Source organism: Pinus tabuliformis, chromosome 4_1, assembly GCF_031772625.1.
Source record: "Pinus tabuliformis cultivar Carrire ecotype Pingquan chromosome 4_1, CPIR1, whole genome shotgun sequence".
NCBI classification, from domain to species: Eukaryota; Viridiplantae; Streptophyta; class Pinopsida; order Pinales; family Pinaceae; genus Pinus; species Pinus tabuliformis.
In genome coordinates, this window is record NC_142303.1 from 633,849,646 (window position 1) to 633,916,615 (window position 66,970).

Below are 66,970 nucleotides of genomic sequence, written 5' to 3' on the forward strand. Positions count from 1 at the left end.
CTCATTTCTTTCGATTTATGATGCGATTAGTTTTTATACGACAAGTTTTTTTGGTTTAATATAAAGTTTTCATTTTCTCCTTATACCTCCCGACTCCGCTGACCTCACCCTACCTCACCCTCATCCCTTATCACTCCACCTCACCCACCTTATCCCTCTGTTAACTCCCCACTTACCTCCTCCATTAATCTCCCTCCTCCATAACTCCCTCACTCATATCACTCACATTCCCGCGGTTTTTGTTTTAACTATTTTGGTCTTTGGTTGATTCCAATGGTTTGTAGTTTAAAGTTTTAATAAATATTATATTTAAATTATAATTTGAATTATAATATTAATATAATATTATTATATTTTAATTAATTTCTATTAAATCTTTTCTATATTAAGTTTGTAATTACAATTAATTAATTAACAACTATAATTTAATTGAGGATTAGAATTTAATTAAAAAAATTTGATTTTGAGCCTAGGCAATAGAAATTCTAGAATTCTGGCAAATTTAATACACCAACATTAGAAGCTCATAAATGGAGTTTTACTTGGCCAAATGAGGCTCAAGACAGCTCATTGGAAAGATAAAATTACAGATAAAAATTATGAAGTAGTTTCATTTCTAGATTTGATCATTTAATGGATCTAAAATGCAGTAGGAGATCAAGCTCCAAATTTTTAAACAAGACTAATTTTATGAGTTTAATTTTCTACATTCTCATTGACCAGAACTTCTTTTGAGTGCAGATACATTCGTCTATGTTCCCCTTGACCAATTAAATCTTCACAGGCATCAATAGAAAGCTCAGATTTATTTTATTTTAATTATGTAATTAAGTTTTGATTGGATTTGTTTTAATTCCAGATTTGGTATTTTGATTTTATTTTTCCATTTTAATTTAGTTTTGATTTGTTTTTTGTAGGAAAACGGTTGAAGAGATGAGGAGAACAAGCTCTCAATCAATGAGAATGCTCCAGAAATAGAAGAATGGAATTCTGAGGCAATGAAAATTGATGGAGCAGATTTATTCTTTAACAAACTTTCTTATTGATAATTATTTTGTAAATATTATAAATAGAAGATTGTAGAATGTAAGAGAGGGTTTCTCTTCTCTGCACTTCTGAATTCTTCAAATCACTACTGTAATATGGATTTAGAGTTGTAGGTGAGTGAAGATAAAATCTCAGATCTGGGGATTATTGTGGATTTTTCTTTTGAATTCTGAATTATGTATGATGGGAATAGCTTGCACCACTGTAGCTCTTGTTGTAACAATAGAAGTTCAAAGATTGTAGAGAACAGTTAGAGACTAGAGCTAGAGAAATGGATTCAATAAAATGGTATTTCTAATACTATTGTTTCAAATATTAGTTTCATTTTATGATGGTGGGAATGTGTCATTTTATTCATATTTGTGCACTATTGTTGATATGAGTAATTTGTCTCAATTATATGTTATTATTTATCTCTGCTCATATGGGTTGAATTTTGATTTCTAAGTAACTAGTTATTCAAAAATATGTCTTTTAATATTGATTTAAAAAATAATGATATGTTGTGAACTATGTCCTCATATTATTATTTAATTATTCGAATTACAGATTTAACAATCAATATCATTTTGTGAACTACGTCCTAAATATTGTTGGTTGATTGTTTCAGTTAAGAGGTCTCTGAATAGAATGTTTTTTGATATTCATAATGTTAGTTAATTAAACTACATCATTAGCTTGATATTCATTATAAGTCAGACATATAAAAATCCCAATCAATTAAATATCTTGCTCTCAGTTGGGATAGATCTATATCTACCTAATTGAGATAGGATTAGGATTTAGTTCCTTTTTTTGCATTTTAGAATAATTTTGCATTTAGATTAATTCTACATTCCTAAAAGTCCTCTTCAAAAAGAGGCAAACTTTAGTTGTGGCTTGGCTAAGCCCCAGATCAGCTTAAGGGTCACTTTTTTGCCTAATCGGCAAGAGGGATGATCTTATGTCTCTTGTCTATTGATGGATGAAAGTCATATTTTATGCCATTGGATATTGAGAGAAGGTAACTGGATCTAGTTAAACCAGTCAGAACCACCATTCCAAACAGAGAAAGAGTTGCTTTACGGTCCGGACTGGGTGGTCTTCCCCAATGTTGTTGCAATGAATTTGGAGGCATCAACGAGACCACAAGCATAGATTTGAGGATCTAGGGTCAAAACCACATGGAGCAAGGCTTGTGAGTATGGTTGGAGGCTCACAACCGCATGCAGGCAGTGTCAAGGGTGTAGTTATTGGTCTAAGTTAGAGAAAAAGGGTTCTAGCTTAGCAATTAGCTACTTGGGGTCATTGTTTAGCCTCTTAGTGATTTGTGGTTCCTGAGGAATGACAATAAGTCTCAGTTCTAGGCCCCACCTCCTTAACTAGAACTAGGAGGTTAGGTCATGTCGTAATGGCAAGTCAATTCACATTTACCCATGAGGGTTTGCGAAAGCAGATAAATGTGGGGTGGTGTGTTTACAGATTAGTATCGGAGCTTCCAGGTTAAAACACTTGGACTAGATGGGCTAGGTGTGATTGTTATGCATTATTTGTTAGTTTTCTATATGTTAATAAAGCATGCATTTAGGTTATTTCTCACGGTGGTCATTGTTGCAGTTTGTTTCATCATGTTGAAGTTGATGATGTTGGTACGTTATATATATATCTATATATATATATATATATATAGATATATGATGCTAATACGGATTGATTTGTGCAGACAATATAGCCTCCCTTGAACTTCATTGAGGTATGTTAGATTATGTTATATTTGGTTTATCTAACATGGCATGTTTGTAGGAAGAAGAAGATCATAAATGACAAGAAAAATGGTTGATTACATTTCATGTGTCTCTTCTTATAGATTAGTTGAGAAACAAAGAGAAGATTACTCTCATGACATAGCATATACATTGAGAATTTTAAAGGCATAAATCAGAAGTTGCAAGGTAGACAATGACAGGATAATTCAGTCACAGGAAAGGCTTGTAAAGGCTCAGGAAAAGCAAACTAAGTTCAATGCATTGATCCTTCAAATATTATTCTATTTTCAAAGACAGTGACAACCAAGGATCAATTATGAATAGGAGGAAAGGACTAATGGGGCATATGGTAGTAGGTCTCATAGATGACACAGGTCGGACATGGATGATACAATCAGAGTTGGCAGATGGATGGATACACCTGACAAGAGAGGTAGTGGTTATGGGTTCTATTCTAGTTTCAATTCAGATAGATAGCATGGCCATCATCACTATCATACTTACAAGAGGAGTGACAGGGGATACTATTCAGATGAGTTTAAGAAACCAAGCCTCTTACCTTTGATGGAGAGTTGAAGAAACCAGAAAATGTAGAAGCTTAGGATGAAGAAGTTCTTCAATCTACATCATTATTCAGAGAACATGAAGGCCAGGATAATTATTTTCAGTCTTGAAGGAAAAGCGTACATCTGGTGGGAATATGTGAAGCATGGGAAAGGTAATAGGATAAAGGATTTGATTTCACATGAGTTCAAAATACTCTTAAGGAAGAAGTACTTATCAGAGAGATATTACGATGGAAAGCCTAAGGAGTTTTCGTAGAATTTTGTAGAATTTTTTCTACAAATCAACTAGCTCTGATACATGTAGAACATTTTCTACAAATCGGTTAGCTCGAATACCATGTAGAAATTTCCCACCTATAGATCAACCTGGTAATGCAATGTACTAAAGCAAAACACTTGATCTACTTCTACAAACAATTTAGCGGAAGCTTAATCAACCATGAGCAACATTAATAAGAACACATATAACTGATAAGAAGGAATCAATCACACATAACATAGAAGAATTTACCCAGGGAAAGAACCTGCCTAAAACCCCATCTCTGTATTATCATACAAGTGGAGATATAGTCCGGATTACACAAAGCCTTAGCTCGGAAGCTATCCAGCTCTCAGTACAATCCATCTGTTGCTCATAGATAGTCAAAGGCTGCTCGAAAACCTTCTCCTCTGCCCTCCAAGCCTCCTATTTCTATGCACAGTTTTTCTTGGGTCCTCCAGCTGCAACCTGTGTGATTCTCACCTCACACACAACACTGACCTCTGAAATACCTGCACAAACCTGAAGGAGATAAATCCTCATCATGGATGAGCTTCCTTTATAGGAAAAATATTCATCCAACTGATAGTACACTATCCCTTCTCTGATCTCAACTGGGTCTCTGTCTAAACTGACATGCATCAGTTATCCATGAGTGAATACAAAGTTATATGAAAATAATAGCCGTCACATGCATGCAAGCATCAACAAACTATATCTCATTAATTTAACAACTTATTAAATTAATATAACTGAACTTGACTAAGTTAGACTAAGTAAACTAATCCTCTCAATATAGAACTCATCCTTAATTCCTCAATTAGTGGAGCAAATCAAGGACACATTCCCCAATTAGTGGAGAAATAATTGCATGTTCTCACAAAGACTTCAAGTTTTCTTCTCCTTAACTAATTAACTCATGGAGAATTAATTAATTAATATTCCAAACTTCTGGTAAGAACAAATTCGAATTTACTTCTTATAGATAGACCAGGGACTGCTATAAATAAGAAGGGACCCAGAAATGCTAGTTTTAGAAGATTCTATTTTTAGTAGTTTCACCTCTCACCCAAGGTGGCCAAAATACTCATTGGCCAAACTGCTTTTTTTAGCAGTGATATTTTTAGCACTTTTATTTTTATTATTTCTTGTTGCACATTTTTCAGCACTCCCTATCAACAAGAAAGGTTTCCTCTCAAACCTGATCCTGTAACTCTAGAATGTTCTACATGCAACACATCCACCAAGTATGCTTGCTCCAACAAATCTTGGAACAAAAACACTCCCAACTGACCACTCTGTTGGGCTAGAAACATACTATGATGCTGAAGCTCTACCTGTTGCTGACAAGTGCTCCCTCTTTGACCTCTATGCTACTGCAACATCTCCATGCATCTCGCACCATTGCACACCTCTCTGTGCCACCTAGCACTATGCAACACACTTGTGCCTCTCGCATTGCTGCAGCCTGCATGCTATGTGTTGTCCTGGGATTCCCTGCACTATAGCTCTCTCTGTCGCTCCATCTGCATCTGTCTTTGCTCAATCAGTCAGTTCCTGCTACTCCATATCGAGGCTCCCATAGCAAGGTCTCATCCAAGAGGTTGGGTACCTCAAGGATCCTGCCCCTCCTCCTTGGGACGATCAATCCACATCACCCCACCTCCTACCCGGAGGTATGGCTGCATGTTATCCCTCTGCCCACTTGGCTCGAAGTTTCCCCCTACTGGAGATCTCTGCATGAGTAGATGTCTCTACTCGATCTCCTCTTAGCTTCCCCTATTGTGGCTGCTCCACAACCTCCTGAAGCTGCTGCACCAATCGTGGCTCCTCCACAATTTTCTGAGACTTCTTTTGGCGCTGCATGTTGAGAGGTAATTTACTCTCCCTCTCAACCACCAAGTGTCTAACCTTTGCCTTCTCCTCAAGGCTTTACATGCATCTTGTACCTCAAATGCATGCAGGTTCTTGGCTAGCACACCAATCTATTTCCACTTTCCCACCGTCACGAAATTTTCTAGAAAAAGAGTTGATTTTAAATTAGCGATATCTCCCTCATCCGAACTCCAATTCAGCCGATTTGTTTTTTGATTTTGGGTATTTTTCCATAAGGAATCCAAATCTACTATTTATTTCTGAAAATTTTGTACAAAAATTTTCAGATCTGCTCTACAAACTCTCAGCCCAAAACTCAAAACTTTGAAATCTCCTCTCAATATATTGTTCTCTCCTTGATCACTTGTGCTCTGATACCATGTAGAATTTTGTGGAATTTTTCCTACAAATTAGCTAGCTTTGATACCATGTAGAACTTTTTCTACAAATCAGTTAGCTCGAATACCATGTAGAAATTTCCCACCTGTAGATCAACTTGGTAATGCAATGTACTAAAGCAAAAAACTTGATCTACTTCTACAAACAATTTAGTGAAAGCTTAATCAACCATGAACAACGTCAATAAGAACACATATAACTGATAAGAAGGAATCAATCACACATAACACAAAAGAATTTACCCGAGGAAATCACCTACCTAAAACCCCATCTCTGTATTATCGTACAAGTGGAAATATAGTCCAGATTACACAAAGCCTTAGCTCAGAAGCTATCCAGCTCTGAATACAATCCCTCTTCTAATCATAGATAGTTAAATGCTTCTCACAATCCTTCTCCTCTGCCCTCCAAGCCTCCTATTTCTATGCACAGTTTTTCCTGGGTCCTCCAGCTGCAACTTGTGTGATTCTCACCTCACACACATCACTAACCTTTGAAATAACTGCACAAACCTGAAGGAGATAAATCCTCATCATGGATGAGCTTCCTTCATAGGAAAAACATTCATCCAAGTGATAGTACATTGTCCCTTCTCTAATCTCAACTAGGTCTCTATCCGAACTGACATGCATTAGTTATCCATGAGTGAATACATAGTTATCTGAAAATAATAGTTGTCACATGCATGCAAGCATCAACAGACTATATCTCATTAATTTAACAACTTGTTAAATTAATATAACTAAACTTGACTAAGTTAAACTAAGTCAACTGATCCTCTCAATATAGAACTCATCCTTAATTCCTCAATTAGTGGAGAAAATCAAGGACACATTCCCCAATTAGTGGAGAAATAATTGCATGTTCTCACAAAGACTTCAAGTTTGCTTTTCCTTAACTAATTAACTCATGGAGAATTAATTAATTAATATTCCAAACTGCGGGTAAGACCAAATTCAAATTTACTTCCTACAGATAGACCAGGGACTGCTATAAATAGGAAGGGACCCAAAAATGTTATTTTTAGAAGATTCTATTTTTAGCAGTTTCACCTCTCACCCAAGGTGGCCAAAATGCTCATTGGCAAAATTGCTATTTTTAGCACTTCTATTTTTAGAATTTCTTGTTGCACATTTTTCAACAGTTTTATGAGATGAAGATGCGGTCTATGACAAATGAATAGTACACGACTAAGTTTCTAGAGTTGTTGAGATATGTGCCATATCTTAAGGATGAGAAGAATAAGCTTCAAGAGTTCATCAGTGGACTTCCATTCATATTCAAGGATTGGATTGAGTATGACGAGCCTCGGTTATTGGAGGAATTCATTTGGGAAGTTGAAGCATTATTATGAGCAGTCAAAGTGCAAGACTGAACCTAAGCATGATTGAAATGGCAATGACAAGACCAAAGTAAAATGACCTCTAAAGTGGGAAATACCTCGAGATGCAGGTGAGAAAGAAAATGTGGCTCCTTACAAGAAGTACAGTACAATAGAGAAGGGACATGGATCTTAGCCTAGAGAGTAGCAAAATAAGGGTAATGGTAGAGAACTATTGCAATGTTGTATATGTGGCAAGGATCATCACAAGTAGTATTGTCCATTGTATCAGGGTGGAATACCTCAGATCTACAGTACTCAGGAAGCATAGACAACTGGGGATGTTGGTCAGACCATTCCTAATATTTATGCAGCATTTGATAACAAGTAGGTGGATCACTAGGCAACCAATATTGACATGGAAGGTAAGCTATGTGATCAAGTTGTTTCCATTTTGATTGATCCTGGATCTAATTACAGTTATGTTAATCCTGACCTAGTGGATAAGTGTAGCTTGAGAAAATAAGTGCATGGAGGGTCTTGGTTGGTGCAGTTGCCTATAAGGACCAAGAAAAGAGTTCATCATTGGGTAAGATATTATGCATTTGATTTGAATGGTATTCCTACATTCGCACATCTAAATGTGCTTCCTTTGGGTTCGTAAAGTATGCTTTTGGGTATGGATTGGTTATACCCTCACAAGACTAAGGCAGATTTATATGAGAAGGCCATGGAATGCTTGGATGATGATGGAGAGAAGAGAATATTATAGGGTAAGAAGAAGATTAAATCAGTGAGAATGGTTACAATTATGCAAGAAAAACAGAGTTGCAAGAAAGGGTGTGTATTGTTTGTAGTACATGTCTCCAATGATAAAGGGAAGAATGTTGAAGTTTTGAAGAGGTATCATGTTTTTCAGTAGTTTCAATATGTGTTTCCTGCAGAGGTTTCAGAGTTACCACCTCATAGGGAAGTGGATTTTTCTATTGAGTTGGCAGTAGGAGCAGCACCAACATTGAAGACACCTTATAGGATGAGCAATCCAAAATTATTGGAATTAAAGTTGCAACTTAAGGAAATCATTGATAAAAGATACATAAGGTCAAGTTTAATGCCTTGGTGTGCACCAGTATTGTTTTTGAAGGAGAAGGATGATACTCTCGGGTTGTGCATTGACTATAGGCAGTTGAACAAGGTGATGATTAAGAACACGTATCATTTTCTGCAAATTGATTACTTGTTTGATCATTTGAAGGGAGAAATAGTGTTCTCAAAGGTTGACTTGAGATCAGAATATCATTAGGTACACATCAAAGACAATGACATCTACAAGACCACATTCTGTACCAAGTATGGGAATTATGAGTTTGTAATGGTTCAATTTGGTATTACTAATGCTCCAACTACTTTCATGTGTTTGATGAATAGTGTGTTGCATCCTTATCTAGACAAGTTTGTGATAGTATTTATTGATGACATATTACTATATTCTAAGAATGAGGAAGAGCATGCAGAACACCTGGAAGCAGTGTCAATATTTTTGAGATAGCATCAGTTGTATGACAAGTTGAGTAAGTGTAGTTTCTTTCAAACTGAAATTCATTAATTGGGACGCATTGTTTCCAAGGAAGGTATAATAGTGGACCTGGAAAAGATCAAAGCTATCATGAAATGGGAAACTCCTAGGATTGTGGATTAGGTCAAATCATTCATGGGACTAGAAAGTTATTATAGGAGTTCCATTAGGAACTTCTCATGGATTGCCAATCCTATTACATGCAATGAAAAGGGAAGAAGTTTGAATGGATTGAGGGGCATGCAACTAGTTTTGAGCAGTTGAAACATTTTCTTATAAATGCTCTGGTTTTGAAGATTATGGATCCAAATAAAGAGTTTGTGGTATGTAAAAATGCTTGCAAGATAGGACTTGATGGATTCTTGATGCAAGAAGGGAATGTGGTATGCTATGAGTCAAGGATGTTGAATGAGCACAAGAAGAACTATGTGACTCACGATCTTGAGTTGGAAGTTATCATTCATGCCTTGAAAATTTGGAGAAATCACCTTCTTGGTAGGTGGTTTATACTAATGAGTGGTCATAGTGGACTGAGGTAATTGTTTGACCAAGCAAATCTGAATTATGGGCAAGTTAGATGGTTGGATACTCTTAGTGAGTTTGATTTTGAGATCAAGTACATTAAGGGAAAGGAGAACAGGGTTGCAGATGCTCTCAGTAGGAGAGTGTAAGTGAATCATATTGCAACAGAGAGCTCTTATGGGACAGATTTAAAGGAGCAGATCTTGCAGATGGGACAACATGATGACAAGTATTAGAAGTTGAGGCACATCTTACAATAGCAAGGTGAAGGTGATAGGGATGAGGAGTCTCATCTCATAGCATATGGCTTGGTCAAATTCAGGAATAGGATTTATGTACCAGATGATAGTGAGCTCAATAAGATTATCTTGAGGGAGTTTCATGTCAAGTCCTACTCAGGTCACCCGCAATATCAGAAGACGTTGACAGTAGTTAGGAATTTTTATCATTCGTCGAACTTGAAGAAAGAGGTGGCTAATTTTGTTGCGAGATGTTTGGACTGTTAGCAGATAAAATCTAAGTGTGAGAATCCGGGTGGGTTATTGCAGTTGATTTTGATTCTAAAGTGGAAATGGGAGGTCATTTCGATGTACTTCAATACAGGTTTGTTGAGGACATCAAAGCACCATGATTCCATCATGGTTGTGGTTGATAGGTTAACTAAGGTATCTCACTTCATTACAGTTAAGTCTACTAATTCATCTAGTGAGGTAGCTCAGATTTTCATCAGGGAAATAGTGAGATTGCATGTTGTTCCAAAGAAGATCATATTAGATAGAGATGCCAAGTTCACTTCTAGGTTTTGGAAAGAATTGTTTGTGGGTTTGGAGATGAAGTTGGAGTTCAATACATCTTATCATTTGTAGACATATGGACAGACAAAGAGGATTAATAGGATTCTCGAGGACATTTTGAGAATGTATGTCATGCATCAGCAGAGGAAGTGGGAAGAGTATTTTCCACTAGTAGACTTTTCTTATAAAAATGGGTATCAAGAATCCTTCAAGAGATCCAATGAAAAAGTTGTTGATTGGAATCGACATGTTGGAAGAGATGGAACAAGAAATCCAGGTCATTAAAAGGAATTTAAAGACAACATAGGACAGACAGAAGATTTATGCAAATCAACATAGAGTAATTAAGCAGTTTCAGGTTGGGGAGCATGTGTACTTAGGCATCAAGCCCATGAGGAGCTCCTTAAGGATTGGGTCATGTGCCAAGTTGGCACCTCGGTATTATGGGCATTTTGATATACTTGATAGGATTGGACCAGTGGCCTACAGACTTTCACTGCCTCCAACATTGAAAGTGCGCGATATTTTCCATGTTTCATTGCTTAAGAGATATGTGCAGGATGTTGATCATGTGATTGACTTCTTTGAATTGAATGTGGAATTAGAGGGATAATTCCAGCTAGAACCTCAGTGCATATTGCAATGGAAACAACTCATGCTCTGGAACTGAGCAATAGAGCAAGTTAAAGTGCAGTGGAAGCACTTTGGGCCTAATGAAGCTAAATGGGATATGGTTGATCAGATGTCAGCTTTGCATCCTTCATTATTTGATGGGTCAAGAAAATTAGTTTTGGTATATATATGTATATATGTGTATGCTTGTAGATATTGCAATGAACTATGTTATAAAGCTCCAATAAGCGTTATGATTGTCATGTTTGTCATATTGGTTGTGGTTTGCAATGGATGTTTGTTGTAAATATTGTATCGAGCTAAGTTATAAAGCTCTGCAGGCAGTATTTTTTGTTTTCAGCGGTTTGTTGGTTATAGGTGTCATAGAACACCGAGGACGGTGTTCCCCCAAGCGGGGGGGGGGTGTTGTAACAGCGTCGACTTAATATTTCATGTAATAAAGGTTATTAACCACAAAATAAGACTAAGGTCATGGGACATGTATTCCAAGTTGAATGCTGGGAAAGCACTATAGTGGGCATTGCTTTTGGTTTATTTATGGTTATGGAAATTGACAAAGGAAAAGAGGCATTAATTGGCATTTATTTATGAGAAATAAAGGAAAAGAGGAGAAAAGGAAAGTGAAGAGACACAGATTTGCATGAGAGGGAAATTAGAGGAAAAATGAAGAAAATAGAGACATCAATAATAAAAGGTATTCAGAGAACTAATTCACAGCTTTTGTTGTTTTAAGCTTTTGTCAGTTTTAGTTTGAGTCATGTGAGAAAGATAGAGAAAGCACCAAGAGGAGAAAAACAAGCAAGTAAAGGAAAGCCAAGGAAGCAAAAGTACAAGCAAAGTGAAGCGAAGGAAAGTAAGGAGAAGGTTGGATCAGTGGCTTCAATAGGAAGATTTGTAGGCAACAGGTTGCATGTGTGATTTGCTAGCTAAGATGTGAATGCATGGTTCATGCATTTGTGTATTTGGTTCATTTGTTGTCATTAGCATGGGTTTTTTTGGTTTGTTAGTGTTTTCAGGCTTGCCTTGTCATTTCTTGGATAGCCATGGTGTGATGGGATTCATTCTTGGTTGAGCTTTGGATTGTTAGAAGGTTTTGGAACCGGGTGAGGTGGTGAGGTTTTTATTTCTTAGACATAGTTTCTCTAGTTTTTTGGCTATGGCCATGGAGGCCAAGTCATTGTTACTAGTTTTCTTATGTTTTAATTCAAACTTAACAAAATTTTAAATGGTTATTATGGAAACTAAAATTATGTAGCTGGTTTGGTTTCCCTAGTGACAAGCCGTCTCAAAATCTTATGATTTTGATATAAAATTCTATTTACAATAATGAGAAACTTAACTTCACAACCAAAAAAAAACACTACACTTGTCACTGTAGCAATACTAAGATATACATAAAAACTATAACTTCATCCTCCCATAAATATGATAAAATTTTCAAAATCTAATTTGATGTACTTTTAGAAATATGACTTATAAAATTTTATATTTAAACTAATCCTAAATTTAGTTTCAAACTATTAATGGCCTCTTCACCTAATCACTCTATTCATTACTAAATTAAAAGGCACAAAAATACGTGGAATCAAAATAATGTTATTTCGTATTTTGTTTTTTTATTTAACTAAGTTAAATCTAAAGTGGAGCCAACATGTGTATTGAACTAAGATACAAATAAGACATGCATTACAAGTTTTTAGTACTAAGCATGGACATAGCTGTAATTTTAAACTAATTACAATATGTCTTGATAATAGAAGATGAACTCATATTTTTCAAAAGGTATTACTAAATAAATGAAACTAAAACTCTATAATTTCTTACCATGCCATTAATAATAATAAAAATACTTTAAATTATTCCATCGAATCATTCAATAAATAATTCGTGCATCATACTCCTTCCAGCATACTCCTTCCAATCATGTAATGGATAATCCATACATCATTTTTCACCCAAACTGGTTGGAACATTAATTGAAAACGGTTTTGTAGTTTCTTACCATGCCAAACCATTAATAGAGGTGCTTTAATTTATTCCGCCCGGTCATTCAATGAACAATCTAGACTTCATTTTCCACCCAAACTGATAGTTTTGTGGTTTCTTACGATGCCACACCATTAATAGAGATGCCTTAATTTATTCCAGCTGGTCATTCAATGAACAATTTACGCTTCATGTTCAACTCAAACTAGGCACGAAAGGAACATAGGATACCATGAAACTTGTAAAAAGTAAAATATTAGTATATGTAAAAGTTTTCAATACTTCTTTCTTATTGGTATGCTAAATTAAAGAATATTGATCAGACAAAAGTTCCTATACGTTCCAAACTTGATGGCTGAAAGGATGCGATGGCCTTTCCGTTTCCGTCCTTGATTAGCCTATTTTCTATATTAGCATGACTAATAAGCTAGGAGAGAATCTCGGCGCAAGGCATAAGAGCTGGTCTGGCTGCTATTTTGTGGAGACAAGACCTTCTGATAGTCTGATATACCCTGGCATCAGGGTTCTTCTCACCCGGTTGCAGTGGGAGCTCTGGATATTTGTCCTCCCTGACACATTTGGTCAATTTCACCCCATTGCAGAAAAAAGTCCAGGTCTATCTTGCATTTTTTATATCCATAAAATGGCCCAGTGACTTCCTAAGCTTCCGGTTCTACTGACATTTATCTCTCTAGGCTGGCCTCTTTCACTATTTCTTTCTGCTTGCGCTGTCTTTTGGGAGCCATATCTGTGTCCTGTAACTCATTCATATCGACATCTGCTTTTGGACTAAGATTTGAAAACGTGTTACACGAAATCAAAGCATATATGAGATAAGATGCCATAAAGATCCTCTTCGTCTTTTGGAAGTTTGACAGCTGATGAGAGAGCTCATTTGATATGAGTTCTCCCCAGTCGAATACAGTGCCCTTATGCAGAGAGTAGTATATAACATGCAGAACATACCTAGGCACCTGTGCAGTATCCTCCTGACCTACGACTCTAGCAAACAGCCATGCAAATTCCCAATATGGTTATGCTAAACCTGCTACTTCTATGGTGGACGCTTTAACGCCTTCTCAAGACCCACGGGTGGAATTTTTTCATCTGGTAGTGGGGCCCTTCATCAATAATAAGGAGAAGGAAGTGACTCGCAAAGTCATTCTTTACAAAATAACTCACCTTCTTCCGGATGCCTCCTTAGTCATCGTAGCTGAAAGAAAGTCCAAGGCTGGGGATCTCTTTGACGTTCAGACTCGAGACTGGAAGCTCTGTCCTGCCTTGAAGGTTGAATGAAATTTAGCCAACATAGGCGATATAATTATTTAGTGGATAAAAGAGCTTATTACAGATGATTTGTTTCTTATATGATCAAGGCTCGGCCAAACCATAAGTGAATATGTGGTACCAAGGATCATAAGAAGGTAGGGTAAAGCTTCATCTGGGTGCCCGCAATAACTCGATAGAACCAACAGCAGATTCTAGGGAAAAACTCGGTCAATACGGAATTTCGAGATTGTCAATGTTATGAAGCTGGCTCATGCTTCTTCAGCAGGGCAGTTATAATGCCATTGAATATATATGAGGAGCATCGCTTTATTATATGATGCATACCCCTAGTGAGTCGTTGGTTGGTTAGTTTGGGGGTTGGTTGTTCTTGGATCTGGAATTAGTCGTAGGTGAGCTCCCAGATTGCTTATGGAAATAATAGTGAGCTCTGGGAATGGTTCGATCTGTGGAAATGGGGTCTGATCCCCGGCGGATAGCGCTTCTGGTTAGTTCGGGTTGGATCGATACCGCCCACGTCGTATGCCCCACGAACGAGAATATCGCCCGCCAGGAACAGCTAGGCCCGATAATACCGCTTGCCTACGTCCTCTGATCTCCTACTGCTTGCCTACTTCTCTCTGGTTGCTTGCTTGGATCTAGTCGTAGGGTTTCAGATGGCCTTTGATCAAGTGAGTGGCGTTGATCTGGTTGCTGGTTGGAGATGAAAGTAGTTGTTGTAGGTGAGCTCCCGGATTGCTTCTGATTCTGGTTTGATACGGCAGATTGCTTATGCCTTCAGGTTAGCTCTGGAAATGATGGTTAGCTCTTCTGGTGGAATGGATATGGAATCTGGAAAAGGTTAGCTCTAGAAAAAAAAGGTTGAATGGAAAAGGAGTAGTTGTGGAAAGAAAGGGAAAGGGATCGCTGCTTGATCGCTCACGCTGCCTACTTTGGCACAGCCAAGAACAACTTAGATTGGAACAGAATTTGGGAAACCTTCTCAGTTGCTGGGTTTAAGCCATAAAAACGCTTCTTTAGGCGGTCAGATGGCCAATGACTCATCGGAACAATGAAATGGATTTGATTCTTTATGAACTATACCCTCTCACTACTACTATTTTGCAAGCGGGTTCGTATCCTCACCCCCTCACCCCCTCGCCCCTTTCAGATAGGTTACCTATGATTGCCTGGTGTTGATTCATTAGATGCTGGTATTCCATGCCAAGAGCTGATCCAACAGTCGATTCCCAGTCAGTTCCGATACCCAGTTGTACGTGTCCAGGAAGGAGTTATACATAACCTGTTCTCGCCCATGCCCAGGAGGTAGTGGTTCTTGGTGCGGGAACTTTCATAGATTATCCACCGTTAACAGTTCGATACATACACAGGAAGGAGTCGGTTCTTAGTGCGTTTTACCCGTTTTCAATCCACGTCCCTGTAAGGTGTTCGTGCCATTTTCTATGTAAACGATTGACAGTCAGCGATAGCGAAGTAGCACCGGTTAGTTATTGATTTCCCACATTGGCAGAGCGGGGCCTACAGTGATCGATGATAGTGATTCTTTATAGTCAGCACCCAGGGGTTGGCAGTACAACGGACGGAATACAGCCTTTGTTGGGGGAGCAGGCTACGGCAACAAATACAGCCACTACAGCAACTACGGATACAACAACTACGCCAGCTACTACGAATGACAACAGCTACGGCAGCTACAACATATACATATACAGCAACTACGGCAACTACAGATACAGCAACTACAGCTACAACGAATGGAAACAACGACGGATACGGAAACAGCGGCAGCTACAACGACAGATACAGCGGCTTATATGGAATATTGACACACCACACAGCGTAGATTTATATACGTTTGTTTTTATACAACATAGCGTGAATTTCTTCGGTACCGGCCAAAGCAAGAGGGTTGATCTCAATTCACATAGCACAGTGATTCCCATCATTATGTTGGATGCCGGGTGGACCCGTAGAGAGAAATAGAATGTGTCACTTTATGGTGGTTTCTTATGCTGCTTACCAGTTTCAGTCGAGGGTACTACAGATTATGTTGTCTGCAAGGTAGGCTGCTGGTGGGTGAAAAGCCTAAATTCTAAAGAAAAGGTGGCATATGGGTAGATCTAATTCGAGGTAGTGGCCCAAGAGATATGGTCTTGAGAAAGATAAGGTGCATATCCAGTAGATCCAAGTGAAGAAGCTCCGACAAGATTAGTTAGGAAAAATAGGCCTCTTTTCCTCCTTAGTAGAAGCTCCAACAAGATTGAAAGGTATATTTGAATCTTACTCAAACCCCGATAGAGATGATTTCTAGATTGACTCATACTCCGACAAGCTTTAACTAAAGATTTGTTCATACTCCGATGAGAGCTGATTTGTCATATTCCCATAACTACTCCAATAAGGGGGGTTATGTTTTACTAAAAGAAAGTGAGCTGTTGGTGCATGCTAGGATGGTGGTCCAGCCAGGGGTGTTGGGGATGGATGTCCAGCAGAGAATCAAAAAGCCTGAATAAAGTCTCCATTGGAGTGAAGAGCGTAGGAACTCCAAATTAGACCTCCAATCTCAGGTTTGATGGTGGGATTTGGGCTATTGAGACATGTCAGAAATTACATATATAATGAATGAACCGATCACATAATGACATATGCCCATAGCAGCATTTTCTGCAGAGAAAGCGTAATGAAATTATGCTTTTCTTCCAGTCATTCATTATATACGTAATTACGTCATTCGAGATATGTCATTCTGCCTTCGCCGAGCAGCAATATCTGTTTGGGGTCATTGGGGTCTTACCTGATAGTCAAGGAGACACGAACTAGTCTTTCTTCTCCCCGTATGGATGGTTGAGCCTTAAAGCATAATTACATATATAAGACACTCTGCTTTGGCCTTGAAATCTCGACCGACCTGGAGATATTTTCTACCGTCCATCTCAGGCCTTGTATGCCCCGCGTAATTTGAAGGGACGTAGTCGCTTGTCCGCACCGGGCAAGGACCCGGAGGGGCTTGCACTTCCTAGTGCAAGCAATAAATTCATTGACTTATTGGGTGGGGGGGCGTTGGTCGAGCCGATGGCGGCCTTAACAGTCGAGCATGCTTACGCATCCTACCGGTTCAATTTACTTATTGGGTGGGGGGGCTTATGGTCGAGCCTGCTTGCGCATCCTAACAAAGCCTTATAAAGATCCTGTACTATTTTCACCCACTTCATTCAGTCGTTTGTTCACCCCGTGAAAATAGTATGCTATGGAGTTCTATTTTCTCTTTATTCACTTATAAGTGACTCATCTGGTGGGGGGGCTAGTTCTTCCTTGCTTTCCGGTCTGGTGGCCCATGTTCGAGTCGTAACGGGAGGAGAGTGAAGACAATAGCTTCCAACCGGTCTCCCTCTCAACTATACGTATGGCTATCATTCAGTCTGAAAGTGGTACCCTTGTTCAGCTCCCTCGATCCTTCATTCACCCTCGGTAGTAGAAATGTTATCTCCTTCTGAACTCTTCAGCTCCCTCGTTGCCATCCATCAGTTGTGTTAATAATCCCCTGCCAAATCTGACTTTAGGAACCATCACCTCCCTATCATTATCTTCCTTCCCCCCTTTCATCCGGCCTTAGCCCACTTCATTTCATTCTTGTCTGCATGTTTCCCTGCATTCAATCACTCTTTATCCCCTCCCTTTCTTTTGAGTATTTACTGAGCGTTGGGGGCAGGATGGAAGGAACCGTGCTGGCCAGACACAGTTTCTTTATTGAGCTACATCCCTGTACAACCCGAGAAGGATGCTTTTAGTTACTTACCTCCCGAAACCCAACACTCCTGCCTCACCCTACAATCCTGAACACCTCACCCGACAATCCAGAACAGACAGACCTTACTCCGACACCTAGAATGTCTCACCTGAACAGCTTTCAAAGGTCACACAGCTAGGAACCAACACTTTCACTTGGTTAACAGGCAAGAGGGCAAGGCAACCACACACCATTACCATTTCGCTTTTAGTCCTCCTCACACCAATACCCGCCCAATGTACCCTCTTACTTACGATATAATACACACACTAGTTGAACAGACAAGATATTAGTTACTTATTTGATTTACTCACATAAATTCCCCGCAACATTAGCTAGATAGTACCCCCGAACCCAACACGAAGGCAGGCTCCTCTTAGGAGGCAGGCTTCAGCAACCTTACCTAACCACCTCACCTTACCATTACCTTACCATTACCACACCTTATCGGCTACGCTTCAACCAGAACACCTTCAGTAAAGAGAGAGATAACCTCATCCACGAAGTGGCCCTTGCTCTCTCTTTGGTTGAGCAAGCGGCTTCGCACCTTGCCCAATGCAGACAAGCTACTTCGTTCCTTACCATTCATTCCTTGCTCACCTTAGATAAGGCTACGCTTCAACCAGAATAGATAAGGCTTGTAGTAGCGCTTCAACTAGAAGGAGCACCTCACGGATATAAGTCTTTTTGTGGTTGTGCCAAAAGTACATGAATGAGATCTATTATATATGTCATTATGCTTTTTCTTGCTTGCTACAAGAAGGTGGGGCTCGAGGCACTTCGTTAGGCTGTAAAAAGGTGAACCTCCGCCACGGTCAAATGGCCAATCTCGGAGGGAAGCCTGCTCTCCGCCAAGGGAGAGAAGTTTTAGATGAAGCCAGAGCCCAGTTAAGATCTTCACTCCAACGGACCGGCATGGCTTTGAGATCTTGCTAAAAGGCCTGGCACGGCTGCATGGTCGAGTAATCCTTCGTATTCCTAACCCCACTTGATTAGGGCAAGCACTCCTTCCTCTCCCTATCGATCGAGTGTAACCCTTAACAGTCGAGCCTGCTGAGCGAGGTGAATCGTGAATTATAGTTGTTAAAGAAGTGAAGTCGACCGGTGTTTTTCTTCTTTTATCAAACCACTATAATCTTCCCACTTGGTAAAAGGGACATCCATATCTCTATTTCCCCGCATCGAAACATTCTCTTTCCGGTCCCATAGCGGAAGTGATTCAATTGTTCTGGGGCTGGACCCCTTACTCTTCTCTGACACTATAGGGAGCGAGAGACGGAGAAAGATCAGCCCTCAGGCGGGGAAGAGTGGGCGTAGTGGGCTGGTCCTAACTCAAATTCTGTATTTGAATCGAGTTGGTTCATTCGGATTATGACATGAATCGGCTTTGGGTGTGATAGATGGAAACGAAGTGTTCGCTGGGCCTAAGTAGTATTCTTTGTTTATGCGGGCGGTGATCTCCGTCCCAACCACCACTATGCTGGCTATCGACCCGGCACTATTATCTAGCGTTGAAACGGATCATTCCACTTAAAAAGAAAGAGAATACCTCCACCCTCGACGGAACCACAGCCCTAGATACACCCCTCGACCTAGACCCTAGACCGCACCCTTGAAACTTCAACGACTACTCGACGCTTGACCTCCTACTCCAACGACTACTCCAACGACTATGAAAACTTCGACCCTCCCCACCTTGACCCTTACCCCCTACAGAATAGGAGTGACTCAACTTGGCTTGGTTACTCAGACTGCGCTACTCGACTTGGCTCTTGGTTACCGGGATACTCAACTGGGATACTACGCTTTGATACTAGGCTTGGATACCGGGCTTTGAACGGATAGGCTTTTCAGAAGAGCTTTTCATACACGGATAGGCGTGTCAATACATCTCTGGGCAGTGCTTTGCTTTGATAGGCATTGAAGGAAAGGCCTTTCAAGACTCTCTCTCTAGGCAGTATAAGTCTTATGATAGGCTTTTCAGAAGATATGATAGGCTAGCTTTCATTGGCGGCATTCCAATGTCTTAATAAGGTTAGCTATCATAAACAAGGGCACTAACTGAAGAGGGTCGGTCAAGCCCATCGCTCACTCGAGCATGATCGGCTTGGCCATGAGGTTGCGTAGCAGACTCGACTATTAAGGACCTTTAGGTGCTCGACCATAAGGGAGAGGAGAGGGAAAGTGCAGGCCAAAATCGATTCATGGCTCACCCACGAATGAGACGTCTGTGTAGCCTCCCATAGGTTCATGGATCACACGACTTAAGCAAGCCTTCTCGCAAACGTGTTGTGGGTGATGCACCATTACATCGGTGGAAAGCCTCTCACAACATCGTAAGCAAGCCTCCTCACCTCGCACCCATAACCAAGTTGGCAAGCCTTCTCGATGGATAGTTCAATCCTGTCCCAAGTAGTTGCCACGTGCTCTAATCCTCTGAGCTACAGGCCTCGTCTCCGCTGGATTCATTCCCAGGAGTCCCTCCCAAAAGGAAGGGATTCCTCTCTTCGGGGTAAGAGGATGCAGAAGCAAATTTATCGCATCGCTATGAGCGAGCGCAGGTATTGCGTTTCAAATAAAAGTAAAGTGTGGAGTGGGAAAGAAAATATGTAAGAAATGGGTTTCAAAGAAGACGACCTTCTAATGAGAAGAGGCATTAAGCTTTTTATCATCCTAGCACCGAGCTATTTTCCCGCAGGGCTTCCCTTACAGTATCGTCACCGCAGTAGAGTTTAACCACCAAGTTCGGGATGGGTTGGTGTGGTTCCTCTATGCCTGGGACACCAGAATTTCAAACCATGAACCGGGAAGGGCATAAATGCGAGAAAGGCATATTGGCTAATGATTGTGAGGCCCCAATTCTGAAAAGGATTAGGGCCAGGTAGAGAACCCTCCTCTTCCCTTCTATCTATCCAACGGAGAGGGAGGGCAGAGCTTTTGGTTTCATAGTTTCATGTTGTCAAACAATTGAACAAAGAAAAGAATAGATGGATAGTACCTGATCAGATTGATCGGGTCATGTAGGAACAAGGTTCAAATCTCTCGGTCTGTTAGGATGCCTCAGCTGCATACATCACTGCACTTCCACTTGACACCTATCATAATTATAAACGGCTCGTCTCGCCGTGACCTTATCTTGGATTCTCAATACTTTTGTCGCTCCATCCCCTGCAAGGACAGAGAACCCGTCGTTGTCCCAGCCGTGTTCGCGACTAGGGTCTCTTAGGGAAGTAAGAATAGGAGAGCACTCATCTTGGGGTGGGCTTTCTACTTATATGCTTTCAGTAGTTATCCGCTCCGCACTTGGCTACCCAGCGTCTACCGTGGGCACGATAACTGGTACACCAGAGGTGTGTCCTTCCCGGTCCTCTCGTACTAGGGAAAGGTCCTCTCAATGCTCTAACGCCTGCACCGGATATGGACCGAACTGTCTCACGACATTCTGAACCCAGCTCACGTACCACTTTAATGGGTGAAAAACCCAACCCTTGGAACGTACTACCGCCCCAGGTGGCGAAGAGCCGACATCGAGGTGCCAAACCTTCCCGTCGATGTGAACTCTTGGGGAAGATCAGCCTGTTATCCCTAGAGTAACTTTTATCCGTTGAGCGACGACCCTTCCACTCGACACCGTCGGATCACTAAGGCCGACTTTCGTCCCTGCTCGACAGGTGGGTCTTGCAGTCAAGCTCCCTTCTGCCTTTGCACTCGAGGGCTGATTTCCGTCCAGCCCGAGGAAACCTTTGCACACCTCCGTTACCTTTTGGGAGGCCTACGCCCCATAGAAACTGTCTACCTAAGACTATCCCTTGGCCCGTAGGTCCTGACGCAAGGTTAGAATTCTAGCTCTTCCAGAGTGGTATCTCACTGGTGGCTCAGGCCCCCCGGGAAGGGGGCCTTCTTTGCCCTCCACCTAAGCTGCGCAAGAAGAACCCAAAGACAATCCCAGGGAATAGTAAAGCTTCATAGGGTCTTTCTGTCCAGGTGCAGGTAGTCCGCATCTTCACAGACATGTCTATTTCACCGAGTCTCTCTCCGAGACAGTGCCCAGATCGTTACGCCTTTCGTGCGGGTCGGAACTTACCCGAGACCTACTAAGTATAAGAGATCATCAAGGTGGAAGGCGGGATAAGGGCGGTCCAACTAGCCAATCATATAGCACCGAAGAAGAGTTCACGCCGTTCGTTTGGCGCAGCGCAAGAAGGTCCCAGATCTAACAAGGTACAGAGAATTGTATTAGGGGCAGAGCAAAATGCATTCGTTCCAAATGAAGTAGGACAGCCCTTTTATACATCCCGTGGACTCAGTTGCTATTTCTCCAGTACCATCTACAGTTCTTTCTGTCCCAGATGCATATGTGGTTGCCCAAGCAAAAGCACCAGTTTGGGCAATTAATCCATTAAGGGCAAAGGCAAAGGGGGCTTTGCTTGGTTAGGTTCTTGATTCACTATAGTTTCACCTTGTCCTTCCTCCAACTATGCTTCCGTCCCTCGGTGCCTAATCTAATTAGCTCTCCCATAGAAGGAGAAGGGTGCCCTCCCTGCCGAACTATGGGCTCTTCCGGCATCCTGCCCGTTAATGAATTAATTAGCTTTCCCCGGTGCTCACCCTAAGACCGGGCTTCCTTCGATGGACCCTGTTGCTTGCTTATCTGTGTGCAAGAACGAATGTTTGTGGCTTATTTGTACTCCAATTCGTAGTGGATCCAATCATGTATTGCTAGCAGTTTTGGCATTGGATTCTATATCTATTTCATTTCTGGTGCCTCCCACCCCCCATCAATTGCCAATATCTCAAGCAATGTGGTAGCGATCACTAAGTTCATGCGAGCAGCCTTTACCCCCACTCGTAAAGAGTTAGAAGCAGCTGTGATTAGTAGTAGACATGTAGCATCAATTTGGTCTAAAGCTATGAACACCAAAGCAATAAACCCTACGTGGTAGTGAAAGTAGAGTGCGGCAAAGAAAGTCGGAGTGGGTTTTGGTAGAAGTGAGGTTTTGAGTTTCAATGGTGAATGGCTCTTAGTTGAATCTTGTATTCCCTTTGATTCAGAGTAGAGAGAAACAATTGCTCTGATTAGACTATGCACCCAGGTCGATTTAGCATAATAATGAGCATCCGATGTCGATTCAGATCAGAAACCAAATGTGCATATTACATAGTACGATGCACCATGGAAGGTGTTTGCATGATGGTTGGATTCGAGTTGATCCCCAACTCACTATGTGCTAGCTAATTTCCCAAGCCACATTTTTTGGGGGGGAGTAGTCAGCGCAACAGAACCGATAGACAAACAAATATGTGCTGGCAAATAAGATAAGGTGGGGGCTATTTATTCTTGCTCCTTCCACGACGTTCCTTAACTGGGAGTTCGAATCACTAAAGAAGCGCCTCTACAATATGTATCGCTTTGGTGAACTGCTCCGTGACAAAAAGGTATGACCACATTAATTCACCCTGATTCATCTGGTTGAAGTGCATAGTACAAAGTGGAATTCGCCTGTTGGACATCAGCTTTCGTACTGCAGAGAAACTCCCCCATCTAGTATCTCTTTTGACTAGTGTAGTTCCTAATACTTCTAAGTAGTATTGGAAGAGATTTCGTATGATAGATGCACACGTCTGTTTCCGTACACACGGCTACGGTACATGGGGCTAATAGGGCACTGGTCCTTAGCTTATAATTAGGGGTATCCGATCGAAACACCACCTTACGTCTACATGGACGAATCGTTTGACTCCCGCCCATTGCTGGATCTCAATAAAGAAAGCATGGGTACTATGATAGTGGCGGAACCAATAGACACTGGTGGAAAGAGCGGCTCAAAGATTGATTATAAGGTGGAGGCTATGGACTTCTATACTACTCGATCAAAAAGGGAAGGTAGCAGCTTCTTTGACAATTTGAATGAGCCCTAATGAGAAATGTCTTTGAAAAGTGGGTAGGAAATGTCGTATAGCGTTTCCAGTACTATAGCCGGTGTGAGTAAGCCAGTAGATGACTGAATTTCCGCGTGCGAGATGGTGAGGTTCGTTAGGTGGCCTACTTTACTTATCACATTGGCATAACGCACTTTTGAATTCACCCACATAACCCCTTGTTGCATAATCATTATATGGTTATGTTCCTGCACTCTTCAACGGTGTTCTTTGAATTCCTTCTTTAGACAGGCATATGATGTGGCACCTTGGAAATAATGAGTGTCTATTATTATATGAAACAAAATGCTAGTTGGCATAGGGGAAACAAGCTATGGTTGGGCCCGTGCTTTTGGTAGTGCCCTTCCCTGCAATCGTAAAGATGAGTGATAGTGACACCCCACCCCAACTTTGAGTTTCATTTATTACCCTAGCATTTGAAGGGAGTAGCTAGAGAGCTGCATTACCATAGTACTGAAGTTTTGTTCCGTAATTACCACAAATTCCACCAGTGTTGATCCATTACAACTACCACATCTATCTCCCTTTCCCCCGCTTCTTGCTTTTCACCTTCTCCTCGAACAATTAGAACTTATTTAGGGTGATCCTAGCATGTGTGAATTGATTGGTTCAGTAAAGATAAGACTAGTGTCATTTTCCTCCCTCCATATAACTAAAATGGGTATAAAATAAGGGCCCCATATTAATTAGGGGTCACTCATCCATCAATCCCTCCCCTAAGCCCAAGGACTGCTTATCACTATGGGTAAACGAACTATTCGCTCCTAATCACTGACACTAATACGCTTCTAACCGCCCCTCAAATGGATAGGCTGATTATTACTGACAGACCTACTTCTTACGCACCTAGGCCAATGAACTAACTCAGTACACCTATTGACTAGTAGGGGCCTTCTCCTTTAACCTATTCATTTACCAATTCAAATCACCGACGAGACCAATAGGCTTTTGACTGCGATTGGACTTACCGTACCACTAGTGACTCCTTCTTACCTGGGCCAATCGACTCCTTTATACCTAGGTCCATATACTAGTTCCCTGGGCCAATGGACCAACTGCGTACACCAGTCCCATCACTATCTCCAAGAAAAGCGCTAACAGGCTTATTCACGCGGTCACCCTCTTGTAGACTAATAACTGCGACCAATACAAACCAGGAGAAAACGATTCTAATTACTACTTGCCAATTCACTAACCTAGAACCGTATACTTCTTTCTTGGTCCAGGGACCCATCCCAATAACCGAGACACTCAACCATAGGCTTATTACTGCGATTACTAAAGGACTATGCGATTAGTCCATAAACTGAGGCGGGTGGTTCAACTGAATAAACTGCTGCTTCAACTGTCAATGCTCCCGGAACAGCTATCTATGTACCAAAAGTAGGAACAGGAAGTAATGCTAGGAAAGAAGCTGCTGCTCTAGCTGCCTCTGACTCTATTACTACAGTATCTGGCACTCGATCTGGTTAGGATGCTTACTCTGCTGCTATGGCCTATGTCTCCGTATCCTTTGCTTCTACTGATACTGATGGGTGGGTCCACTGAATCATCAATTGGATCTGCCATAGCTACATGATATGGATGTGTGATTAAGTATGAAGAGTATCTAAGCTCACTATATGGAATGTATAAACCTATGCTTATTCAATATGATGAAACAGACAGTACTCGTGAAACGTGCAACTCTATCTCTTACCACTGTTTACTATCACTCATATCTCTCGGCATTATGAAGTAGTCACATCGATAAGGGTGTTGTATTGATTAGGCAAATAGAGTCATGATAAAGGAACCAGCTTGTACATAGTTAACCATTGTAACCAGCTTGTATTGATTACCCGTATTCAGGCATTACCTGTATTATGGAATCATAGTGACAAGATTGAACAGTAATGGTTACGTAACTACATAGGTACTTGTATTAGCTTGTATACATGTTTCGATATCACCTGTAATGAATACGGTTTACTCATAGTCACTAAGCATCTTGTCTGTTACCTTATTCAAACCATTAGACTCGTAGTGATTGCACAGCTTATACTAGTGATTAGTACAAGCTATAAAAACCATTACACTTTGAATGCAGTTGAGTCTATTTTCACTTTTCTCTTGGAAGAGCGTTCTAAACAACCACTTGCTTTAGGCACGGAGTGATGGTCCATCAGAGAGGAGAGCCTTGTTAGACGGGGGGCTTCAATAACCAACAATTGCTTACATCTTCGTACTTGGTACGGACGGCACCACTTAGACCTTTGTTAGTACTCTCCCTATTTGCTTTAGACCGCTGAGTTTTGTGTGGGATCGTCGGAGGATCGGAACTGCCCTATTCAGGAACTAAAACCCGACCTCCGCATATTGGACGGAAGGAAGGGCTGGCTGGCTCTCGGGTCGGCACTTTCAGCATTCATATGAACAGAACCAAAACTTACTTACTAGATTAGATTCATTTCAGTAGGTGGGTGGCACAGGAACCACCGTTCGACCGTAAGGGAGAGGAAGGAAGGGAAGGAATAAACAGGTGGGGTAGCAACCATTAGCGTTAGCAATTGACTGGGGAGGGGAAAAAGGTTTTGCAATTTCTTTGACTATGCTACTATGGTGAAGCCCTATGTGAGTTTGGGTCAGACAGCTTGAGCTAGAGAGCCCATTTTACCATAAAACAACTGCTATTCAACTAGAGCATAGAGGGAAAAGAGGTCCCATTAATAACACCACAGCTATAAGCTAATTTGACCATCAACTAAGACACTATAAATGCTAATGGTGTTGAATGGCTACCTAAAAAAACAGTTCAATTGATCGCGGAAGAAAGATAGATAGAAAGACAAAGGCCCAATAGAGATATTGCAATTGAAGACCCTTGCAATAGAGAGAGGGCAAGGAACTTGGCCGCTAGTCAATCCAAGAGTCATCATTCACAGTTGGAACACAAAGAAAAGAAGGTCCGGAGGTCTTGCGCTTCCGAGGGCAAGGTCCGGCAGGGGCTCGACTGATAAGGAGAGGAACTTGGCCGCTAAAAAACGTGAAGAAAAGACTTCAGCTCAAGATCCCAAAGAGTCAAACTACCGGTCTCGGCCTGTATATTCTTCAGCCGAGCTGCAAAATACAATAACGTTGCTGCCAACCGTCCTATTTTGATGGGTCCCTATGGGAACTAGGGCCATCGGATATCTAAACTAGAGATTCTATGGAATAAACCGTACCCTTTCATCTCGTTTATTATCTCTGCTACTACCAAATTGCGATGCTGTCGATCCTAAAGCCTGGTGCCAATTCCATATGATATTGGCCTTGTATCTTCATAGCCATAAAGCAGTTGACCAATCTTCATATATGATATGGCCATAGAGCCTTTGACTTGCCATGAAAAACAAATAGAACAATAGATCTCTAGGTTCAATGCAATTGCCGCTATTAATAGAGTTCCTATAGCTGTATTACTAGCTCTACTCTGCTGTAACCACCACCGGGTCTCCAGAGCAGCTCTCCATGGGTTAACATGCATGTGTCATTGAAAAAGAGAATATGGTGCAATCTTAGTTCTAATTAGTCGATGCTCTGGTGGAGATCCACTACATAATAAGGCCCCAGGTGCTTATGCCAGAGCTGCTGGGCTAAGAGAATCCGCTCGGTTAGTTCCGATAACCAGAAGGGGATCTAGGATATCTAGTGGCCGTTACACCTGCTTCGAACTCCTGACTATTATTAACCCAACTATGAAAATAAGGGCCCTGTTCGAGATGTTCCTGAATAGCTTGTTTTCAAAGTATAGGCTTCTGCTTCGCGAATGTGCTAGTAGAACGATTTCGCCAGGGGCTTCTTGGTAGATAGTCCTCGCCTAAACCATCCATTTTTGACCTGTATGCTAACCAATCCATCCCGATATCCATTCACTTTGGTGTAAATAGTAGCTATCTGTTTCTCCCTCTACTCTTTTTGGGCTGCCCTATTATCATAAAAGGGGCAACAATCGTAATAATAGGGGCGTTGCTTTTTATAATAGTAACACCAATTTCTTTTTAGTCACAAACTTAATGCCATCGAGATGGGCGGGATCGGTAGTTGTGAGAAGGCCTCTAACTCTGCTTTTATAATGAGAAAGGGCTCGCTAACTACTTCGGTTTTCCAGCTACTCGTTTCAGCGCTTTAATCTGAAATCTCAATTGTTGTCTAGGGGAATACCTACATCAATGGCAGGCAGGTTGGACCCCCATATTGAAATGACCTTTCACTTATACCATTACTTAGCCAATTACACCTATACAAGCTCTTAGTGATATATAGCTTTATTTAATAGGGAAACATAGTAGATAGTATAGTGTGTAAAGCTATTGTATCGATGTTACTATACCTAGTATTCACTCTACATAACCCTTAACCTAGTTCATATTAAAGCAATGGTTATCATAGTCAGCTTCACTTAGCAGGTAACTCATGTTAATTGAATACAGAAACAAGCTTATCCCATTGTATAACTGTAATCAATCATTGCCTAACTGTCATCCAGCCCAACCGAGCAGCCACGTTGAGTATCCCAGTTGAGTAGCCTGGTATCCAAGCCTAGTAGCGCAGTAGAGTAGCGCGGAAAGAAAGAACAATCGAACAAGGGGTGAAGGAGGTAGGGCTAAAGGTAGAAAGATTAGTCCCTTCAGAAACTAGACGATGGACGATGATCCAATCTCCTCCTCGTTTATCAGGAACTCGCCCGACTAGTTGGGAGCAGCTTCAGAGCGGGCTTCCCTTTCCGACAGCTTCAGAGCGTCTTCCACTGTTCATGATCCCAACCAAGGTCCCGGAGGGGCTTGCGCTTCTGAGGGCAAGGAGAATAACAAAGACAAGGTGTTCAGTTCAGGCGTCCCGTGTGGGATGGAGCCCATCCATATTTTCTTTCCTCCCTCCGGAGCTAAACTATCTAGCCGTTTCACTCCCTTGGCCAGCTATCTCAAAAGATGTGGGCTGTAGTCTGTGGGACCGCCCATCTCTGTAGATGTTCAAACCTCCGCCTCCTCTCCTCTCCCTCTCCTTAACAGTCGAGCCCCTGATGGACCTTATCGTCAAGCACCTCTCCTTATTAGTCGAGCGTGCTTACGCACCCTAAAGGTTCAATTTACTTATTGGGTGGGGGGGCGTTGGTCGAGCCTGCTTCTGCATCGTCTCCTCTCCCTCTCCTTAATAGTCGAGCCCCTGATGGACCTTATGGTCAAGTACCTAAAGGTCCTCTCCCATTGGTTGAGCCTGCTTACGCATCCTTAACAGTCGAGCCTACTTACGCATCCTTAACAGTCGAGGCCCTAACGGACCTTATGGTCGAGCACCTCTCCTCTCGAAGGTGGCCCTCTCCTTAACAGTCGAGCCCCTGACGGACCTTATGGTCGAGCACCTCTCCTTATTAGTCGAGCATGCTTACACACCCTAAAGGTCCTCTCCCGTTGGTCGAGCCTGCTTCTGCATCCTCTCCTTAACAGTCGAGCCTGCTTACGCATCCTTATTAGTCGAGCGTGCTTACGCACCCTAAAGGTTCAATTTACTTATTGGGTGGGGGGGCGTTGGTCGAGCCTACTTACGCATCCTTAACAGTTGAGCCTGCTTACGCATCCTTGACAGTCGAGTGTGCTTACGCACCCTCACCATCGGAATAGTGAGTGACTTCGTCCCTCCGGTCCTGAAATGCAATAATAGGAGGGAGAATGTCCAAAACCTCCACCAAGAAATGGCTCGGGTACTTACTTGTAGGTCAGGTAGGTGAGATGGCTTGACTCAGAGCCTATTACTTCTATGGTAGGTGGGATGGGAACCAGAACCACCTATTTAAGTACGAATGTATTACGGGTTAAGGAACTATTCCTCACCTTACCTAATAGGCTCTTCTTTACTTGATAATGTCCCAGGTAAGGAGAGGTTAGGTAGGGCCGCTTCCCGTGAATCCACCTCAGCATACCTCCTTCCTGCCTGGCGCTAGGCCAGGTAGGTGATCCTTGCATCTTAGATAAGGTAGCTTTACTGGGCTTTCCTTCTAATGGGTCTGCCCCTATGGGGCCGCCTGGAAGTCTTAATGATTGTCTTTTACGGAGTCTACTTATTGACTTGGCCCCACCAATGATCGAAGTCTTCCTTGATTTTAAATGCATGCCTGACTGGCGGCTGGAATGGAATACACCTCCATCGAAGTAGTAAGAGTTAAGGCCCCACCCAATGGCGGCGCAATGCCTTAGTGTAACGGAGTATTTACCTAACGGGTGAATTGAATAGAGATGAGCAGAACGTTTTCAACTGCCTTCTTTATCTTCTCTCCTGAGCTGCCCTGCCCTTCGGCGGGTGGTTCAAAACAATAGGAGATAACTAAATGAAGGGCCTTATCTCTCTTCTTTCCTTAGCGGGAGGGCCTGAGCTTGCAGTTTCAGGTGGTGAAAATGAGAAGGAGATAAGCACCTTAGTTATCGTCTTTCCTTAGCTAATGGGAGTAGACCCGGCCCTTTAGGGGGATTCTAAGGAGATATTGACCTGATTTCACGTGATAGCAAACTACAGTTATGTCAAGTACTTCTATGGAGTATGGAGTGCTGGGGCTCTCTCTATTCTTTCCCTAGTTACCGAAATGATGACGTGAAAGACTCCGTAAAGTAAGGGCATCCTGGGTTGACTTATTAGTGGGTTGACTTATATTTTGATGGCTCTAAGTCCAGCGAAGGCTTAGGAGCAGGTTGCATTTTGGTTAGCCCGCAAGGAGAAAAGACAATGTTGTCTTGTAGGTTAGAATTTGAGTGTACCAACAACACAGCCGAATATGAAGCTTTAGTCCAAGGTTTATATAAAGCGATCGGCCTTGAAGTGCGATATCTAAAAGTGTTCGGTGATTCGGAAATAATTGTCAAACAGGTGAGAAATGCAATTCACTGTCTTTCAAGTCACCCCAAGCATTATCAATCGCTAGTACAGGATCTTACCTCACACTTTTCAGCCTTCAACATTTCTTCCATACCTAGGTCACAAAATTCAGCAGCCGACCTACTAGCTAATGTAGCTTCTAAGCTTCTACCTTCTCAAGACTACAGCCTTGATAGATTTTTTATAGAATTACTTTTTAGGCCTTCAATTCCTGACAATGTCACCAATTGGAGAGTATTTAACCATGATGAAGATATCTTGCAGTTTCTAACTTCGGAAAAATCCTATGACAATCAAGTCATTGAGGAAGATGATCACGATCTGCAGATGAAACAAGCGCCTCAAGAAAATTCAATTCCCAAACCCGTGGTGAAGCTTGAAGACCTTTATGATATCAAAGACAGGTTTAAACCTGTAATTAATGCAAAGCTTCAAAGTTCCACCCTTAGGTTTGAATTAATAAATCTAGGCACTGACGATGCTCCTCAAAACATCAACCTAGGAATAGGACTTTCCCAGGAAGAAAAGGAAGCATTTATTAAACTATTGAGAAAAAACAAACAGGTCTTTGCTTGGAAATATGATGACTTAAAGACATATGATACATCTATTATCCAGCATACCATTCCTATGCTTCCTGATCAGAAACCGATTCAGCAAAAGTTAAGAAAAATACATCCAAATTTGGAGGGCCAGATAAAGTCGGAGCTTAATAAGCTCTTGAAAGCCAAAATTATTTTTCCGGTCCGACATTCAAACTGGGTCTCTAATATGGTGCCAGTCAGAAAGAAAAATGGCGACATTCGAATCTGTATTGATTTCAGGAACCTGAATAAAGCGAGCTTTAAAGATAACTTCCCATTACCTACTATGGAGCAAATTCTCCAATCAATAGCAGGCTCTGAATTGATGTCCTTTCTTGATGGATTCTCCGGATATAACCAAGTTTTGGTTCATCCTGATGACCAACTTAAAACCACATTTAGAACAAAATGGGGAACTTATGCATATCAGAAAATGCCTTTTGGACTCATAAATGCGGGAGCGACATTCCAGAGAGCCGTGGATATAGCCTTCAAAGGGTTGATTAATCGATCAGTAGTCGTCTATCTAGACGATATTACTGTATATTCTAAAAAGAGATATAATCATTTGCATGACTTAAATCAAATCTTTCAGCGATGCAAAAGATATGGTATTTCTCTAAACCCAAAGAAGTCTTTCTTTGCTCTTGACCAAGGAAAACTCTTAGGCTTTATAGTATCCAAAGATGGCATTTATATTGATCCTGATTGGATTAAGGAAATTTCTGAAATCCCTTTCCCACACAATAAAAAATCGATGCAGTCATTTTTGGGTCAGATTAATTTTGTCAAACGATTTGTTCCAGATTTCTCTCAAATTGTATTACCACTTCAGACAATGATCAAGAAGAATTCAGTCTTCAAGTGGGGATCAGAAGAAAAGCAAGCTTTTGATGTTATCAAGCAATCAATAATCAATGCCCCAGCCTTAAATACTCCCAATTTTTCTAATCATTTTACATTATATACCGTTGCGTCCGATGTATCCTATGCTGCAGTTCTCACGCAGCCAAATGCTCACAACTTGGAAGCACCCATTTCATTTTTTAGCTCAAATCTTCAGGGTGCCGAATTAAATTATTCCGATGTGGAGAAACAAGCCTTTGCTGTGTTCAAAGCAGTCAAACATTACAGGCCCTTTCTTTTGAAAACTCACACGAAAGTTATAGTCCCTTTCCCAGCGGTAAGGAAACTATTAATTCAAAAAGAACTAGGTGAAAGAAGGGCCAATTGGGTCACGGCCCTCCAAGAATATGACTTAGAAATAAAGCCAGCAAAGATTGTTAGGGGCCAAGGTTTTTGCAGGATATTGGCAGGAGCATCAAACATTCCTGAATCAAGCGATATGGATCAGACTGAATCAATCAATCAGATAAGTGTCACTGATTCTGAATCTCAATATGCAGATTTAATATTTTATTTGAAGAACGGTTATGCTCCTCCAAATTTATCTTACAAAAATAAAAGGGCCATTAGGTTAAAAGCGAAGAATTTCACTCTCATTGATGATGTGCTTTTTAGACAAAATTATTATTCTATCCTGTTAAGATGTCTTGAGAAACCTGAAGCTCAAAAGGTTTTACAGGAGCTACATGATGGGCCAGCGGGAGGACATTTTGGAGCAGACACAACAGCCCACAAATTTATTCATGCTGGATATTGTTGGCCTACACTGTTTAGAGATGCTCATGAATACGTAAGAAAATGCTTCAATTGCCAAACTTCTAGTGGAAGACAACGGAAATCAGCTTTCCCTCTGCAACTTGTCAACATTGAACAACCATTTGAACAATGGGGATTAGATATCATTGGAGAGATTACTCCACCATCTTCCAAACAACATAGGTATATCCTCACTGCTACCGATTATTTTACCAAATGGGTAGAGGCTATTCCTTTGAAGGCAGCAAATTCAGAGGCAATCATCGAGTTCATAGACCAATTCATCATTACCAGGTTTGGTGTCCCAAACGCTCTCGTTTTTGATAATGCTTCCTATTTCTCAGGAAATGCCATATATGATTTCGCTATTAAGAGGGGGTTTAAACTGAAATATTCTGCTAATTATTATCCCCAGGGAAATGGTTTAGCCGAATCTACTAATAAGAATCTCATCAAAATTATTAAGCGAACTGTTGAACAGAATCATAGAAACTGGCACAAATCTTTAGTGTTTGCATTATGGGCTGATAGGATTACACAAAAGGCTTCTATAGGTTCCTCCCCATTTAATCTGGTATATGGAAAAGAAGCAGTATTGCCTACGAATCTTGTTTTACCCTCTTTAGCCCTAGTACAGTACATTGAAGAGACTCCTTCTTCCTCTATCCAACTTAGACATGACCAAATTCTCAAATTAGAAGAAGAAAGGGAAAAAGCTAGAATCACTCATGCCAAGCATCAACAAATCATCAAAGCATCCTTTGACTTAACCTCATCCGGTTATAAACAGTTTCAAGTTGGTGACTTAGTTCTCAAATGGGACAAGGCCCATGAAGATAAAGGTAAGCATACCAAATTTCAGAAAATGTGGCTTGGACCATTTCAGATCTGTGAGAAGATAGGCCATTCGACCTTTTTATTGCAAGACTTATCAGGGGTGAGAGATTCTCTCCCTGTTAATGGCCTGATCTTGAAGAAATTCTTCAATTGAGAAGGTAATCCCTTCTCCTCTTTGTAGATTTGTGTAGTTTGTAGGATCAGTAGGAAATAAAACTGTAGAGTATCCCCATTGACCTTTTGCTGGGTTTGAAGAAGTTGTCTCACAAAATAATATGAATATTTGCTTTTAGATAGTAGAACCCTCAACCAAAAGGAATAATTTCTAGGAAACTAGATATATGTGTGTTCTGAAATCACAACCTAACATTTTGGAAACTCTTCTCAAGAGGTAAAAGTTCTGTGAATCATTTTCGGTTTTCAAAACTGGTCTCCAAAGGTTATCCATTTTGAGATAGAAGCTAACCCATTTTCAGCATCTTCAACTCTTCACCTATCATCCATATGCTCTTAAGGAGAAAATTGTTCACCCCATTCGCTAAAGTTTATGGTTACTCAGAGTGTAATTCTAAAATATAAAAGATTAAAGATAAGAGGTCTTATTACAAGCCTGCTTACCATGTTCATAGGAAAGTAGTTTGACTGACATTACCAATACTGCCTACCAAAACAGGGTAATGGCTTGAAATTTCAAGACAAGAGGTCTCATCACGAGCTAGCTTGTTCAGTTAAATTATTACCAGTGAATGGCATTGTCAACAGCTGGCCACCAAACCAGGACAATGGCTTTTTATCTTATCAATAACAAAGAAGAAAAAACAGGTGAAAAATAAAATATGGGAACATGTTTTAGATTCATTCTGTTAACTACACTCTTATGTGAATGGAAAAGCGAACAATACTATGGTTAAAAGGTATCCTTGTCGAGACTATAAACGTTTGCTGGTAACAGAGGCTCTACCTATGACAGAGGAGTTAATTATAAAAGCTGATTTGGGAAAGTTTTTGTTTTATCATTATAAACCAATAAAAGGCCTATTTTAAAGACTTAGGATGTATTTATTTTTCTTGAAGCCAAAAGGAAAGAAGTTAACAGAATAAGTTCACTTGGTTCAGAACGCGCGAATATCCAGTTAAATTAGAAGTTTTTCCCTTCTGATTGAGTTTCTATTTTCAAAAAGTTTAAGTGTTTGTTTTAATTTTAGAGATAACTGGTTCTTCCAGCGAATCGCCAATTGTTGTGCCCTACAACAACCCCCCATTTCATATCATTCTTATTTACAAAAAATTAACATATGGAATGGGTCCCTTTTAAAAATTTTGGCATCAATGCTTGTATGTTCAAAAAAGGCCGGATAATCAAATGAGTTTTCATGTATTTAAGCCTTTTCAGGATATTAATGTTTCAAATAATAAATAATCTTTTGTTATTGCGATAAAGCGATCGCAAGATCGCATATCGCAATAACATGAGACATGCATTCAAATGGCATTTTGGTCTCTGCCGATGCGATATCACTATCGGCGATCGACAATGTTACATGCACACCAAGTAACGGCACATAACTCATGCCCCGACGCGACGCGATATCAGCGATAGGCTATCGGCGATACCTCATGTGGAACCGCTTTATGTTATAAATCTCGACCCGATGCGATATCGCTATCGGCCGTCGGCAGAATTCCATGCGCTAGCCTGATGCGATATCGCTTATCGCCTGTCGGCAGGATCTTTTGGTAATAATTGTGCATCACTTATTCCCCGAAGCGATGCGATATCGCTCATCGGTGGTCAGCATTCTTAAAAGCCATTATTTAAAGCTTTAGTTTTATATTCATATCCGGTTGACAAAGCGCGAATCCCAAAATGCCGTTAAATGCAAGGGATAAGGTAATGCGTGTGTATTTAAAAGTTTTTGCCCCTTCGATTAACGAACACCAGTGCTTAACCGCCAGAATATCTGTTGCACGCTTAAGTGAGTCATTCACCCGGATAACAGTGTAATCATCACATTTAATGGGTAGCAGGCCTCAAATCACCATTAATGCATCTGCAATATCCTCTCAGCGATTGAATCCGCAGTCACTTTTGAAAATTAATCTTAGCACACTTCAAATGATATATCTATCCCGCTGTGAAGTGTCATTGTTATTATGTTGTTACGATTTCTCTTGCAATTGTGTAGAATTCGTCTTTTGAGAGAAGCCTGAGCATGATGGGGAAAAGATCCAAGAGGACTACGGGCTCTGCTGTTACACCTGTAGCAGGGCAAGCTGCCACAGATAAGAAGAAAGGCCTCATTTCAGACACTACATGCACTGGTCTTAACAAGACTACATGGCAGGGCACATATAATTTACTAGAAGCTGAGCAACCGGAAGTTTCAGTGACAGTGGCTACTGCGGACTCACTCAAAAAGTCCGATGCAACTCTCAAAGAGTTGGCCGATTCCTTTCTTCACAGAATAGCGGCCAGAGAGCAAGTCCTTCCCTACACTGATGTAGTGCGATGGGCAATCGAGGAAATTCCAATCATTGACAGAACGTTCCACACAAGAGACGGACGGATTTTCGGGTCGTTTAAGCCAGAGCACCTAAGGCAAATGTATCATTTGCCTGAGCCAGAGAAAATCTACAACAAAGACTTCGTGGAGAAGTTTGCAGCTGAAAATGAAGTACCATCCGAGCCCATTCGAGATTGGAGGCAGAACCCGGCCAAACACAAGCACGAAAGCTCGGGTAAGTACTCCGTTGATTCTTTGGCTTCTCCCTATTGCTATGCGGGAATTATGATGTGTAGGCTATGGGGATTACATGATTCTGCCAATTTTGATATAGAAATGGTTCCCCTGATGGAGGCCGCTGTTAATAGTATAATCATGGATTGGGCCACCATTCTTTCTGATAAGTTGACTGTAGCTGTTCGGGATTTTAGAGCTAAATCTGTAGTCACCGAAAGGAAAATCCCCCCATTTTATTATAGTGCCTACATTATGGACACATTGTGTTTTAACTCTGAGTTTCCCATCCTCGGTTGGAGATGGACCACCCAAGACCCTTCGCCCATTCATTTGTATCATCAGAAATTGTGGAAGTCCTCTTACAAGGACCATTTGTATCAAATTTGCAATGGTTTTATGGTTCCCATTCATTATTCCATTTTTGATCGGCCTATTCCCAAAATTTCCTATCTCGCTTCCTTCGACTTACCAGCTGTAGCAGGATGGTTTGGAGAAGAGCATTTTACCTATATTAGGGTTTATGGAAGCCAAGCCAAGCCGCATGTTCTCCCTCTATATGTTCCAGACAAACTGTTAGCCCGAGAGATCTCCTACCAAATTATGGCCGAGAGTGTAACCCAAACTCTCAAGAAAGAGAAGAAGAGGGGCTGGCCCCCTTTTCCCTTGAGGATGGGTGTTTTTACTCTGCATAATCTTCAGCATGCAGAAAAGGAGGCTATAAAGATGCAAGCTTTATCCCTGCCCACTATGCCAGCCAGACTCTATGATCCAAGGAAGACTGCTTTCATTGCCCTAGAACAGGCCAAACTGACAAAGATTGACCATCAAGAAGATGAGTTTGATGACCTATTTGTAGCTGCCGATACAATAAGCCAAACCAAACAGCTTGCCAGGATGAGATACAATGATGAGAATTTAACTGAGTTCAATAAACTTAGAGAGCAGAGGTTGCAAACTCTGCCTCTAGATTTATTGTCATTAACCTCAGCATCCTCCTCAAGCGAGCCTGGTCAGAAACAGACAAGCCAACCTCCTGTTATAACTAAGGAACAAAAGAAACAATAGGAGGAAAGGCAAAAGAAGCAGCAGGCAGAGAAGCAGAGAAAGGAGCAATCTGAAAGGCAAAAGCAGAAGCAGATGGAGGAACAACAGAAGAAGGAAGAAGAAGAAAAACAAAAGAAAGAACTGGCAGATAGGCAGAAAAAGGAATTAGCGTATAAGCAAAGAAGAGAGCAAGAAGAGAAACAGAGAAAGGAGTTAGAGGAGCAGCAGCAGAAAGAGCTGGAGGAGCAAAAGAGGTTGGAACAAGAAAAGGAGAAGAGTAAATCCCAGACGGAGCAACACAAACAGACCTCCATAGATCCTGAATTACTTAAACAATGGGATCAATTCGATTCCATTATCAGTGGAAAGGAAGGCTCCAAAGACACAGACGCCTCTAAGACAAGCGACGCACCAGACACCACTTCTTCTCAGGTTCTAAGCGGAACCAGCGGCCCACCCACTTCAAAGGATGTCGAGGTAATCACCAAAGACCCTTCCGATCAGATTGTGCTCCAGGTGGAAGATATTCCTCCCCTGGACGTTTTCTACAGCCCTAGGCACAAAGCAGTTGTTAAGCGCTCAAGGAAGAGACGAAGGCTTGATCAACCTTCCATCTTTCCTGAGAAAACAGTCACGGGGAATGTAGTCTGGAAGGAGGAATTGGACCCCTCTGATGATCTAACCAAGCTATCGCAGTATGCGGGAGCTTATTCTACAGCAACTATTGATAAAGCATCGGAGGTAAGTCTTTTGTTAAAGACTAAGGACCAGGAGATTTGTGCATTGCAAGCAGAAGTAGCAGAGGCGCGAAACAAGGCAGCACAGGTAGAAGAGCAGTTGCTGACACAACAGCAAGAAAACAATATATTGACCCAGCAACTGCAAACTGAAAAACAGAGAATTGACCAGAGCGCAATCCAGAAGCAGAAAGAATTAACGGAGGCATTGACACAATTGAGAGCGGCAAACGAGCTAATGACAAAGTCAAAGGATGAGCAAATCGCTCAACTGTTAGCACAGCTCGAAGATATCAAAGGCACCAAGAAAGTCGAAGATTTCAGAGCAGAGGCAGCTCAAATAAATAGTGCATTAATATCTCTAGTTAGACTCTTATGCCGACAACTTACCGAGGTTGAGCCATTATGTGAAATATCTACAACAGTATGTAAGCAGATAGAAAGGGCCAGAAATGAGCTGGATCAAACCGAAGAAACTATAGCCGAATATCTTGATTGGCAAGATTCTGATGAGGGGAAGGCAGCGAACTTGCCTAGAATCTATGAAACATACAAAGACATACTCTTCACGGAATGGAACACTCAGATGATGAAAGTGGAAAGGGCAGCTTCAAGGTGTAAAATGATTGCCAACAATATGATAGATTTAGTCAACAATACACTCTATTTGGCCAACATGATCTCTCAGTGCACACCTGGAAGCATAACCACGGCAAACATGATTGAACAAACAAGTTATCATGAACTGGAGGAAAAGAGAAAGTTAATCGCTGGAGTAAATACTTTAACCTCCGACGCATATTGGCTCTTTCTAATCAAGCCGCACACTCAAAGGTCGGCTCTTAAGTGTTTAACAGATGCTCTCGAATGCCTGATCCCCGACATTAAGGATGCCACATATGATGCCCAGCTCACGTCGCGTCTCAACACTCCACCAGAAGTAGAGCCAATGCTGGCGATATGTCAGCTGAGGTTTAAAGGCAAAGAGCCCACCGAATGAAGCATTGCTGCCGACTGCCAGATCGCCAAAAAAAGATGGAAAATATTTATTGATGCCAATTTAATAGCTTTTCAGTTTTTCTTAGATATTTAGATTAGATTAGTATTTATAGACCCTTTCATTGTTTTGGAAAGGGTCGTAAAATTTTGTAATAGACTTAAAGACTGAAGTTTGCACTACTGTGCTTCAGTCTATATTCTTTTGTGAAACTCGACCAATAGTCCTTAATTTGACAAGAAGGCTGTTTTATGCAATTGCGCACTATTGTCTCTTGTTTGGAATGCTTTTTGGTTTGAAGAAAGGACTGCGACATAGCGATTTATATAATGGATTGTTGAGCGGCTTACATGGTACTTTTATCTGCATCTGTCCTCTTTCCTCTCATATGAATTGCTGTGTTATTATTTTTGCTATTGTTGAATACATGTATGCGCTATAACAGCAAATCTTCATTTCATTCCACTATTGGATGTTTTGTGATATGCCCTTTCTTTTAATCATGCATGTAGCAATGATATGAATGACAATGTGTAGTAATTCGCTATTATCGCTCTGCATAACTAATTATGCAGAGCAATCTTAAATGGTTTAAACGTCTATGCTTTAGTGTTAGAGTCATCTATATGCCTGCCTTAAAGCACAGATCATCAAACGCTACGCTTTGAAAGATTGATAAGTCCCGGGATTAGATTATAGTTAATATATTTCGCCGATAGTTTTAGCTGTTCGCTTATCACCATCATACATCATAAGTTACTCATCCATCCCACTTTTATCCATTATTGGGAAACTGGTCCCATTATCCCCAGTCGGAGCCACTATTCCAAACGGAAAAGGAGCTGTACTAAGGTCCGGACCGGGTGGTTTCCCCTTTGTTGTGGCAGCGATTTTCGAGGCCTCAACAAAATTGGCGCTAGAAGGAGGGCATCAACTGTGAATGGCACATAAGTCCAAACCTATAAGCCATTCCAAGAGTATATCCCCCTCCGAATCCCCTCGACCTTCTTATTTGCATACTGGTTCGCCGGTATCCAAACAAGGAGAAGGGGAATCAACTACCACTGCTCAAACCCATCATACCACAGAACAATTAGCTCTTGAATCACCTGAAGTCCAGTCTCTAATCCATAAACTTCAGAGCTTCTCGATATCACCACAGAAATCTGAGGTATCAGAAAGCAGTGCGACTTCGCAATTCAACCTCACTCACCCTCTCACCAGACTTCAGAGCGAAAAACTCGGTATTGAACCCACTGAGTTTCCTTTACCTAAAAGGAAAAGGGCAAAGAAAATTACTGAAGGATCTGATAGTGAAGAGCTTTCATCCACCTCCTCCATTGCATTTTCTCCTCTGCGAGGTCAACCATCCACTCCCCCATTACAAATTGTCGTTCATCAGGGATCAGAAGCCTCAATATCCCAACCTATTCACTCCTCATCTTTGATCTCTTCCCATACATCTGGAATCCCAACAGTAGTGTCAACCACTGTCGCTATCATAATGGCAGACCCATGGACTAGGCCAGGAGCAGTCAACATGCCTGCACCATTGCATGATTTACCCGATGCTCCCAAAAAATGGCTGCCTAAATTTAATCCAGATGACGGGACCCAGGCTGAAGAACACATCAACAACTTTATGTTAGCAGTTAACCTAAAAGGAGTGACAGAACAAGATGTTGTTGTAAGACTCTTCCCTTACACCTTACAAGGATCAGCGGGATCCTGGTATTTTTCCTTACCTTCTGGTTCAATTACCAGTTGGAACACATGCCAAGAGCAGTTTCTCACCAAATATGGAGATGACAGGTCCTTAGCTACTTTAATAAACGACCTCTCCAATCTGAGAATAGAGCATAGGGAACCGATAAAGGAGTTTAATGCTAGATTTAATAAACTCCTGAATAAAATCCCTACCGCTTCTAAACCAAGTGAACAAATACGAAGCGAATGGTATATTACAGCCCTACCCGCCAACATAGCTATTTTTGTAGACAGGGCTGGGAAACCTACCTTAGCTGAAAACATGAGAGAGGCACTTGCTGTTGAAAAGCGCATCAATGCTTTAGAAAAGAAAGCTGCTTTGGAAGATAGAAAAGCTAAAAAAGTCTCGTTTAAAGAAGATCCCAAGAAGAAAACCCCAAAGGACCCATATGACATGGAAGGTTTACAAAAGGTCCTTAAAACATTGTCTAACAAAATGGTTGAGATAAAGAAGCAGGTGGCCGAAACTTCAAACAAAAGACCATTTAGAACTTATAAGAAAACTGAATCAAAGCCGCCCAATGTTATATCTAACGCAGATTCAGACCAAGAAGAAGAGGAAGAGGAAACAACTTCACAAACCGATGATGAAGAAGAAGTAGCTGAATGCCACAGAATGTGGGATTTTATACTCCCAAACTCTGATACCGAGAATGAAGAAGAAGCCTTTCCGGTTACTACAAGAAGTAAAAGCACTCCTGAACCTGCCCAGGCAACTTCAAAGAAGAGGAGCGCAGGTGCTACTACAGCAAAGGAAAAAGTTCCCCCAAAGAAGTCACCTGTAGTAGTTCCCCAAAACCAGCCTTCAACTTCTAGTTCTCCTTCAACATCCAAGACACTAGTGGTATCCGATTCAATGGAATATAACATTGTTGATGACATGAAGAAAACTAAGGCAAATATAACCATGTTTGAACTTAGTAAACTAAAGCACCAACAAAAGTTACTTCTTAAAGAATTAAATGTTGTTCCCTCTACTCCCCTTCCCAGTGCAAGAGCTGCCAACGATTCAGGCCAGCCTCCTGCAGGTATGGTTGAAATTACCGATTCAGTTTTAATCGGAGATAAATCAAATTCTCACACTCCACCCTTCCTGCTGACTTATGAGATTTATAATAGAAACCTGCACAACTGTTTAATTGATTCAGGGGCCTCATCTAATATAATGCCAGCTTCAGTTTGTTCTAAGCTGAACATCGAACCCCAGAAGTCTGCCATTCATATTGTACAGTTGGATAGGACTAAGGTGCAGGTTGTGGGAGAAATTAATTCTGTAACCATCAGGTTGTCAGCCGACCCCAGAGTTGTTCAGAGGATTGACATCTTAATTGTCGACATACCTGAATTTTATGGTTTGATTTTAAGCAGAGATTGGTCCGAAAAACTGCATGGGTATATTTCCACAGATTGGTCACATATGTGGCTTCCCTACAAGGGAAAGCCGAATCAGATAAGGATCGATCGGGAGAAGCATATGACCCACACAGTTACTGAATTTGAGCAAGAAAACCAACCTGTAGCATTCAACAACAATATTTTGGGGAACTATTCGTCAGAATCATTCTTTGGCAACTTTGTTGCCCAACCATCTCCTTTTTCAGTCAATCATTTTACATCTCAGATTGAAAATTTTTCACAAACGGATAAGTCCAGATGTTTTAATGATGCTGAGAATAATGTAGATATTTTTGTTAATACTCCTTTATTTTGGTCTTTATATTTTGATGGCTCTAAGTCCAGCGAAGGCTCAGGAGCAGGTTGCATTTTGGTTAGCCTGCAAGGAGAAAAGACAATGTTGTCTTGTAGGTTAGAATTTGAGTGTACCAACAACACAGCCGAATATGAAGCTTTAGTCCAAGGTTTATATAAAGCGATCGGCCTTGAAGTGCGATATCTAAAAGTGTTTGGAGATTCGGAAATAATTGTCAAACAGGTGAGAAATGCAATTCACTGTCTTTCAAGTCACCTCAAGCATTATCAATCGCTAGTACAGGATCTTACCTCACACTTTTCAGCCTTCAACATTTCTTCCATACCTAGGTCACAAAATTCAGCAGCCGACCTACTAGCCAATGTAGCTTCTAAGCTTCTACCTTCTGAAGACTACAGCCTTTATAGATTTTCTATAGAATTACTTTTTAGGCCTTCAATTCCTGACAATGTCACCAATTGGAGAGTATTTAACCATGACGAAGATATCTTGCAGTTTCTAACTTCGGAAAAATCCTATGACAATCAAGTCATTGAGGAAGATGATCACGATCTGCAGATGAAACAAGCGCCTCAAGAAAATTCAATTCCCAAACCCGTGGTGAAGCTTGAAGACCTTTATGATATCAAAGACAGGTTTAAACCTGTAATTAATGCAAAGCTTCAAAGTTCCACCCTTAGGTTTGAATTAATAAATCTAGGCACTGACGATGCTCCTCAAAACATCAACTTAGGAATAGGACTTTCCCAGGAAGAAAAGGAAGCATTTATTAAACTATTGAGAAAAAAAAAACAGGTCTTTGCTTGGAAATATGATGACTTAAAGACATATGATACATCTATTATCCAGCATACCATTCCTATGCTTCCTGATCAGAAACCGATTCAGCAAAAGTTAAGAAAAATACATCCAAATTTGGAGGGCCAAATAAAGTCGGAGCTTAATAAGCTCTTGAAAGCCAAAATTATTTTTCCGGTCCGACATTCAAACTGGGTCTCTAATATGGTGCCAGTCAGAAAGAAAAATGGCGACATTCGAATCTGTATTGATTTCAGGAACCTGAATAAAGCGAGCTTGAAAGATAACTTCCCATTACCTACTATGGAGCAAATCCTCCAATCAGTAGCAGGCTCTGAATTGATGTCCTTTCTTGATGGATTCTCTGGATATAACCAAGTTTTGGTTCATCCTGATGACCAACTTAAAACCACATTTAGAACAAAATGGGGAACTTATGCATATCAGAAAATGCCTTTTGGACTCATAAATGCGGGAGCGACATTCCAGAGAGCCATGGATATAGCCTTCAAAGGGTTGATTAATCGATCAGTAGTCATCTATCTAGACGATATTACTGTATATTCTAAAAAGAGATATAATCATTTGCATGACTTAAATCAAATCTTTCAGCGATGCAAAAGATATGGTATTTCTCTAAACCCAAAGAAGTCTTTCTTTACTCTTGACCAAGGAAAACTCTTAGGCTTTATAGTATCCAAAGATGGCATTTATATTGATCCTGATCGGATTAAGGAAATTTCTGAAATCCCTTTCCCACACAATAAAAAATCGATGCAGTCATTTTTGGGTCAGATTAATTTTGTCAAACGATTTGTTCCAGATTTCTCTCAAATTGTATTACCACTTCAGACATTGATCAAGAAGAATTCAGTCTTCAAGTGGGGATCAGAAGAAAAGCAAGCTTTTGATGTTATCAAGCAATCAATAATCAATGCCCCAGCCTTAAATACTCCCAATTTTTCTAATCATTTTACATTATATACCGTTGCGTCCGATGTATCCTATGCTGCAGTTCTCACGCAGCCAAATGCTCACAACTTGGAAGCACCCATTTCATTTTTTAGCTCAAATCTTCAGGGTGCTGAATTAAATTATTCCGATGTGGAGAAACAAGCCTTTGTTGTGTTCAAAGCAGTCAAACATTACAGGCCCTTTCTTTTGAAAACTCACACGAAAGTTATAGTCCCTTTCCCAGCGGTAAGGCAACTATTAATTCAAAAAGAACTGGGTGAAAGAAGGGCCAATTGGGTCACAGCCCTCCAAGAATATGACTTAGAAATAAAGCCAGCAAAGATTGTTAGGGGCCAAGGTTTTTGCAGGATATTGGCAGGAGCATCAAACATTCCTGAATCAAGCGATATGGATCAGACTGAATCAATCAATCAGATAAGTGTCACTGATTCTGAATCTCAATATGTAGATTTAATATTTTATTTGAAGAACGGTTATGCTCCTCCAAATTTATCTTACAAAAATAAAAGGGCCATTAGGTTAAAAGCGAAGAATTTCACTCTCATTGATGATGTGCTTTTTAGACAAAATTATGATTCTATCCTGTTAAGATGTCTTGAGAAACCTGAAGCTCAAAAGGTTTTACAAGAGCTACATGATGGGCCAGCGGGAGGACATTTTGGAGCAGACACAACAGCCCACAAAGTTATTCATGCTGGATATTATTGGCCTACACTGTTTAGAGATGCTCATGAATACGTAAGAAAATGCTTCAATTGCCAAACTTCTAGTGGAAGACAACGGAAATCAGCTTTCCCTCTGCAACCTGTCAACATTGAACAGCCATTTGAACAATGGGGATTAGATATCATTGGAGAGATTACTCCACCATCTTCCAAACAACATAGGTATATCCTCACTGCTACCGATTATTTTAACCAATGGGTAGAGGCTATTCCTTTGAAGGCAGCAAATTCAGAGGCAATCATCGAGTTCATAGACCAATTCATCATTACCAGGTTTGGTGTCCCAAACGCTCTCGTTTTTTATAATGCTTCCTATTTCTCAGGAAATGCCATATATGATTTCGCTATTAAGAGGGGGTTTAAACTGAAATATTCTGCTAATTATTATCCCCAGGGAAATGGTTTAGTCGAATCTACTAATAAGAATCTCATCAAAATTATTAAGCGAACTGTTGAACAGAATCATAGAAACTGGCACAAATCTTTAGTGTTTGCATTATGGGCTGATAGGATTACACAAAAGGCTTCTATAGGTTCCTCCCCATTTAATCTGGTATATGGAAAAGAAGCAGTATTGCATACGAATCTTGTTTTACCCTCTTTAGCCCTAGTACAGTACATTGAAGAGACTCCTTCTTCCTCTATCCAACTTAGACATGACCAAATTCTCAAATTAGAAGAAGAAAGGGAAAAAGCTAGAATCACTCATGCCAAGCATCAACAAATCATCAAAGCATCCTTTGACTTAACCTCATCCGGTTCTAAACAGTTTCAAGTTGGTGACTTAGTTCTCAAATGGGACAAGGCCCATGAAGATAAAGGTAAGCATACCAAATTTCAGAAAATGTGGCTTGGACCATTTCAGATCTGTGAGAAGATAGGCCATTCGACCTTTTTATTGCAAGACTTATCAAGGGCGAGAGATTCTCTCCCTGTTAATGGCCTGATCTTGAAGAAATTCTTCAATTGAGAAGGTAATCCCTTCTCCTCTTTGTAGATTTGTGTAGTTTGTAGGATCAGTAGGAAATAAAACTGTAGAGTATCCCCATTGACCTTTTGCTGGGTTTGAAGAAGTTGTCTCACAAAATAATATGAATATTTGCTTTTAGATAGTAGAACCCTCAACCAAAAGGAATAATTTCTAGGAAACTAGATATCTGTGTGTTCTGAAATCACAACCTAACGTTTTGGAAACTCTTCTCAAGAGGTAAAAGTTCTGTGAATCATTTTCGGTTTTCAAAACTGGTCTCCAAAGGTTATCCATTTTGAGATAGAAGCTAACCCATTTTCAGCATCTTCAACTCTTCACCTGTCATCCATATGCTCTTAAGGAGAAAATTGTTCACCCCATTCGCTAAAGTTTATGGTTACTCAGAGTGTAATTCTAAAATATAAAAGATTAAAGATAAGAGGTCTTATTACAAGCCTGCTTACCATGTTCATAGGAAAGTAGTTTGACTGACATTACCAATACTGCCTACCAAAACAGGGTAATGGCTTGAAATTTCAAGACAAGAGGTCTCATCACGAGCCAGCTTGTTCAGTTAAATTATTACCAGTGAATGGCATTGTCAACAGCTGGCCACCAAACCAGGACAATGGCTTTTTATCTTATCAATAACAAAGAAGAAAAAACAGGTGAAAAATAAAATATGGGAACATGTTTTAGATTCATTCTGTTAACTACACTCTTATGTGAATGGAAAAGCGAACAATACTATGGTTAAAAGGTATCCCTGTCGAGACTATAAACGTTTGCTGGCAACAGAGGCTCTACCTATGACAGAGGAGTTAATTATAAAAGCTGATTTGGGAAAGTTTTTGTTTTATCATTATAAACCAATAAAAGGCCTATTTTAAAGACTTAGGATGTATTTATTTTTCTTGAAGCCAAAAGGAAAGAAGTTAACAGAATAAGTTCACTTGGTTCAGAATGCGCGAATATCCAGTTAAATTAGAAGTTTTCCCTTCTGATTGAGTTTCTATTTTCAAAAAGTTTAAGTGTTTGTTTTAATTTTAGAGATAACTGGTTCTTCCAGCGAATCGCCAATTGTTGTGCCCTACAACAACCCCCCATTTCATATCATTCTTATTTACAAAAAATTAACATATGGAATGGGTCCCTTTTAAAAATTTTGGCATCAATGCTTGTATGTTCAAAAAAGGCCGGATAATCAAATGAGTTTTCATGTATTTAAGCCTTTTTGGGATATTAATGTTTCAAATAATAAATAATCTTTTGTTATTGCGATAAAGCGATCGCAAGATCGCATATCGCAATAACATGAGACATGCATTCAAATGGCATTTTGGTCTCCGCCGATGCGATATCGCTATCGGCGATCGGCAATGTTACATGCACACCAAGTAACGGCACATAACTCATGCCCCGACGCGACGCGATATCGGCGATCGGCTATCGGCGATACCTCATGTGGAACCGCTTTATGTTATAAATCCCGACCCGATGTGATATCACTATCGGCCGTCGGCAGAATTCCATGCGCTAGCCCGATGCGATATCGCTTATCGCCTGTCGACAGGATCTTTTGGTAATAATTGTGCAGCGCTTATTCCCCGAAGCGATGCGATATCACTCATCGGTGGTCAGCATTCTTAAAAGCCATTATTTAAAGCTTTAGTTTTATATTCATATCCGGTTGACAAAGCGCGAATCCCAAAATGCCGTTAAATGCAAGGGATAAGGTAATGCATGTGTATTTAAAAGTTTTTGCCCCTTCGATTAACAAACACCAGCGCTTAACCGCCAGAATATCTGTTGCACGCTTAAGTGAGTCATTCACCCGGATAACGGTGTAATCATCACATTTAATGGGTAGCAGGCCTCAAATCACCATTAATGCATCTACAATATCCTCTCAGCGATTGAATCCGCAGTCACTTTTGAAAATTAATCTTAGCATGCTTCAAATGATATATCTATCCCGCTGTAAAGTGTCATTGTTATTATGTTGTTACGATTTCTCTTGCAATTGTGTAGAATTCGTCTTTTGAGAGAAGCCTGAGCATGATGGGGAAAAGATCCAAGAGGACTATGGGCTCTGCTGTTACACCTGTAGCAGGGCAAGCTGCCACAGATAAGAAGAAAGGCCTCATTTCAGACACTACGTGCACTGGTCTTAACAAGACTACATGGCAGGGCACATATAATTTACTAGAAGTTGAGCAACCGGAAGTTTCAGTGACAGTGGCTACTGCGGACTCACTCAAAAAGTCCGATGCAACTCTCAAAGAGTTGGCCGATTCCTTTCTTCACAGAATAGCGGCCAGAGAGCAAGTCCTTCCCTACACTGATGTAGTGCGATGGGCAATCGAGGAAATTCCAATCATTGACAGAATGTTCCACACAAGAGACGGACGGATTTTCGGGTCGTTTAAGCCAGAGCACCTAAGGCAAATGTATCATTTGCCTGAGCCAGAGAAAATCTACAACAAAGACTTCGTGGAGAAGTTTGCAGCTGAAAATGAAGTACCATCCGAGCCCATTCGAGATTGGAGGCAGAACCCGGCCAAACACAAGCACGAAAGCTCGGGTAAGTACTCCGTTGATTCTTTGGCTTCTCCCTATTGCTATGCGGGAATTATGATGTGTAGGCTATGGGGATTACATGATTCTGCCAATTTTGATATAGAAATGGTTCCCCTGATGGAGGCCGCTGTTAATAGTATAATCATGGATTGGGCCACCATTCTTTCTGATAAGTTGACTGTAGCTGTTCGGGATTTTAGAGCTAAATCTGTAGTCACCGAAAGGAAAATCCCCCCATTTTATTATAGTGCCTACATTATGGACACATTGTGTTTTAACTCTGAGTTTCCCATCCTCGGTTGGAGATGGACCACCCAAGACCCTTCGCCCATTCATTTGTATCATCAGAAATTATGGAAGTCCTCTTACAAGGACCATTTGTATCAAATTTGCAATGGTTTTATGGTTCCCATTCATTATTCCATTTTTGATCGGCCTATTCCCAAAATTTCCTATCTCGCTTCCTTCGAATTACCAGCTGTAGCAGGATGGTTTGGAGAAGAGCATTTTACCTATATTAGGGTTTATGGAAGCCAAGCCAAGCCGCATGTTCTCCCTCTATATGTTCCAGACAAACTGTTAGCCCGAGAGATCTCCTACCAAATTATGGCCGAGAGTGTAACCCAAACTCTCAAGAAAGAGAAGAAGAGGGGCTGGCCCCCTTTTCCCTTGAGGATGGGTGTTTTTACTCTGCATAATCTTCAGCATGCAGAAAAGGAGGCTATAAAGATGCAAGCTTTATCCCTGCCCACTATGCCAGCCAGACTCTATGATCCAAGGAAGACTACTTTCATTGCCCTAGAACAGGCCAAACTGACAAAGATTGACCATCAAGAAGATGAGTTTGATGACCTGTTCGTAGCTGCCGATACAATAAGCCAAACCAAACAGCTTGCCAGGATGAGATACAATGATGAGAATTTAACTGAGTTCAATAAACTTAGAGAGCAGAGGTTGCAAACTCTGCCTCTAGATTTATTGTCATTAACCTCAGCATCCTCCTCAAGCGAGCCTGGTCAGAAACAGACAAGCCAACCTCCTGTTATAACTAAGGAACAAAAGAAACAACAGGAGGAAACGCAAAAGAAGCAGCAGGCAGAGAAGCAGAGAAAGGAGCAATCTGAAAGGCAAAAGCAGAAGCAGATGGAGGAACAGCGGAAGAAGGAAGAAGAAGAAAAACAAAAGAAAGAACTGGCAGATAGGCAGAAAAAGGAATTAGCGTATAAGCAAAGAAGAGAGCAAGAAGAGAAACAGAGAAAGGAGTTAGAGGAGCAGCAGCGGAAAGAGCTGGAGGAGCAAAAGAGGTTGGAACAAGAAAAGGAGAAGAGTAAATCCCAGACGGAGCAACACAAACAGACCTCCATAGATCCTGAATTACTTAAACAATGGGATCAATTCGATTCCATTATCAGTGGAAAGGAAGGCTCCAAAGACACAGACGCCTCTAAGACAAGCGACGCACCAGACACCACTTCTTCTCAGGTTCTAAGCGGAACCAGCGGCCCACCCACTTGAAAGGATGTCGAGGTAATCACCAAAGACCCTTCCGATCAGATTGTGCTCCAGGTGGAAGATATTCCTCCCCTGGACGTTTTCTACAGCCCTAGGCACAAAGCAGTTGTTAAGCGCTCAAGGAAGAGACGAAGGCTTGATCAACCTTCCATCTTTCCTGAGCAAACAGTCACGGGGAATGTAGTCTGGAAGGAGGAATTGGACCCCTCCGATGATCTAACCAAGCTATCGCAGTACGCGGGAGCTTATTCTGCAGCAACTATTGATAAAGCATCGGAGGTAAGTCTTTTGTTAAAGACTAAGGACCAGGAGATTTGTGCATTGCAAGTAGAAGTAGCAGACGCACGAAACAAGGCAGCACAGGTAGAAGAGCAGTTGCTGACACAACAGCAAGAAAACAATATATTGACCCAGCAACTGCAAACTGAAAAACAGAGGATTGACCAGAGCGCAATCCAGAAGCAGAAAGAATTAACGGAGGCATTGACACAATTGAGAGCGGCAAACGAGCTAATGACGAAGTCAAAGGATGAGCAAATCGCTCAACTGTTAGCACAGCTCGAAGATATCAAAGGCACCAAGAAAGTCGAAGATTTCAGAGCAGAGGCAGCTCAAATAAATAGTGCATTAATATCTCTAGTTAGACTCTTATGCCGACAACTTACCGAGGTTGAGCCATTATGTGAAATATCTACAACAGTATGTAAGCAGATAGAAAGGGCCAGAAATGAGCTGGATCAAACCGAAGAAACTATAGCCGAATATCTTGATTGGCAAGATTCTGATGAGGGGAAGGCAGCGAACTTGCCTAGAATCTATGAAACATACAAAGACATACACTTCACAGAATGGAACCCTCAGATGATGAAAGCGGAAAGGGCAGCTTCAAGGTGTAAAATGATTGCCAACAATATGATAGATTTAGTCAACAATACACTCTATTTGGCCAACATGATCTCTCAGTGCACACCTGGAAGCATAACCACGACAAACATGATTGAACAAACAAGTTATCATGAACTGGAGGAAAAGAGAAAGTTAATCGCTGGATTAAATACTTTAACCTCCGACGCATATTGGCTCTTTCTAATCAAGCCGCACACTCAAAGGTCGGCTCTTAAGTGTTTAACAGATGCTCTCGAATGCCTGATCCCCGACATTAAGGATGCCACATATGATGCCCAGCTCACGTCGCGTCTCAACACTCCACCGGAAGTAGAGCCAATGCTGGCGATATGTCAGCTGAGGTTTAAAGGCAAAGAGCCCACCGAATGAAGCATTGCTGCCGACTGCCAGATCGCCAAAAAAAGATGGAAAATATTTATTGATGCCAATTTAATATCTTTTTAGTTTTTCTTAGATATTTAGATTAGATTAGTATTTATAGACCCTTTCATTGTTTTGGAAAGGGTCGTAAAATTTTGTAATAGACTTAAAGACTGAAGTTTGCACTACTGTGCTTCAGTCTATATTATTTTGTGAAACTCGACCAATAGTCCTTAATTTGATAAGAAGGTTGTTTTATGCAATTGCGCACTATTGTCTCTTGTTTGGAATGCTTTTTGGTTTGAAGAAAGGACTGCGACATAGCGATTTATATAATGGATTGTTGAGCGGCTTACATGGTACTTTTATCTGCATCTGTCCTCTTTCCTCTCATATGAATTGCTGTGTTATTATTTTTGCTATTGTTGAATACATGTATGCGCTATAACAGCAAATCTTCATTTCATTCCACTATTGGATGTTTTGTGATATGCCCTTTCTTTTAATCATGCATGTAGCAATGATATGAATGACAATGTGTAGTAATTCTCTATTATCGCTCTGCATAACTAATTATGCAGAGCAATCTTAAATGGTTTAAACGTCTATGCTTTAGTGTTAGAGTCATCTATATGCCTGCCTTAAAGCACAGATCATCAAACGCTACGCTTTGAAAGATTGATAAGTCCTGGGATTAGATTATAGTTAATATATTTCGCTGATAGTTTTAGCTGTTCGCTTATCACCATCATACATCATAAGTTACTCATCCATCCCACTTTTATCCATTATTGGGAAACTGGTCCCATTATCCCCAGTCGGAGCCACTATTCCAAACGGAAAAGGAGCTGTACTAAGGTCCGGACCGGGTGGTTTCCCCTTTGTTGTGGCAGCGATTTTCGAGGCCTCAACAGGATGTCACTGCTCAATTGTGTCTTCGGATTCTCCAATTGCTTTCAGGTCTTGCATCGAAACCTATTGATTCAGACAAGCAGGAAAAAGGATGGTATCTGGTTATTACCTCCACAAGCAAGGTTTTGGCGTCAAACAGAAAGACTATTGAGGAAATCAAAGGGTTAGCAATTCCACGCTTGTTTGTCACTTGGACTTTGATGCTCTGACATGTGAACAAACTAGACTTCATCCAGAAGACCAGAAACAATAACAAGCCTTATTGGAAGATGTTTGGGTTCTTATAACATCGGAGCGGGAAGGCTAAGAGAGGCATGTGAGCTTTGTCGTTCTGCTGGCTTGGCTTGGAAGGCAGGTACTTTATATGGGCTTTGATCCTTGTCCTTCAGTAGAAGCATTACGATCCACTAAACATACAATGACAAGCCATTTCACTTTCAAGTGGGTTGAGTTACCAACTAAGGCTATGGAAATGGGCTTCATTTTGTGCTTCTGAACAAATGGCTGAACAAGAAGCTTAAGATATGAGGCAGCTCTCTTTGCTGCTCAGTGTAGCAATTTGAAACGGTTGTTGCCTATTTGGATTGGGAGTCCGCATGTTGGGCTATGGTTAAGTCATGGCTTGACATTCAAGTCGATTTGGAGCAGTATCCAGCAATCCAAATTGGATAGGAATGACCCAACCCAATAGGTGATTCCAATATGCCAGGCTTATTAATACCTGATATGTGGCCACCACAAGTCATTTACAAACAACCTCGTGATCTTAACGCACTATTTCATAAGCTTCATTCAGGGGATCTAGTTCATGAGGCAGTATGTCGAGGATGCAAAGAGCAACATCGACAAATTCAGATAGCTCTTATGTTAGGGGATCTGGCGCATCTTTTGGACCTGCTATGGGCATGGATTGCTCCACCAAATGATAACAATGTCTCCAGGCCTCATGGTCATCCACAAATGATCCGATTTGGGGCACATCTGCTTGGTGTTGCTAGCCCTTCTAATGACAATTTATAAGAAGATGCTAAGGATAAGATTCAGATTGTTCTTGATCTGATACTTAATATGTCTACAATATTTCTTTTCTTAGGAGGCGTGAAGAACTTGTTGGTGTGTATGCTTCACACCTTGCACCTCATCTATGTGTGCAGCTGTATGCGCACATGATGGAGTTGAAGCTAAATGACAGTGTATACGATAAGTAGAAAATATTTCAATCGGCAATGGAGCCGGGTCATCCTTCAAAAGGCTCTGTTTTACGGTATCGTGGTATTTGGTAGTGATACCGCCATCAAAGAAGGATCTCTCGTCAAGTGCACTGGATCTATTGTGTCTGTTCCTGCGGGAAAGGCCATGTTAGGTCGTGTGGTCGATGCGTTGGGAGTACCTATTGATGGTAAAGGGGCTTTAAGCGAGCACTAACTCAGACGTGTCGAAGCGAAAGCCCCAGGTATTATTGAACGTAAATCTGTGCACGAACCTATGCAAACGCGGGTCGACCAAATGACTTCACCCTCGTTCAATTTTGGGAAGCGTCAGTTTGTCAGGGATAACCTTGGTTTTAAAGGGAATAGGTATATTAGGTGTGCCACATTTCATGATCATACGAAGACTCACATTAATAGCAAAGTGATGAATGAAAAACCAGCTATTAATTATAAGAGAGCAGTAGACGGACGATTCATAGATATACTTCCTCATGTTGCCGCTCCTGTGCTCCTATTATTCTGCAAGCACAAAGGGAAATATAGGATCTCTGAACCTCAAGCCATAGATATAATAAGAACTCTCTTGAATAAGACCTTCATATTTAGTGAGATGTGTCGGACCTACATACCGAAACCCCACAAGCCAGGGCAACTACGTCCTATCACAATTCCACATGCTTCGGATGTTATTGTGATGGATGCGATATCCGAAGTCTTTAATGACCTCTTAGAGGATATCTTCATTCCCGGTGCTCATGGATTCCGAAAAAAACGTAGCGGAGAAACCCTCTTTATAGCTGTGCAAGATTGGGTACCGGTTTCTTATTTCATACAGGCAGATATTGTGAAATGCTTCGACTGCCTCGATCATGAGAAAATATTGAGATCAGTCAAATCCTTAATCGATGATGAAGGAATAGTTAATCTCATTAATCTGTTTCTTATTGCGGATATCCGTGATAAGAAAGGAATTAATTACAACTATTCCTTTGAATCGAAAGGGATAGCACAAGGGGCTTCTCTCTCCCCTGTGCTACTCAATATATACCTACATTCCTTTGATGTGGCACTATCCACCATTTGCCGTACCTACCCGCTGGTCCATTATGTAAGATATGCCGACGATATTCTTATCGGCGTATCTGTAACTGGGCCAACAGATAACCCTATGGATGATAAACAAGTTCTAAAATTCCTTGCACTAGGAAGCGCAAGCCCCTCCGGGACCTTCTTGACAACATTCAAGAGCGAAAATTAGAACTTAAGATCCAACGCTATAATATTGGAAACCCTTTTCTTTTTCTCGGAATCCGTGTCATGATAAATGAGGGGGGTAAACTAAATATAACAGCCCCCCTGGGAAGAATCCATCACAAAATCCGAAGAATGGTGCCTCCTGGCCCCTATAGTCCAGACAGGGAGGAACTATCCAAACTTACTCCGGCTGCTCTGCGGCAAAGAAAGGTCCCGGAGGGGCTTGCGCTTCCTAGTGCAAGGAAGACCATATCATTTCTTTCTTTCATCGAAAGATGGTTGCCTACCTGTCTTTCTATTTTTGGTGCTCCAATTCTCGCAATCTTATAGATTCGCTGAAGCGCCAAATACTTGAAAGATGCGTTGAGAATTTGGCACTTTTCCACAAAACAACCATCAGCAGCATAAAAAAACGCTATGGTTCCAAATTGGGAAAAGCCAAAATTCCTTTCCTACACGAGGGGAAGATTGATCTAATAGTGACAAAACTGAAAAGCAGACGTTCTATGCGGGAAAAAGAATTTATAAATATAGATCAATCTTTCCCTCCAGGAAGGAGTTCCCCAGGTGGTGGCTTTTCAGGTAGAGCCAAATAGTAGTCAGGTGGGCGCCTATTGAGGGAAAAGTGATCGGAAATAGGTTCGTGGGCGGTGAAATAGATAGGAAATGCTTGAATGAATGTTAGGTTGACATAGAGTCGAACTGAACCTGGGGACATGCAATAGAATAGGTGGGAATGGGTCGGAATAAATGCTCTAATTCTTCCCCCCAAAAAGAGTAGACTGATGATATAATGAATTGGACAGGTATACTACTAGAGGGAAAGTGCCGCTATAACGGCACGTGTTAGGCTTTATGAATCACCCACCGAACGAGAGATATGAAGTTACCCATGTTCCCCACCAGATGAGATTTAGCCATGCTTGTTTACTTACGAGCATATCGATTTAGTTAAACGGATTGGCTGGATCGATACTGGTTAGTGCTAGCTCTACTCAGTGCACTTAGAAGCTCTGGTCACTGTTCTATACAGTCAGTGCATTAAGCTATTATCTGTGCCAAGTAGTCGATCATAGTTGATAGCCAGTGGTTGCCAATAGACAGTCTCATTGCCATAGGGTGGGGCAGCTGAGAGCCAATAGCCACTAGTCATTACTTGAAGATCATTGTCGAGAGCCCTCCAACTAGAATTATGCGGTAGGAAATTGAATTGTAAGTCATTTACCGAGGTTTCGGGAGTTCAGTCTATAATGAATGACTAATGCAACAGCAACATATATAATACATGCATCTCCGAATACACCTGGAGTCATATCGGGTGAGATAGGATGCGTGGATTCTCGTTACCATTTATTCGATAGCGTAATTATGTATATAACGAATGAATGCATAATTACTGCTATAATTCATGAATGCATCATGACATATGCCCATACAACTAAGTCTGCTAAACCGTAATGACATATATAATAGATCTCATTCATGATTGGAAGAAATCCATTTTTTTTATGAAAGAATCTAGCAATTTTCAAAATAAGAAAGAGGGCTCTTTGAGGGGAAGAAATATAGTAAGACCCCAGTGATTCAGAATTGGGGCAACTACGATCTATAGTGCTCAATTCTGGAAGCACTTTCCCGGCCCGGAAATACGGTCAAGTAATCACTTGACCCCTAATCACCCTCATCTTGCGTTAGAAAGAGGATCCTTCTTAGCGTTTCCTGCCGGCCCGGCCCCTCCCCTACCTATCTGGCTGGAAGAATTTCTCCCATTCCATTACTCATTTAAGGGTGGACACGCACCCCCGACCCACTTTCTTTTGCTCCTCCTTCGGCTCCACGAACGCGTCACTCACCTAGAAGCTCATGGATTGAAACACTCTCAACCCCATCCAATAGATAGAATGTATATAATAGCATGGCCGGGGGATCCGGAACCGGTAACTCGAGTGGGAGAGCCGTGTCATGGGTGACCTTATTGCACGGTTCAGAGAGCACTTGTGTATGTGATGCATGCAAGTGAACGTGTACGAAAAAGCTGTCGCGAAGTTTCGTTGTCCGTTCTGTCGTCGACCCTCTTTATGTTTCTATGATGGCCCAGGAACACGCTTATTCTTCAGCTGTAGAGAAACTTCTGAATCGCGAGGTACCATTACGGGCTCAATATATACGAGTGTTATTTCGTGAAATAACTCGAATTTCGAATCATTCACTTGCTTTAACTACTCATGCTACGGATGTGGGAGCATTAACTCCGTCCCTGTGGGCTTCTGAGGAGCGGGAGAGATCGTTGGAATTCCATGAAAGAGTCTCAGGAGCCAGGATGCATGCCAGTTTCATACGACCAGGTGGAGTGGCACAAGATCTGCCTCTTGGCTAGTCGGTGCTCTAGCTACCTTTGAATCTATTACTACAGTATATGGCACGATATCTTGTTAGGAGGCTTACTCCGCTGCTATGGCTTATGTAGATGTGTCCTTTGCCTAGACTTAGACTGATGGGTGGGAACAATTCATCATCAATTGGATCTGCCTATGCCCTGAATACCTTTGCTTTTGTTGCTGGATTAGAATCTACTTAATCAACTGCTGAAGAAGCTACTGGGTAAACTGCAGAATCAACATAATAAACTTAGGGTATAGATCTTATCTAACCAGACCATAAGGGACGGCCATAAGGGACGCTGCGAGCATTGAATTGCCTCCACCTACCGGCTCCTTTCGCTGGTGGATCAACAGAATCAACAGAATGAATTGTTGCTAGTAGGGATGCTCTCTCTGCTGCTGGTAGGAAGGAATGCTGCTGGCAAGCTCGCTTGGGTTAGATGGCTTTATTGGCTTTGCTTAGTAGATGGTGGCTTTATTGCTTTGTCTTGCTTCAGACTAGGTGGGTAGGAAACTAATTGAAGAAGGAGGTGCCAGTGCCTTTGCCATAGGTGTTGCTTGCTTATTTATATCGAGAGAATCTATATGGATTGATGGATTGATGGATTGCTAAGCGAGATGCTTACTTTGCTGCTGCTCACTTAGATGCATTTGGATCTGCTACTGATGGATCGATCATATGCCGCTACCTCTACCTCCGTTGCCCTTGCTTCGAGGTATTTTGACTTATAGGGCTTGATTTTTGAGCTAGTGGTGCTGAACCTAGTTAGCTAGTTGTGCTGGATAGAGAAAGTTATGGACCAGGAACTGCTCCTGGGTATCGATCTGGTAATTGAATTTGAAGGTATGCCGCTAGAATTGGGGATGAAACCATATATGGACATAGTTCTGGACCGAACAAACGAGGTAGAGATACCGCCTATGCTATATTTACCCTTTACCGTAAGTACCACAGCCGAGTGCTGCAGCAAAGCCTGGTCCCGGTGCAGGTGCTTATGAAAGAAAGGAAATAACACACCCAGGTGCTCAATATACTGCTAAGTACTGGATCGTATGGACCAGGAACTGGATCTTCTCTAGCTGCTTATAGATGATTTGCTCTAGGTGCTCTAGGTGCTATAGGCACTATAGGTGCTGCTAGCTATGGGGCAGACAATTCAATATTGAGATGGGATATTATACTATGGAGGTACATCTTGTTTACATGCTAGCTTAGATGCTTAAAGAAATGGTTATGCTGCTAGTAGCTAAGCAACTGGATCCACTCGGGAAACTAATAGAGAAACTGATACTAAAATTGGTCAAGCCGATGAGTACTTTGCTACCTCTGCTCCTGGCTATAGATTAGCTTGCTAGAGATTGGCTTATACTGCTTTATAATGCTTCGGGATCGAGACATGGAAGGGATAAGTAGGTGGATATTTGTGATACACCGATGCTAAAGAAAGGTGCTTATGGTTGTTTTGGTGAAAGGGAACTTGGCGCTGGGGATTCGAACCCCGCGAACTGATCTTACCTTAAAAGGTGTGCATCAGAGTTAGACCATAATCGTGATAAGGTTATAACAACAGTGTGCCGGAAAATTCTGATAGATATCTTGTAAGTTATCCCATTCTCATCTACCAGGCGCTAACTAAGCAATGAAAGCGAGTGTCTTCAGCAATGAGGATTATTTATGGATAGACAATGGTTCCACTGGGGGGGTCAGGGAGAAATTGCATTGGGTCTTTTAGTGATGGAGAACCCACATTCAATGGGTCTTCGGGGGAAACACTGCATGAAATGGATCTTCTAGGGAGAGAAGAAGTGCATTGGGTGGGCTTTATAGCTGGGCTGGATGGGATAGATAGCTGGGTGAGCCGGCTTTGGATAGATGGATGGGCTGGGTGGCATTGCTGCGATTGCTGGCTTGCTTTATGGGGAATGGCAGGAGGGATGGGTCTTCGAGATAGAACGATCCAACCCGATGAGGTCTCTATTACCTGCTGCCCTGCCTGCTAGATGTGGTGGCCTAACTCGTTTCAAACCTAAAGCTGCAAAACCTAATCAACCCTCTCAGTCAGCTCTCTCTTACTTGCATAGCCAGCCTGATGCACTCAACTTACCTGCATCCACACCACCTCCCTCATTCTTCATTAAAGAAAAGAAAAAATAAGTAGCCAAGGAAAGTGACTCACCCTCATTCTTCATGAACGGAAGAGATTTCTTATTTGAAGAGAAGAGCGAAGAAATCTTTCTCTCTTTTCTTTTTCCCCAATCTTTCTTCTCTCTCTCTAGCTAGGAAATCACTCTCATTATATATGTCATTATGGTAGCAAATGAAAAAGACAAGAAGAAATCTCCTCTTCCTTCCTGCTATCATAAAAAGATTGTATAAGACCACCCTATCCTACCGGCTGAAGACAGACAGGAAATAAAAAGTATAATCCATGCACTTTTTCGAATAAAGGCACTTACTGGACTCGGCACTGGACCCAGCACTTGACCCAGCATAAAGCGAGCCTGAACCGGATAAGCAAGGTAGGACTAGACATCAAAGCTTGGGCCGAGACTGCCTCGCTAATAAAGAGAAAGAGGCTGTGACTCTGATCCCCTCTGATTCGCATGGCTCAGCTTGACCAGTTGATGAACCAGCAATTGAAGTTGATCCCACAGAGGCAGTGGTTTTACCCGTTAGAGATCAGGATCCAGATCCTATAGTAGGCTAGGGATAGTTACAGCCCACTAGCTTAGGAGGTTCCCCAACCAACCAACCAGCTAGCCAGGATTACCAGCCCATAGTCATTAGGATTACCACCTATGATTCGGTCTAATCAGTCAAGAAGTAGGGTAGGTATGCTTGCTTGTAGGTTAGGCAGATCAGCCCATCAGACTATAATTAGACCCCAACTAGAGGTACTTGGGCCGGCAAGAACTCATCTACAGGGTCAGGTTAATCCCAGCCTGGAACTACTATTCCTACGGGGAGCTTTTCTCCAGCCAGACACTCTATACCGGAAACGAAATAAGATACTACGGGATGCCTATTTAGTGGAACCTAAGTCTCTACGGGGAGCTAAGCAGCCGGCACACAAAGTACAGGTTTAGGTAATCCCGGCAAGCACCAACTCGTCCAGGATCAAGTAGTATCCCAGCCTTAGGATCACTACCTACAACTTGTACAAGTAACCTCACAATGATCCAGCCTGAAACAATATTGTACACGGGGATAAGGAGACAACACCAAATGTACAGGTAGCTTTTCAGGAAAGAGCTGGCACTTATACTTGCATGAGGTGGGTGGTCCAAACCTAAACTACCACATGCTCATATATAACTACCACAATTTCACCGGGCTATCAATTAGGAGGGGCAGTCACTTACTCATTGTCTTGGTTGGCATTCATTATATACGTAATTACGTCATTCGAGATATGTCATTTTGCGCATCCCCCAAATGGCCAAATTAGGCTATTTCTTAGGTCTACGCAGGTTCCCCAGCTTGGGCGTGTCAAGTAGCCAGCACGCAAATGTTCAATTTACTTATTGGGTGGGGGGGCTTTTGGTCGAGCCTGCTGTCGCATCCTTGAAAACGAAATTCCACTCTCGATGCATGCCTCTGGAAAACTACCATAGGCTGGCTTATGAGCTTGCTATCGAGTCTTGTATGCCCGAAGCAAGGACCGATAGGGGCTCGACTGATAAGGAGAGGATGCATAAGCAGGCTCGACTGTTAAGGAGAGGACCGGTAGGATGCGTAAGCAGGCTCGAATGATAAGGATGCGTAAGCAGGATCGACTGTTAAGGATGCGTAAGCAGGCTCGACCAACGGGAGAGGACCTTTAGGTACTCGACCATAAGGTCCGTCAGGGGCTCGACTGTTAAGGAGAGGGAGAGGAGAGGATGCAGAAGCAGGCTCAACCAACGCCCCCCCACCCAATAAGTAAATTGAACCTTTAGGGTGCGTAAGCACGCTCGACTGAAAGGATCAACAACGAGGCTCGACCTTAAGCCCCCCCACCCAATAAGTAATCGGTAGCTTCATAGCAAGCTTGAGCCTATAGCGACCTTTAGCGTTGAGCATGATGAGCGTTTAGCACATGGAGTAGCGTTGTGAGACCTTTATGGGGAGGAATCGATTAACAATATCGATCTACTTGCGATTAAAAATAGTTGCATTAAACAGCAACTAATAGGCGCTAATTGTCCTTCCTTCTCGTAGTGAAAAGGCTACTCTTTCCTTGCACTGGGAAGTGCAAGGAAAGAGGGAGGGAAGGAGGGAGATGAAAAGCAGATATTATATATGTCATTATGTGATCGGTTAATTCATTCCGATATAATATATGCATTATCTGGTGGTAATTATTGCTTCCTTGATGCTTATTGGGTGGTGGGCTTACGGTCGAGCCCTGCCTTTGCTCTTTATGCCTTATATGAACGATAGGTACTCTCACCTTTGTCTAGTAGTATAGCTCTAAAAGTATGGGCTAACCAGGCTATCAAGTTCATCAGCTCGAAACCAAGGTTGAGATCCGGAGCCATTTCTTAGCGGAGGTTTTGGACATTCTCCCTCCTATTATTGCATTTTCAGGACTAGAGGGATGGAGTCACTCACTATTCCGATGGTGAGGGTGCGTAAGCACACTCGACCATCAAGGATGCGTAAGCAGGCTCGAATGTTAAGGATGCGTAAGCAGGCTCAACCAACGCCCCCCCACCCAATAAGTAAATTGAACCTTTAGGGTGCGTAAGCAAGCTCGACTAATAAGGATGCGTAATCAGGCTTGACTATTAAGGAGAGGATGCGGAAGCAGGCTCGACCAACGGGAGAGGACCTTTAGGTGCTCGACCAAGAGGACCTTTAGGGTGCATAAGCACACTCGAATAATAAGGAGATGTGCTCGACCATAGGGTCCGTCAGGGGCTCGACTGTTAAGGAGAGGGCCACCATCGAGAGGAGAGGTGCTCGACCATAAGGTCCGTCAGGGGCTCGACTGTTAAGGATGCGTAAGCAGGCTCGACTGTTAAGGATGCATAAGCAGGCTCAACCAATGGGAGAGGACCTTTAGGTACTCGACCATAAGGTCCGTCAGGGGCTCGACTATTAAGGAGAGGGAGAGGAGAGGATGCGAAAGCAGGATCGACCAACACCCCCCACCCAATAAGTAAATCGAACCTTTAGGGTGCGTAAGCACGCTCGACTAATAAGGAGAGGTGCTCGACCATAAGGTCCATCAGGGGCTCGACTGTTAAGGAGAGGGAGAGGAGAGGAGGCGAAGGTTTGAACATCTACAGAGATGGGCGGTCCCATAGACTATAGCCCACATCTAAAGCAAACAAGATAAGCCGGCGCAAACAAGATAAATCTCGCTCGGGGAAATTCAATAATGAAAGGAAAGGAAGGGCAAGACCTATTAGAAGATCCAGATGGTAGATTGATATGCATGAATCTGGCGGCACTTTAGCTGGTTCATTGAACTGGTAATCGTGAGAGTGGGAAAGAAGGCTGCGTATGAAGATGGTAATTCTTTGAGTTCAACACGCTTCTCAAATTGGGGAAATTCAATAACTAATTCAAGGTGGCGTATGCGGGATGGTAAATTGTGGAGTGAAAGGGTGAGAAGTGATAAATTATACGCCTTGTCTACGCCAATGGTAAATGCAATACGGAAAGGTGGCCTATTACTGGTAGGTAGGGGCCCCTTTCAAATAGAGGACAAAAGGGGAGGGCAGGCAAGACCTATCGGACCTTGAACTGGTCAATTCAGTAATAGAAGGTGGCGTGGTCACTGAAAGGTAGCGGCCCAAGAAGATGGTAAATTCACTAGTTCAAAGGTGGCCTATGTTAAGGAAGTGGGGATATCAAGAATGAAGTGGTTTTGAAATCAAAAAGCATGCTGCATCAAAAGGAAGGGATTTGAGGTTTGACCTCCGAGAAGTGGTGGGGTATATATTCCCCTCACGATGGTCGTTTTTCCTCCGACTATGAGCGGGGGGTATTAAGTGTATGTAACACCACGTACGTATCCGCCCAGCCTTGTCCCAACAATGTATCCAGCCAGCCTCGTTCCAACTATGTTTCCAGCCTTGTCCCAAGTAGGTTTCCCTTCCAGCCTCGCTCTAACTCTGTATCCGTCCAGCCTCGCCCCAACTATGTATCCGTCCAGCCTTGTCCAAACTATGTCTCCAACCTCATTCCAACTAGGTAGCCTCGTTCCAAGTAGGTTTCATTCAGTCGCCAATCAAATAAGCCCGCAATCAAATCAAGAGGGGTTGCACGGTGAATCAACGTAAATGAACCATGTCTCTCTTTCTCGCTATGTAATCTAGTGGTTGCAGCAGCCCCCACTAAATAAGAATAGGAACAAGTCAATGTTCTGTATCGTTAAGCTTTGTGTGTTGAGACGGGGATGCATATTGAGGGACGGGGGAGTTTGTTGAACGGGTGGCACATGTTTCTTTCTCTCGGGTCTGTGGGCAGGTTGTACTGTGTGATTGGTGAATGCACCTAACGCTGGGGACAAGATTCTTTCCCCTGGCCGCTCCTTCCGGCCAGCATCATCAGCGGACTAATTCAGATCTCAATCCATCTAGGCTTTTCCGCCTTGTCCCAACTCTGTATAAAGCCAGCTTCGCCCAAACTAGGTATCCAGCCTCTCCCAACTAGTAGGTATCCAGCCTCGTTCCGACTAGGTAGCCTCGTTCCGACTAGGTAGCCTCATTCCAACTAGGTTTCATTCAGTCGCCAATCAAATCAAGCAAGCCCGCAATCAAATCAAAAGTTTTCCGGGTGAATCAACGTAAATGACCCAACCATGTCTTTCTTTCTCTTCGATATGTCTAGTGGTTGCAGCAGATAGGAACAAGTCAATGTTCTGTACGTTGAGGGACGGGGTATTTAGTTGAGACGGTGGAGTTAGTTGAAGGGTATCGTGTGCTTGCTGCGGGACCCCATCACCCCTCTCAAAAGATGTGGGCTATAAATCAATCACTATCCGGGCAAGCATCACCCACCTCCTGGGGCTATCAGCGACCTTCTGGCAATGACCCTCTGGAATGACCTTCTGTATCTGACTGGCTATGACCCGCTGGCTATGCCTGGCTATCATCGGCTGTACCCCCATCTATTTTTGGGGCAATGACCTCCTGGCACTAACTGGTTGGCGATGACTGGCTACTGCGACTGGCAATGCTTCTGAAAAAGACCCTATGGCTCTTTCTGTGTATGATCAGCTATCAGCGGGAATGACCTACCTTCTGGCAAAGAAAGGTTGGCTGTATGACGGGTACTTACGGGCTTACTATACCACCTTCTGGCTATGAGACTGGCTATTGGTTATGAGACTGGCTATGACTAGAGGTCCTAGCAATGATACAGACAATGACCTTAAGGCAAACTAGCGTCTCTGACTCCCGGCAATAACTAGTGGCTCTCAGCAATGACAACTATGTGATCGGCCATCGACTGCTCTTCCTTGTGACAAGTACCTCCCTCCAGGCGACTGGCTCTCGGCAATGACCTTAAGGCAAGGACTCCGATGATTGGCAGCAATGCTACACCTGGCAATCCTCTCCTTTTAGTCGAGCCACTAAACGTACCTAGGGAAACTGACTAAAAAGGCATGTTTGAGTCATAATCAAATCATTTACCGTGTGGGAATGAGGAGGCTCTTGGGTATCGGCAACCGGCGACTACTATCTATCGGCAAGCATCAATCGGCACCTCCTGTGAATGATTGACCCTTGGATCGACTAGTGGAAAAGAATCCTGGATCGAGTACACCAAAACCTGGATGAGTACCGACATCGAAACCTGGGATCGACTCTTGACTCTCCTATCAGCATCCTGTCAATGCCCCTCGCATCCCTAACCTCCTGGGAATGCCAAACTGGGAATGAAGGCATCCCCCGGCTATGAAAGAGAAACATAATGAAATGTCATTATTCCAAAGCAAAAAACCTCTCCCTCTGCCTCTCCCTCTCCCTTATGGTCGAGCACCTAAAGGTCCTTATGGTCGAGCGCCTCTCCTTATTAGTCGAGCATGCTTACACACCCTAAAGGTTCAATTTACTTATTGGGTGGGGGGGCGTTGGTCGAGCCTGCTTCCGCATCCTCTCCTCTCCCTCTCCTTAACAGTCGAGCCCCTGACGGACCTTATGGTCGAGCACCTCTCCTTATTAGTCGAGCGTGCTTACGCACCCTAAAGGTTCAATTTACTTATTGGGTGGGGGGGCATTGGTCGAGCTTACTTACACATCCTTAACAGTCGAGCCTGCTTACGCATCCTTATCAGTCGAGCCCCCTGTCGGGTCCTTGCAATAGGAAGCGCAAGCCCCTCCGGGACCTTCTTTTTTGGGGCAGAGATAACGTGGGCTCCCCGATCGCATGTATCTAGATCCACAGGACCAAGAAGGTACCGAACCGATAGTTTTTTGGAGCCTTATATATATGCTTGGGGGGAGGGTGCATCTCCTCCCCCACCTCCTTTCCCATTGTTGCCCTTCTGCCCCTTTTGTTTGGAGTCACCCCTCTTGAACTCTATGAGAGACTCCGCAGCTGCTATAGCTGAGGACAAGTTCTGCACTCCGCGGCCTTGCAGCTCTTGCCTTGCCCAGGACTGGAGGCCACTCATAAAAGAAAGTCGAATCTTCCTTCGGCGAATTGACTAAGTCCAAATACTCTTATTGTACTTCTATCAGCTCTAGGACGAGGGACTTTCTAAGCCTAAAAGGCGCTAGACGGCACTGTTGACGGCTTATTTTCTTTCAATAGGAACTCCTCGATACAAGTATACTTATGCATTTGAGTCTGTTCAGTCGTGCCTATCCCCGAGAGTCACTCCTTCACTCACTTTATTTCCTTATTTGTGTGATTATGTGACACGTCTATCTTTGAAACTATTTCCATCAGCTAAAAGACTAAGGATAAAGGTGGGGTGTAACTAAACCGGCTCGGTTCTGAGAGTACTATGACCCCGACTCTGTTTATCTATCCCTTTCCCGACTCAGTTAAGGAGGATCGCTAACCCAACTCTTTGAATCTCTGACTAAGCCTGTTCCCCGAGTACCGCTTGCTAACTACATGGCTAACGGAACTTGGTAACCGTTTCCTGCTCTATCTCACCACCCCCTATCCCTACAGGGTTTGATAAACTTTTTAGATTTCACTCTTGCCTTTGGTTTATGCTTTCTAGTTCAGAGATCCATTTCTTTATCATACGAGATTTAGTAAGGCTAGGTTCAATAGAGACAATCCTTTTATTCATAGTAGCTATCCAACGGGAAAACTCAATCAATCAAGCAAGTAAGCCAAGCAAGATTGTATCAGGAGTAGTAGCAGTAGGAGTGGGAGATTGAAAGCTAGCTCCTGACTCGAGGGGAGAAGGTCCCGGAGGGGCTTGCGCTTCCTAGTGCAAGGACCCGACAGGGGGCTCGACTGATAAGGACCTTTAGGTGCTCGACCATAAGGTCCGGAAGCGCTCGACCAAAGGATGCATAAGCAAGCTCGACTGTTAAGGAGAGGACCTTTAGGGTGCGTTAGCACACTCGACTATCAAGGAGAGGGACGGAGTCACTCACTATTCAAGTCAGAGTTCTCCTTGCCTCTCACCCATGGTCCGGGGAAGACCTTAAATTAGGAAGGCTCGCTGTACCTTCTATCCTCCCACCGGGTGGGAAGGAGCAATACACTGGGAAAGAACA

The 66,970-nt window shown here is 42.1% G+C and overlaps 1 pseudogene; it reads left to right on the top strand.

Moving 5' to 3' along the window:
- The first annotated feature begins 15,540 nt into the window (after positions 1–15,540).
- On the top strand, positions 15,541–53,726 carry LOC149177637 (nuclear pore complex protein NUP107 pseudogene; annotated as a pseudogene).
- The last annotated feature ends 13,244 nt before the right edge of the window (positions 53,727–66,970 follow it).